The sequence below is a fragment of the Schistocerca piceifrons genome, chromosome X, assembly GCF_021461385.2.
Source record: "Schistocerca piceifrons isolate TAMUIC-IGC-003096 chromosome X, iqSchPice1.1, whole genome shotgun sequence".
Lineage (NCBI taxonomy): Eukaryota > Metazoa > Arthropoda > Insecta > Orthoptera > Acrididae > Schistocerca > Schistocerca piceifrons.
Genome location: NC_060149.1, coordinates 300,433,825 through 300,505,913, shown reverse-complemented (window position 1 = coordinate 300,505,913; position 72,089 = coordinate 300,433,825).

The window sequence follows — 72,089 nt, the reverse complement described above, 5'->3', positions numbered from 1 at the left end:
TGTCGGATGAAGAGGCTGTGGTTACCCGATATGTGGTATCGGTTTGGCTTTTTTTGAAGTATGATTTTATAACAACTTTTTGTCATCTCAGTTGTCCTCGTTGCTTTGTTTGTCCATTTTTGACTTTAGAATACTATTTTTTTTTTTTGTTTCGTAGATGTCTCTCTGCCGGCATGCGGTTAATATGACTATCCCATCAAAGATAGTGTTTGGTGATGATGGCATTTGTCTCCTTCAGGATGCTGATGTTGGTACGCCGGTCTCACCAGTTCACTTTCTGTATTCTCCTGAGACATCACTGAAGATATATCTCGAGGAGCTTCATATGTCTTCTATGGGTTATCCTCGCCTCACACTCATAAGTGACAGTTAGTATAATGATGCTGGCGTAGACACAGAACTTATTCAGGTTACATAGATTATGGTCCTCAATGACCCTGTCTTGCAGACGGCCAAAAGCTGCTTCAGGACATCTTATGGTATAGTGGATTTCAGCATCCATATTTTCGTTAGTTGAGATATGACTACCAAAGTAAAGCAAGTGCTCAACATTCCGAAGTATTTCAACGTTGAATGTTATAGTTGGAGCCTTATAGTTGCTATTTGGTGAATTTTGATGCTAAATTGTGTTTTCCTAGCGTTGACATCCAGATCGGTGCTCATGTATGTCACATTAAATACATTCCAGATTAGATGAAGGATTTACTCTGACTTAGCCGTAACAACAAATGAATATCTAAAGCAGCACGAGATTGAACACTGCACGTAGGCACACGTTTTTGAACTGTTTTTGTCTCGTAAAAATCAGTTTATTGTTACGTTGATGTTAGTAACTCTACTTTACAATACAATCCTCTGTGATGTGTCTTTGATAGAGTATGTCACAATTTAAAGTACGTTATTAGTTGCCAAAGATCAGCATTACTCGTAACAAAATGGTTCAAATGGCTCTGAGCACTATGGGACTTAACTTCTGAGGTCATCAGTCGCCTAGAACATAGAAATAATTAAACCTAACTAACCTAAGGACATCACACACATCCATGCCCGAGGCAGGATTCGAACCTGCGACCGTAGCGGTCGCTCGGCTCCAGACTGTAGCGCCTAGAACCGCACGACCACTCCGGCCGGCTACTCGTAACAGATAAGTATTTAATGCGAAGTATAGCAGGCTGTATTTCTCGGAAAGCTAAACAATGTAAAAGGAAAAATTTTGCAACAGATATTGTACTAATTTGATGAATATTAAACCTGTGGATCAAAACTTAAGACAAACTGGGTAGTTAAAACCACAGAAAGCTGCACAAGGTTCCTGTAAAGAATTACCAAGCGGTAGAATTTGAGCAATAGTGTTAGAAAATTCATCACAAAACTCTAGTCGACATGGCCGTGAATTACCCACCCAGAAGAATAACGCAAGGCGGATATCGGTGGAGCTATGTTACACCTCTATGAGAAACTACGTGTCAAGGTAGTGGGCCAGAACTTTCAAACCGAGAATAATGTTCTCTTATAGGATTATCAAGCATAGTACAGCAGTCCTGACTTTCCTGCAGTTAATAATTTTCAATATGAGGATTGTGTCAGTGAGAAGATGTTTGCAGCTGACGCCATAAAAATGTCTCGAGTGGTGAAAATTCATACTGCACGCTTGTCTCAGATAACCAGCAGCGATTCTCTGTCAACGCTATGTTAGTAAAACTAGACGATCAAGTAATTAGACGTCATTTGCTACCACCCATTTTGAATGCTACATTTTACCTGGTGTTCATTCGAAATGTGCTGCTAGAGTTGTAGGAGGAGACTGTGTATTGTTATCTGTGAGAGCATGTGGTTTTAACACAACAGTGCACCATCCCACTTCACTATTAAAATCCGTGAGCTCATTGGCCAGCACATCGCCGAAACTCACTTCCATGGATGTTTTCCGTTGGGTTTTCATTAAGTGTCTCTTGCATGATACTCTAGTAGGGACTTAAGAAGAACTAGTTGGTAGAGTTTAAGCTTCCTACATAATTGTAAAACAGATAATAGGATATATGAAAGAATGTAGCAAAATTTTAGGCTCCGCTGTGATGTATTAACTTTCTGTACAAGTTATGCAGTCTGACACCTTACAGTATGTGTAGGCTGATCGAGGAATATCTTTACACATGCAGAGATGGTCTTTTCTCTCAGTCTACTGTGCACTGTGGAATACTGAGGCCAGTTTTATGTACACTCCTGGAAATTGAAATAAGAACACTGTGAATTCATTGTCCCAGGAAGGGGAAACTTTATTGACACATTCCTGGGGTCAGATACATCACATGATCACACTGACAGAACCACAGGCACATAGACACAGGCAACAGAGCATGCACAATGTCGGCACTAGTACAGTGTATATCCACCTTTCGCAGCAATGCAGGCTGCTATTCTCCCATGGAGACGATCGTAGAGATGCTGGATGTAGTCCTGTGGAACGGCTTGCCATGCCATTTCCACCTGGCGCCTCAGTTGGACCAGCGTTCGTGCTGGACGTGCAGACCGCGTGAGACGACGCTTCATCCAGTCCCAAACATGCTCAATGGGGGACAGATCCGGAGATCTTGCTGGCCAGGGTAGTTGACTTACACCTTCTAGAGCACGTTGGGTGGCACGGGATACATGCGGACGTGCATTGTCCTGTTGGAACAGCAAGTTCCCTTGCCGGTCTAGGAATGGTAGAACGATGGGTTCGATGACGGTTTGGATGTACCGTGCACTATTCAGTGTCCCCTCGACGATCACCAATGGTGTACGGCCAGTGTAGGAGATCGCTCCCCACACCATGATGCCGGGTGTTGGCCCTGTGTGCCTCGGTCGTATGCAGTCCTGATTGTGGCGCTCACCTGCACGGCGCCAAACACGCATACGACCATCATTGGCACCAAGGCAGAAGCGACTCTCATCGCTGAAGACGACACGTCTCCATTCGTCCCTCCATTCACGCCTGTCGCGACACCATTGGAGGCGGGCTGCACGATGTTGGGGCGTGAGCGGGAGACGGCCTAACGGTGTGCGGGACCGTAGCCCAGCTTCATGGAGACGGTTGCGAATGGTCCTCGCCGATACCCCAGGAGCAACAGTGTCCCTAATTTGCTGGGAAGTGGCGGTGCGGTCCCCTACGGCACTGCGTAGGTTCCTACGGTCTTGGCGTGCATCCGTGCGTCGCTGCGGTCAGGTCCCAGGTCGACGGGCACGTGCACCTTCCGCCGACCACTGGCGACAACATCGATGTACTGTGGAGACCTCACGCCCCACGTGTTGAGCAATTCGGCGGTACGTCCACCCGGCCTCCCGCATGCCCACTATACGCCCTCGCTGAAAGTCCGTCAACTGCACATACGGTTCACGTCCACGCTGTCGCGGCATGCTACAAGTGTTAAAGACTGCGATGGAGCTCCGTATGCCACGGCAAACTGGCTGACACTGACGGCGGCGGTGCACAAATGCTGCGCAGCTAGCGCCATTCGACGGCCAACACCGCGGTTCCTGGTGTGACCGCTGTGCCGTGCGTGTGATCATTGCTTGTACGGCCCTCTCGCAGTGTCCGGAGCAAGTATGGTGGGTCTGACACACCGGTGTCAATGTGTTCTTTTTTCCATTTCCAGGAGTGTATTAAGTCGTCAATATATTTACAAATAAAACACATCGTCTACTCGAGCTACTTTCACAATAAACAAGAAAATAATATGATAGTATGGGGTGTCCCAAAAAGAATGACACGATTTTAAATGGAATTATTTATTAGGAAGAAGGACTTCACACCAACAAATTGCATACTAACTTACTCAGAAAAAAGCAGAAGTTTATAAGAACCCACCATAAATGTTCAATATGTCCTCCATTGGTTGCACGGACGACATCTAGCCGATAGCTGAATTCATCCCAAACTGAGCGTATGGTGTCTTCTGTCACCAAAGCTACAGCAGCTGATACTCTGGTTTTTAATTCATCAATGTCACGAGGTAAGTGAGAAACGTAAATATATTGTTTAACATATCCCCACAGGAAGAAATCACATGGTGTTAAGTCGGGGGATCTAGGAGGCCAAGAGTGTAAAGCCTGGTCTCGCAGTCCTGTAAGCCATATCCTACGTTGAGACATGTTGGCATTGAGGAAACTGCGCACGTTGTTGTGCCAGTGCAGTGGTGCTCCATCTTGCTGATAGAAGAAATTGTCAGAGTCAAGTTGTGGGAATAATCAGTTCCATAGCATTGCAAGATATGATTGTGCTGTTATAGTTTCTACCTCAAAAAGGTAGGGTCCATAAACCTTGCTTTGTGAAACAGCACAAAAAACTTTAACTTTTGGTGTTCAATTGTTTCATAAGGATTTTCGAGCCCCCATATATGCAAATTATGACGGTGAACCTTACCGCTAATATGGAAAGTTGCCTCATCGCTGAATATCAACCTGACATAAAAGTGTCATCTTCCATGTCCTCTAGAATAGCACTGCTAAAGTCCACTTGCTTCACTTTGTCAGTATCTTGAATAGCTTGTACCAGTTGTAATCGGTATAGTTTGAGGGCTAAACGATGCTGTAACACACGCCACACTGTCATGCGCGGTAACGCAAGTTCCCGGCTAGCACAAGGCGTAGATTTGCAGGGGCTCTGCTCTAATGCTCCAAGAATATGTTCACTGTTTGTCCAGGAACGCGTGGCCGGCAGGACTTTTGCCTTTACAGAGGCACCAACAGTTCAACAACACAGTACACCATCTTTTGCGCGGACGCAATATTGCGCGAGACTGGCTGCACGAGCCAGGTCAGCGCTCGTAGCGACATCTAGCGGATTTTTCTGAAATTATAGACCATGCCAATTACATGAAGTGCTGTTTCAGTTACCTAGTGACACTTTTTTCAATATTATTACTAGTTAAAATCGGGTCATTCTTTTTGGGACACCCTGTATAAAGAACATTCATAACATATACGATGGAATGCAAAAAAGAAATGCCTCTGAATTTTTTATGTGAACTTCTTAAGGCTTTTTAAATAAAACAAACATTATTAGCATTCTAAATATTTACTCTTCATGTCCAAACATTTACAACCCTCTGCCGCTAGAGGACTCTGAGCTGTAGCGTTTAACATGGCGGTGCGTAACGCAACTATACCTATGCATAAGAAACACCGTTCTGTAAACGAATTTCAAATTCGAAGAGTTCGTCCACACCGTCCCCTTCACATAACAATGCCAGATCACACATGAGCACTGCGACATCTGAAGCAATCCGCCGCCTTGGGTTCATAGAAAAATAATTCGGAGGCATTACTTTTCAGTACACCCCAGTAAAAAAGAACTATGAACTATAAGGTCAGTCAAACGAGAACAAGACAGATAGAAGAAAGCAAATAAATTGTTTATTATTTCAAAAGAAGTTGGCGTAATTGTTAATACATTAATTCCACAGTGCGACACGACGGTCCATGCCTACCTGAAAAACTATTTGCGGTTGCCTATGGGTCCATGATTGTACCCAGGTGTGCACCTTTTCGTCTGAATCAAACTGTCGGTGTAGAGCATTCATGAGGGTACATCAAGTATAATTCCCAACAGATGCAAATCGTAACTCGTTAAGTACTACACGCAGGGTAGCACTTCTTACCAAAAAAGATGTGCCGCGATCAATGAACGTGGTGGATTTTAGTAAATAATGCCCATGCTGACCTTCTCTAGCACAAATGGAGGCAACTTGCTTACCTTTCGAGACTGAGATTTTCACTCTGCAGCGGAGTGTGCGCTGATACGAAACTTCCTGGCAGATTAAAACTGTGTGCCGGACCGAGACTCGAACTCGGGACCTTTGCCTTTCGCGGGCAAGTGCTCTACCTTTCGTCTTGTAAAGATGTCTCGTAGTCGCCGTCCCAATTACTTTATTCTCCGCTGGCCTCAGGCTCTAACGCGCATGCGGTAAACAGCGCTTAACAAATGGGAATAAATTCAGTGGTATTAAAAGTGAAATTACAGGATACTAGGATTACAGACTAATATTTCTGTTTATAAATCCAAAGATTCAAGAAGAAGATTCTGAGAGCCAGTATACCACCATTCTTCATGGCAAAGTTTTTGGATGGTAGTCAATTCCCGAGCATCGCAAAAGTCACATTAAAAATCTCCAAACGAACTAAGAATTCACACGAGATTAACACATTCTCGAACAAGAACGTCTTTCGAGGCAATTTTAACAAATTATTCCGTCTTAACGCGACATTACATTTTACACACGGATTCACGTATTGCCTCCCCCGAAAACGATCACAGACTAGTAGTCAGCTACCGTAACAGTTTGAAGACTGCCCGCTCTGTGCGCACCTGCGATTGGTCAGTTGTTTTGGCCAATGACTATCAACGTTAAGTGAAATTTGTATTTAGTTTCTACGTGCGAATTGAAAGTTATTGAGATTATTATTAACAAGCTATCAGAGCGGATAACGTCGGAAGGATGGTTGCAGATCTATATTAATATTTAAACAGTAAATACAAGCCTCGCTGGTGAATTCGTGCTCTCTGTATAGATTCCAGCACAAAACGGCCCACTCCATCCTTCTCACGCTCTTAGACCCTCTGTCGAATAGGGTGACATGCATGCGTCTCGCTACCTTAGAGTGAGGTGAATCTTCCTCTGCTGAATGTTAAACCGCAGCAATAAAAAAGTGTAACGACATGTAGCTGAGATGTGGCATAAATACCACCGCAGCCACTAATGTCTCGGAAGGCTATCTCCTACCTTCCTGAAGGACGTGACGATATTCAACAATGCGTTTTCTGGAATGAGATTTTCACTCTGCAGATGACCCGTTCTCACAGCTTCAATTCCACCAGTACCTCGTCTCCTACTATCCAAACTTCACAGAAGCTCTCCAGCGAACCTAGCAGAACTAGTACTACTGGAAGCCGAGCCGTCTAAGGCGCTGCAGTCATGGACTGTGTGGCTGTTCCCAGCGGAGGTTCGAGTCCTCCCTCGGGCATGGTTGTGTGTGTTTGTCCTTAGGATAATTTAGGTTAAGTAGTGTGTAAAGCTTAGGGACTGATGACCTTAGCAGTTAAGTCCCATAAGATTTCACACACATCTGAACATTTTTTACTCCTGAAAGGCAGGAGACGAGGTACTGGTAGAACTGAAGCTGTGTGGACGAGTCGTGAGTCGTGCTTGGGTAACTCAGTTGGTAGAGCACATGCCTGCGAAAGGCAAAGGTCCCAAATTCGAGTCTCGGTCCGGCACACAGTCATAATGTGCCAGGAAGTTTAAATGCGTTTTCTGTCTCCCATTGAAAACGAGTTATTGGCGGATACATATGACATGAGAACGCGACATAGAATTTTCTAGAGGTTGCGTCGATGGGAAACCAGATAACTGGAAAACTTTCTTCACGGAGTCTTTGGGGGCAGCACAGACTGCGCCTAACAATTACATGATCGGCCAGAGCTTGGCGCACATTTTTCATTGGAAGTTTATGTTCGTGACAAGCATTCAGCTCAGGTCACGGGCAGGAGACGCAGTTTAAGAGGACGTTGGGTGGAGATATGAAGCAGTACACACGTTCAGATTTAATATTAGAAACTTCAGGCTTCTGTGACGGGGTGCAGCAGTGAGCAAGTCTTCTGTTCCGAGAGGCAGTATGCGCATCTCTACATCTACATCCATACTCCGCGAGCCACCTGACGGTGTGTGGCGGAGGGTACTTTGAGTACCTCTATCGGTTCTCCCTTCTATTCCAGTCTCGTATTGTTCGTGGAAAGAAGGACTGTCGGTATGCCTCTGTGTGGGCTCTAATCTCTCTGATTTTATCCTCATGGTCTCTTCGCGAGATATACGTAGGAGGGAGCAATATACTGCTTGACTCTTCGGTGAAGGTATGTTCTCGAAACTTTAACAAAAGCCTGTACCGAGCTACTGAGCGTCTCTCCTGCAGAGTCTTCCACTGGAGTTTATCTATCATCTCCGTAACGCTTTCGCGATTACTAAATGATCCTGTAACGAAGCGCGCTGCTCTCCGTTGGATCTTCTCTATCTCTTCTATCAACGCTGTCTGGTACGGATCCCACACTGCTGAGCAGTATTTAAGCAGTGGGCGAACAAGCGTACTGTAACCTACTTCCTTTGTTTTCGGATTGCATTTCCTTAGGATTCTTCCAATGAATCCCAGTCTGGCATCTGCTTTACCGACGATCAACATCATATGATCATTCCATTTTAAATCACTTCTAATGCGTACTCCCAGATAATTTATGGAATTAACTGAGTGCAGTTACTGACCTACTATATTGTAGCTAAATGATATGGGATCTTTCTTTCTATGTATTCGCAGCACATTACACTTGTCTACATTGAGATTCAATTGCCATTCCCTGCACCATGCGTCAATTCGCTGCAGATCCTCCTGCATTTCAGTACAATTTTCCATGCAGTATGCGCATCTCTACATCTACATCCATATTCCGCAAGCCACCTGACGGTGTTTGACGGAGGGTACCTTGAGTACCTCTATCGGTTCTCCCTTCTATTCCAGTCTCGTATTGGTGAAGGTATGTTCTCGAAACTTTAACAAAAGCCTGTACCGAGCTACTGAGCGTCTCTCCTGCAGAGTCTTCCACTGGAGTTTGTCTATCATCTCCGTAACGCTTTCGCGATTTCCCTGCACAACAATGTTGCTGAGATTATCTGGTGGTATCGGCAGTTTACGAAAGAGTGAAATTAGGCGTTTTTCTATACTTAATTAAATTCAGTAGGACTCATCCACGACCAGGCAAGCAGGGATAGTTGAATATTATTTTGAATTTCACCTTTTGATACGATCGTACAATAACTGTCCATCCACCCATGGCTACGTTTTACGCGACTAATTTGTTAGACTGACGGTTATTTCTGAACTCCGATTCCTCTTCCGAAAACTTTGCCAAGTTAAGCAGTGCTAGTTGCATCTAATTTCTCGTTTCTAATCAGATGTTGCTCTTGCTGTGTGCTTAATTATGTTCCATCTTAATATCATTATCAGAATTGTGCACTCTGATTATAATTATAATAAACTTAGATTCACTTAGGTCAAGATTTTAATTTAGTAGTGAGTGAATCCCTTTTCTGTTCAGTATATCTTTGGTGACTTTGTGAAGCCCAGCTCCTAGGGCTCATTTACCAGGGTCAAACTTTTAATACCGCTAAATCCGTCGCCCATAGTTCTTAATTTAATATCTGAGTTGACTGGGGAGGATGTGCCTCTCAGTGGCCCAGCTGATACAGATCCTTAGACATCAGACTATCATTCGTTGTAACTTACTAATAAGTCTGGAACATGTTCACCTGCTCAAAAAAAGAATAACCTAATAACGCCAAATGAAGTTGCGGGGAGAATTGTCTCCTGGCCAAAATTTTCTAGAAAAAAGTACACGCAAGTGTTGTAGCGCAGGAGTGGTGAAGAACCACAGTTGATTTCTCCGATAATTCACGTCTATCCACATGTGAGGATCTTAATGTAGAACTAAAGAGCATAAAACCTAAGAAAGCCAGTTGGTTTAATGGTACAAATAACTGATTTCTATCGAATATTGGTCCTTATGCCAAAAAGTGGCAGGCAGTATTCTGAAGACTGTACACATTCCTAAGGAGACAAGGAAAACATAAATAATCGCAATTCCTATACCAGGAAAACTAACAGAAAGCTATTACTCAATAGTTATCCTTAGTTCTTGCTGTCAACTGCTGGAAAGAATGAGTCTAAGTCACATTGCTGGGAAAATTATGGAATAAATCCCTTTAACAGGCTGACAAGTCTGAGCTGTACATATCAAGCAACTTTTATTGAAGCAGGCGTTCAAGAAGTCTTGAAAGTGTCAAAAGAATGGTTCAAATGGCTCTGAGCACTGTGGGACTTAACTTCTGAGGTCATCAGCCCCCTAGAACTTAGAACTACGTAAACCTAACTTACCTAAGGACATCACACACATCCATGCCCGAGGTAGGATTCGAACCTGCGACCGTAGCGGTCTCGCGGTTCCAGACTGTAGCGCCTAGAAACCCTCGGCCACTCCAGCCGGCTTGAAAGTGTCCATGGTGTTTGTTGATTTAACTGCAGTTCAGTACACAATGGAGAGAGGGGGAGTCCTCCTCAAGTTCCTAATTGTGATGCTGTCAGAACTCCAGCTCAGGTGTGTTACACATCAAGAGAGTAAGGGAAATAGTGAGTGAAATTTTCTAAGTCGAAATAGAATGGCATTGCTCAAGTACACAGAAGCATCAACATGAGTCAATAATGAGGCATAAACATTATGACACAGTTGGTCACCAATAGTGCGACATCAGCACTTCGCTGTATGAGTGCGAGCTAGCTCAGTGGGAAAGGGTTAGGCAGGTGCAGACCAATCTGCCTCCATTACCCTCGTAACGTTATGTAAGGAGCGCTAAGGAAGATGCAAGAACACCCATCTGGAATTTGACCAAGCAGTTAAGACACTGAAACAAATTATTTGAGCAAATGTAGCAGAACGGAAGACCACTGACAACTCGTAAAAAGCAGAACTGATTTGGTCATGATGAATGACGTCAAACAGCAGAGCCTCTCCCTGACACCTTATATACTCCATGTCACTAGGCTAGAGGCAGACGATCAGTAGGACCGATGGCGTTCATGTCGTTTGCACATGATTCTCTGATTACTGTATTGCAACATCTTGAGTAGGATATTTTTTCAGTACTGGCAGTGATCTGGGAGAGACAGAGTACTCCCAGAATGGCGTGTACGAAACAACACACACACGACATAGTCATCTCCATCTCTGAGTGGAGCTTCCGATGGGCGCCCATACCATGGGGAGGAGGAGGGGGGGGGGCAATCCACTTACTAAAAGTCACCAACCTGAGCACAGAGCTGATTCAGCGAGGTACTGCATCCTGAACCAACCACTGACCTCAGTAGATCCTCGCTGGCATGCTAAGCCACCAGCTCCAGCCAAAGCTAAGGCGATTAGATGTATTCAGAGAAATATGTGAAATAATTTTTAATCCTGTTTCATTGTGACTGGTGGCTCCACTCAGGTTTCTGGGTCCTCATACTGACAGACAATAGGAGTTTCCAATCTGAGAGTGGGCAACCCCTTCAAGTATTAAATAATATGCTACCCAATAAACAATTTACATTTTTTCTTAGAGAAAGATTGCAGCAAACGAACAACTCTGAAGAACGGTCTCCCACAGGGCTCTGCACTTTCGCCTGTTCTTTCCAGCCTATATATTGCAGATAATTCTTATAGTGACAGCAGGGAATTAACTTACACATATACACTGGGCATTGGTACCTATGGAACGTCCATAGAGGACGCTGAAAGAATATTGACAGATGATACTTCAGTTTTGTATTAGTTCTACCAAACACAACCTAGCTTAAACGGAATAGTTGTGGTTCCTTCTCAATAACAGACAGGCCAACTGTCAACGGTAGATCTATTTTGATGAAAATCCCTTGTCAATAATACGGTTTTCTTCTATTTGAAAAACATGTGATCTTTTCCTTGTACCTTTCTCTCACATCGCGGCAGGGTCGGCAAGGTTAGGAACAGACTTGACGTGGTAAATTTAAGTGATGTCCAGATGGCCTTCTTGTCGTCACCTCTTTACCACTAGTGGTGGATTATGTTTACTCCAATCTGTCTGTCTGTGGTGTTATTCATGTGCAAGAGTGAGAACTTTTTTAAATGTTTGCCAACCTTGTAACTGAGTCGGGAATTGGGTACCAACCAGGAATTCTCCTAGTGGGATGGGGGAAACCTCCTATTCAGGCTGTCCCATACACCGACGCCCGTCGTTAAACCGCTGGGCACATTCGGTCTGGGGCTGATGCACATCTCCATCTTGAAGGGACGCTTTAACATTCACAGCTATCTAAGAAGGCATTTGGACAATGTATGGTCGATAGTAATAATAATTATTACTTTAAGTCATTATTTTGTTTGGCTATAATGCACAGTACCCAGGACAGGGTATATATTATATTACAACATTGTTCATATGTTGTCTGGCCTCCTCTCCCCACTCCATCCACGTTCTCTAGTTTATCTAATATCTGCCTCCTTCTGCCCCCTCTTCCCCCCTCCCCCCTTTTACATTTGCCGCTATGGCCTTTCTCAGTAAAATTCTGTATATCCTGTGTAAAATGAAATGATTGTTCTACTCATCGCAGTTTCCATTCTTTGCAGTCGCCTTTCTTTGATATGTCTTTACATCAGTTGTACATTTCTCTGGTTTGACTTCAAATTATTTTATTACCTGGCTTTAGTATTACCCATAGTATGACATGAATGGATTGCTGTATTTATTACATCTTCAGTTTATTACATCTTTTATGCCCCTACTCAGTTTTCTTATAGTGCCTCTTATTTTTCTGCTCCTTTTTCCCCTGCTTTTCCTTCTTCACCCTCTCCCTCCTCTCCACACCTTTTAATACTTTCTTATAACGTCCCCTCCCACTAGTAGCCTCGTATCTGTATATTCATTCACATTACGCTGTTCTGCTAAACCTCTTTACTACCCCCGTCCCCTCCTGTTTCTCTTCTACCCTTTCCCCTTCATCTGCAATACCCCACCCCCACCCTCCTATCTGTATTACCATTTATCTTACTTTATTTTACTATACCTCTCGCTGCCCCCATACCACCCCTATTTTTTCCCTTCTTTTACTCCCCCTCCAATCACTTACATTTTCACTTACGCCCGCATCTCGTGGTCGTGCGTTAGCGTTCTCGTTTCCCACGCCCGGGTTCCCGGGTTCGATTCCCGGCGGGGTCAGGGATTTTCTCTGCCTCGTGATGCCTGGGTGTTGTGTGCTGCCCTTAGGTTAGTTAGGTTTAAGTAGTTCTAAGTTCTAGGGGACTGATGACCATAGATGTTAAGTCCCATAGTGCTCAGAGCCATTTTCACTTACGTCTTAATACACTCCCTTCCACTACCTCCTCAGTACCAAACCCATCCCACCCCCCAGTTTTCTACCACCGCACCTCCCCCTCCCCCCCCCCCCCCGTTCCCTTTCCCCCACATCTAACATTTTTCTGTTTATGGGTATGTACGCAACTGCTTTACAAAACAGGTATAGAGTTACATTATAGTATACAACGTTTTATGGCTAATATTCATAGTATAGAATGTTTTTAAGGCTACATTCGTAGGCTGTTTCATAGTACGGTTGCACGAGGAGCGTTCAGTAAGTAATGTAACATATATTTTTCCCGGTCATTTTCTATTGAAAAATTAGGAATTTATCGTGGGAAATCTTGGATTATTCCCGCTTCAGCTCCTACAGTTTCATGAAGGTCCTATAGTTGGCGATACCATACGTAGTCTTCAGAATGACGTCTGTGGCAGCGGCACGTTCCAAGCAGAGAGCTGTCATTGAGTTTGTTTTTCGCGGAAAAACGGAGCATCCCAGATATTCATACGCGCTTGCTCAATATCTACGGAGACCTGCCAGTGAACAAAAGCACGCTGAGCCGTTGGGCCAGGCGTCCTTCATCGTCGCAAGAAAGTCGCGCAGACCTGTGCGATCTCCAGTGTGCCGGCCGGCTGCATACAGCTGTGACTTCTACACTGTCGATACATTGGTACTTGTAAACACTCGTATTCGAGGCGATCGGAGCACAACCAACCACCTCGCTGCTCAACTGGACGGCTCTGTTGGTAACGCTCACAAAATTTCATTGGACTGTTCATCCTCAGCCACCCTACATGCTGGATCTCACACCTACCGACTTCCATCTGTTTGGTCCAGTGAAGAATGCAATCTGTGGGCAGCAGTATGCGGATGATGGGGAGGTTATTGACGCAGCTAGACGTTGGCTCCGATGTCGACCAGTAGAGTGGTACCTCGTGGGCGTAAAGGCCCTTCCACTAATGTGGCGTAAGGCCGTCGCGTTGCACGGAGTTTATGTTGAAAAATAGGGTTTTATATCCAGAAGAGTGGGGTATAATACGGTTTATTGGAATCCTGAATAAAACCATTCTGCTTTCAGAAAAAAATGTGTATCATTACTTATTGAATGTCCCTCGTATATGATCCAGAGGTAAACTTCATAATGCATTTCGACAAGTGGTTACGTTATGTTGCTTTTGCAATTGTCCAGCATTGCACTAATGCATGAGTGTATTTCACATTCAGTACAGTACATTGTAACGTTGTTGCTTTTATTTACTATGTAAGCGGTGCTGCTAGACAATAAAAGCGGGTTAAAAGCTGTGAGCTCTCTGGGGAAGTTAACCTTGCATTACTGAGAAACTGTTTCACCAGGTATCCAGTCTAGCTTACCAAATTCCAACCAGACTAATATTAATTATAATCTTTTAATAGTCATACGACAACCGGTGATATATATATATGTATGTATATATAAAGGAGAATTTAAATAAAAAGAAATAAATCAATTTATATTTGGAAATTTATTTTAACATTGCTCATTGAAATTTCAGCATATTAAACTAAACTGGTGCTTTATTTAGGATTGTGAAAATGTGAGTTTGTAATCTTACAGAACACATAAAATATGGAGCCAAGATTGGGAGACTGCATACAACACTGCATTCATAAAATAACACACGAAGAACATTGAAACATATGCAAGAGGAAATTAACCACAACCAACCGATTCAATTTTCACCCAAAGAAGTTACACTCGTAGCACAATCCTGTCCGTCATGTAATTACCACACATTGGTATACTAAATTCATACTAACTCTCTGTGAAATCTTCGCAAAAAGAATGGCTGGGGGCTACTTTGATGATTACACCACATGCTTCACGTGGTCAACTTGCTTTACACAAAGCGTGTAACTCCACAATAATTTTGATAATTAAAATAAATTAGATCGAAAAGCAATTTACAAAAGAAAAACCTCGAACTGGTTACTAACGTCTTACTATTAACCTGATAGGTCAAACAATTATATAAGCACGTGGTGGTGGTCTCACAAAGTACACCCCACGTGGGTTGAACATAAAGAAAAGTTGCTATATTGAAAAATATTGTCAAGACGAGATGTTATAATCTCACGCACACTCGCATTTAAGATTGATGATCTTAGTTATATTTACTGATCAACACGTGGTTCCACTTTACTCACAAAATAGTGACAAAGCAACTACTGGAAAATATTCTGAACTTCACACTCGAAATATGCTGCGTTGCAATTTAAGATAACATTAGATATTTTAGAGCTAAACCTGAAATAAAAGTGATTAAATTTTCAGTTAGGCTGAACTTAAGAAATCCATTGACCTACCGACTTAGCAGACACGCGCTTAGCCGGAGATCTTACCACTTCAGACGCTCGCCACGGACAGACTGCCTGGTCGCTTTCTGAGGGTGGCTCACAAATACAAACGGAAGTGGCCAGAGGGGCAGCTTCCTATACCAACATGACAAGAGACGGACAGGACCATACTAAGGATAGAAACCTCTTTGCTTTTAGAAAGCGTAGCTACCTGTTCCGACGTTGGTCCTACTGTTCTCTAGCAGACAGGCTTGTCTGCTACCCTCAAGCATGCAACTAGAAATACATTTGCTCATTCATCCTCTCACACAGAAGGGAAGGGGGGATGACAGTATCTTATCATATACAGTATATAAAAGAAAGCGGATGTAGGTTCCGTATGAGACTGTGTGACATGAATTACATATAAACTGTGTTTTAAAGTGTAGTAGTGTGACAGATCGTTCTTGTTTATGTGTAAAAGTAACACGTTCCACTACTCAGTCTCCTCCCAGATAGTCAGAAACGCCACAGTAAATTTAGAAGAGGAATTTATGCCGTAAATGACAACAGATTTAAGAAATTAAACATGAAAGGAATCCAACGGAGACCTTTCAACATGGTGTATAACAGTCCCTCCCTACCATTGCTAAATTCATTGGTATAAGTGCATTTTTTATCTAACTTATTCACAACTTAAAACGACCGTCCAAAGATATATGAACCTTATTCAATTTATGTAACTCTGGTCTGCGGTCTTCAACACTTCTCTGGACCCAACCACAGAGTATGCTACACAAACTGGCAGCCTACGATGTTCATCTTTGACTTCCATTACATCAGTACATTCGACAGTGTGCCTTTAGATAATGGTGCCTGCACCTGTAATGACTGATTCTGGTGATCATTTTATGGCACAGTTTCTAAATGTATGTGAGACATGTTTGCTGTATTTCTGTCGGACAGTTTGCGAATATGGTCTGCTTTATACTGCATGCTGTGACACCTGCATTATATAACCAAGTTTAATGAATTTAACAATGATATCGTTTAAAGAAGCCTAATCATGCTTAACCCATTTCAATAATTTTTAAATTATAATAAATTTAATTTTTGGAATCCTACATTGTATTGGAATAATGTTATCTACTTTCTAGAACATTATATTTTTTATGCATCATAGTACTTGAAAATGGCCAAAGGCGGAAATCACTATTATACAATGAAATAAATAGAATAAACAGTCTGTGTAGTCAAAAGGCCGAACTTTCATTTGAACAGCAAAAAAAAAAGTTTGTACGCTCAGTTGCATGTAACCCCAGAAATATTTCAGTGACTAGGCAGATTCTGCAGAGGCTTGATCGTGGTACTTTTTATTTTTTATTTATTTATTTATTTATTTATTGTAGCTGCCGATACTACAGTGTACAAACATGATTTAGTTCTCTGACAGCGATACCAAAGTATTTGTGTGTTCCTGATACTGATTGTTTATCGGACGATAAGTGAAAATAAGATGGAAGCTCTCCCTGTTGCAGTAACTTGTATTTTGTATGCATTAGGCAATAAGAAGAGCAAAATAATCTAGTCTATTGTGGCTTAGTAATAATAACATACAGTTGCAAATCCCGTTCGTAGTAAGGGCTTATGTAACACAACATTTTGCGTGAGATATTAGTAGAATGAAGGTAAACCCGAGGAGACGCAAGTTAAGTATTAATGCCGCTTCGCACCGAAAAAGAAAGACAAATGTAAACTGAGGGAAGAAGGCCAAGCAAGCAATAAGCAAGTAGAAAGGTTGTCGGGTAAAGTGAGTCAATGAAAGGAAAACAACAGGCCACCGGCCAGGCAGACCAGGGATATAGGAGTAGGGCTGTCATGTAACATGACACCAAATAGTGCACAGAAAAGAAACACCGAAGAAGGGCTCATGATTGCAGATACTAGAGAGGGTTTGGAAACTAAATTAATCCAAAAACAGGCCACGTCGAAATAAATGCATGTGGGTGAAGATTAATGAAGAACAAGCATGCACTAGAAGGATGCTTAGGTCAAATCTCACCTGGGCGGAGAAAGAGTACGAAAGGAAGGAAGGAAAATTAGGTTTTAACGTACCATCGACAACGACTACTGCTCCAGCTGGGATAGGATGAGAATGGGTAGGGACATAGGCCGTGTCCATTTCAAAAGGCAAAATGCCGGAATGCATGTTAATAAATGTAGAGAAACTACAGGAACATGAAATCTGGATGACTGGACGAAAATGTGAAGCCTGTTCCTGCCAAACGCGAGTTAATGCTTAAGCTCTTGACCACATCGCTCTGGTACTACAAACGTAACATCTGTTGAATCTTTGCAGCTCTATAAACAAACGACGTATACAGTCGCCCGATCGCTAGTTGAACACTGATAAATCACAGAAACATTTCACTTCAGCTGACGTTCCAACTTCGTAGGTGAACAATCAGATTATTTCCGTTCTCAGCCTGGTGATAGCACTACGTGAGTGTCAGTTAACACACAGTGTAACTTTCAAGAAGAGTACTCTATTTGCAAGAAAGGTTTTGTGCTTTATTGCGATAAGTATAGAAATACTGACGGAATATTTTTTCCGGATATTTCAGCTACTTTATCACCCTCTATGCGTTTCCAATACAGAATGAAAAACTGATATAATCCATTTTCTTCACATCTGTCCTGTAAAGTACTTAAGCTCATGGCATAAGTTGCTACAGCCAGTTTTTGGTTGACGGTTGTTACGTGCAAACTGGCGTGCATGTATCTATATAAATGCTGCAGGCACGTTAACAGTGGTCAGAAACAGTCTGTATAGCTTGTATAGTTGTTGCAGGGTAGGTTGTGCTGAGAAATAACTGTTAATTAATAATGAACTTAGGCAACAGGTAGTTGCGCGTGCATGTTGAAGCGGCACGCCAGATACAATTAGTGTCCTTCATTTTTATAGCGTGTAAGATAGCTCACGAGAATGCACAGCCCTTGGCTCGGGTTCGGTTCTTACTACCGCCCCAGCTCCAATTTTTGTATCCCTCTCTTTTGCGGTTTTTACGAACTAATCGAAACACACGTTTAGTGACACCGTCTCTGGCGGGCGTCTTCAATTTGTGCGCACAACGGCCTCACTGACTAACTTCAATGCCAATTAATCGGCAACGGCGCAGTTTATTAAATATTTTTTCCTAACAAATATTTGTCAACACAACGAATTCTGTAACACTCATGCAAGCTTTTCTGACTGTTTCTGACCGCCCTGTATATAATAATATAAAATCATCTGATTCACTGAATGGTGTAAGAATCTCCACTCTCATTTGAATAATTTTGGAAGGAAGATTAGTGTTTAACGACCCACCGACAAAGAGGTCATTAGATGCGGCATACAAACCCCGTCTATGGGAGAAAATCGCTCATGTTTCTTTCAAGGAACCGTTCACGGAATATTTCATGAAACCGCGAAAAACGTAAATCTCGATGCCTAGGAAGAGATTTTAATTGCCGTCCTCCGAATGATTACAATGTGCCAACAACTTCACCACACTGCTTGCTCAGTGGTCTTACGAGCAATACTTCACTTTAGGTGACTGTAATAAATGCGACCATAATGTAGAGTTGATAACGGTGGGATTCAAAGAATAAATTCGAATTAAAGAAGGAAAATACTGGACCCTCAAAATACACAGCCTGATGTGTGCCACTATTCACAATATACATAAGTGACCTTGTGGATAACATCGGAAGTTCACTGAGGCTTTTTGCGGATGATGCTGTGGTACATCGAGAGGTTGTAACAATGGTAAATTGTACTGAAATGCAGGAGGATCTACAACGAATTGACGCATGGTGCAGGGAATGGCAATTGAATCTCAGTGTAGACAAGTGTAATGTGCGAATACAGAGAAAGAAAGATCCGTTATCATTTAGCTACAATACAGCAGGTCAGCAACTGGAAGCAGTTAATTCGATAAATTATCTGGGAGTGGGCATTAGGAGTGATGTAAAATGTAATGATCATATAAAGTTGATCGTCGGTAAAGCAGATGCCAGACTGAGATTCATTGGAAGAATCCTAAGGAAATGCAATCCGAAAACAATGGAAATAGGTTACAGAACACTTGTTCGCCCACTGTTTGAATATTGCTCACCAGTTTGGGATCCGTACCAGATAGGGTTGATAGAAGAGATAGAGAAGATCCAACGGAGAGCAGCGCGCTTCGTTACAGGATCAATTAGTAATCGCGAAAGAGTTACGGAGATGATAGATAAACTCCAGTGGAAGACTTTGCGGGAGAGACGCTCAGTAGTTCGGTACGGGCTTTTATTGAAGTTTTTAGAACATACCTTCACCGAAGATTCAAGCAGTGTATTGCTCCCTCCTACGTATATCTCGCGAAGAAACCATGAGGATAAAATCAGAGAGATTAGGCCCCAAACAGAGGTATACCGACAATCTTTCTTTCCACGAACAATACGAGACTGGAACAGAAGGGTACTCAAAGTACCCTCCGCCACACACCGTCAGGTGGCTTGCGGAGTATGGCTGTAGATGTAGATGTAGACTACCATCGTATGCAGAAGTCTTACCAGGCATGGAGCACAGATACCATTTTGTTAATTACATGCAGAATCCTCTGTCACCCTTGTTAAAATTAACAGCAAAGCTGCATTTACAGACGGAACGAGCGTGACGCCACTGCCTTGTCATTCTGCTGTGGCACCGCAATTGTTTTTGTGAAAACACCCTTTCTACCACGCTATTAAAAGTTAAATTCGGTTGTCATTAGTGACATCATTAGCCTTCACCATCATTCGACTGCTCCGTGATGGCTGTACTTCGAAACAACAGTATTCCGTCCCAACGTCATGGAATGTTTGCTGCTGTGATCCGTACGAGTTCAGTGCGTTGCCATTTTATTACGAAAGAAAAATAAAATAAAAAAGTGGCTGTTGGCGAAAATTTCGAGGTTTCTGGAACTACAATGCCTGACAAAAAAAGTGAAACATCCAGAGGGGAAGGAGGACATGAAATGAAAGTTTATGGGTTGAGAGAGTAAGTGACGCAGTTTTGTGGTTAAAAAATAGTGTAATTTACAAAGAACTTGGCAGTATGACAGCACCTATAGCTATGAAGTTGTAGCCCCTATAGTCTGGATACATGCACTGACTCGGCGACGAGGCGTTAAACCGTTATGTTCCTTCCAAGATCACTCAGGTGAGAGTGGAGATTCTTACACCGTGCTGTAAATCACATGATATTAAATCCTGAGGCAAGCTGCCCCACAAGTGTTGCAGTTGGTCCTTCACCTTCTGGATACTGGCACTGGGAGGTAATTGCCATATGATCCAGTCCCACATATGTTCTTAGGGAACAGATCTGGGGATTTTTCAGGCTACTGGAGTACCTTAAAATCATGTAGACAGCTCATAGAGACACGCACCATGTGTGGCCGAGCATTGTCCTGGTGCAAAACGGCACCGCGATATTCTTAGATGAGAGGTAACACATAAGGACGCAGGATGATCGTGACTTATCGTTCTGCCATCGGAGTTTCCTCATCACTTCCAACCATGACCTGAAGTCATACCCGATGGCTCCCACAACATGACGCCAGAAGTAGCTCTGTCTCGAAATCTGGTAGAAAAAACGAAACTCTGTCTCTAAATCTGGTTGAAAAAACGAAACACCTCCAAAACCTGGAGGAATTGAACCCCTGCTCAGGTTTCCACTATTGTTGCCGACGATGGGCATCAGGACCAGTGCAGAACAGCAATTCATCGTTGAACACAATGTGACTTCCTTCATCAGCAGACCATGCATCTTGGCCATGGTACCACTCCAAACGTTTATGTTGTGATGTTAACGGCAGCCTACGGATGACATAATGTTGCAATGAGGCTTTTGTTTTCAGATGGTAGATGCAGAAGTGCAATGGTTATGTTGTGACAGGTGTCCAATATAGCTCATTCGGTGACCAGACTTGGTCGACCCAAGCCTTGAGAACGACTATGCCGGCCTCCAGTCCATCACCAGGCGACTGCCACATCTAAATTCCCCACAAATCTACATATTGCACAATTCGACCAGCTACTCAAATGGAGACATACAATGAGGCCCATTTAAAATTCTGTCAGGTGCTGATAATGCTGTCTCAAACGAGTACGTGGCATTTTTATGTCCTTCACAGTGGGTACTCAGCATCTAAAGTTGTTTACTTATATATCCTACCAGGCCTCGTAACAACAATAAACACGAACCATTCGCGCACTCTGATAGCTGTTTTATCTGTCAGAAAGAATTGCGGCTCTAAGTCATTTACATACCGGCTGATGTGTAAAAGTACAAAATTTAATTGACATCTGACGATGTCTTCTGGATGCTTCACTTTTTTATCCAAGAGTGAGTATGAAGAGGTATATGATATTAACGTTCAGTATTTTCAAATGGTTGAAATGGTTCAAATGGCTCTAAGCACTGTGGGACTTAACATCTGAGGTCATCAGTCCCCTGGACTTAAAACTACTTAAACCTAACTTATCTAAAGACATCACACACATCCATGCCCGAGGCAGGATTCGAACCTGCGACCGTAGCAGCAGCGCGGTTCCGGAATGAAGCGCCTAGAATCGCTCGTCCACAGAGGCCGGTCTCAGTTTTTTTTTTTTCAGGAGTAAGTGTATGTGTACAATAGTCAAAAATGGATATGGAATCTTAGACTACGGAAATATTTTATGATGAACAATTAAATGAAATAAAAATGACACCAAAAACGCAGGTGGTATAAAAATTGTTATCTGATAGACCAAGCACTGCAGAAACTGCGGATTCAATGCGTCATATAGCCTTTGAGTGTGATAGTTTCGAAATAAAAAAGCGGAAGTATTTGAAATCTCTATACTACCGAATCTAATAAAATTCCAGGTTTCGGAAGAGTTGTGCGTCTGCAAATGATATCTACAAGCCAGCTGTACGCTGGTTTGCTGCAGTACATGGAATTTTCATTTTAGGGAGTTATTACTTTTATAATTGTGCTTGTTGTCCCCCCCCCCCCCTTTTTCGGACTCAACATTTACTTTGTCGATTTCTTACAGTTAAGTCTGACCTTAGGTCTGATGCAATAGCCTGAACTATAACATCAGTACACGCTAGAATCATCTCAGCTAACACGATATTGAAAATTTACCTCAACGGAGAATTTGTGACGTTCTGCTCACGGTGCCACTGCAGTATGCCACGGGTTATGGTTGTATGTGTGAACTCGCCTTAATGCCCATGTAGGGATAATTGAAAATTTGTGCCAGATCGGGCCTCCAATCCGAATTTCCTCCTTATCTCGATCGGTTGTCTCGCCCACTCTTTTATTCGAGCGTCCATCCGTCCCCTTCAACCAGTCTTTACGCTTACCGTAATCGTCTTCACTAACGTTGGGTCTTTGGACATTAAAATTAGCTTTCTTTTAACCAAAAGCAAGGCTCTTCTTTCAACTAATGTTTCTTGCAGAATTAAGTAGTAAAAAGGACCGAAAAACTGAAACTTGAATACTAAGAAGAAGTGAAATAGTACTAAAACAAATACCGCCTTATAAACTAACGAGGAGACCATACAGCAATTGCATTTTTGTAATTTCTTTTATATTTATAGAACGTGAAGATCAGAATTCAAATATCAGTCCCTCTAAGCTGTTTGGTACAACTCTCAAAAATTCTCGAGAATATTGATTTGAAGTTTCTCAGCGTCTTTAATTCCCTAAATCAAGAACAATTTTACGATAGGCCGCGTGTTTCTGTGGTAGAACGACTGCATGCCGCGTGGGAGGTCGGCGGCAATAATGGGCATATGTAAATTTTTAAATAAAGTTGCATGTTCTACGAGTATTTCCGTGAAACATAAAACACATATTGGTGAAAAAAATTATAGTGTTTCAATTATTATTTTTCTCCCTTTTTTCCATTCAGGTTGAAACGTCCCCTTTGAACAATTATACATGACTGTTCTTAAACTGACACACAATATTTTTAGCGCAACGCAATCTGACTTTCAATAATCCCTACAAAAGACTGGCCCTGACTAACATTAACCTATACCTTTCACAAATCATTTACCTCACAAGAATCTTCGTTATTCGAACTACTGCAATACAGCGAGCGCCACTACTGCCAGCTAAATAAAAGATTCAAACTACGGAAGGCACTAACTACTGATAGGCATAGTTAGCAAATGAAAGATTTTAATAGAGAACAAACAATGTATTTACCTTAATAGTGTTGAAAAATCATAATATACATAGCAGTTCATGACATCCAGTCTTACAGATTTCAAAACTCCGCCATTTCTCTCCCCACATCCACCACTGCTGGCGGCTCACCTCCAACTGCGCAACGCTACACGCTGTTAACAGCCAACTGCCCAACGCTACAATGGCGAGTATAACAACAATGCCAACCAGCCACTGACTGCACACAGCACAGCCAGTGATTTTCATTAGAGCGCTACACGGCGTTACCAATATAAAAAACCTAAACATCCAGCTGCCCAACACTACAATGGCGAGTATAACAACAATGCCAACCAGCCACTGACTGCACACAGCACAGCCAGTGATTTTCATCAGACCGCTACGTGGCGTTACCAATATAAAAAACCTAAACAGCCTACTTACATAGCCCCCATGCTCTCCACAACAAATTTTACAAATTGTTTTGGGCACTGGCCAATACAGATTTGAAAAAATTTTTCATAATTACAGTAAGAAAGATATCAAATGCACTCACTTATTAATACAATGTTGGTCAAAAGCTAAAATTTTCTCACAGTCCATAAAGACAGTCCTGATCATTCATCACAGTAAAACTGCCGTTTCTTTTCTCAAAGTCTGAGCAGTAAAAGACAATGCACAAGGAAGTAGTGGATTTCCATGCAGTCTTGAAGAAGTAGTGTTGTCCTTCCAACAGAAAGACAGTGCTGACTCTTGACCTGCAGACAGGTAATGCGTCACAACAGAGCAAACCCACAGCAGAGTCATTCGAAGTTTTGAAGAATATTGGTAGGTAGGTCATCACAGAGTAGACCCACTGGTAGAGATTACGGTATTGGTGGGCCACCAGAGGTGCAGACCCACTGCAGTCCTTGTAGAAATAATGGTACTGGTGAATCAGCAAAGGTGCAGACCCACTGTAGTCCTTGTAGAGATAGCCAGCAGCCATCTGTTGTGACTGTGCAGGTGCACAATCACCACTGAAGAGTCTTGTGGATAATATAGCAAGTCCATAACCACCACTTGCGCACTCACAAAGTTTTTTGGAATTGTCCTTAGAACCAGCAATGCTGTTATCCAGTCCCTTGCTGAATTATTAACACACGTGCAAACACTAACAGTCCCTACTTCTCACATATTGTCCATATACTATGACCAACAGAAACGTGTACAGTGAAATGGAACTTACAAGTTAATAATATGATGAACTGGTGTCAATTACAATTTTATAACATAAGAATACAATAACAAAGGTACAAAATACATCATTAAAGAACATAACAATACAGATAACTCTAGTACGGGCTTTACAACAGAGTAGAAATAAACAGATACATCAGTGTTACAGGAATTATGACATAAGTACATACATAAAGATCAGAATAACTTTTGAAACATCACCTTCACATATGAGCAACAAAACAGAATAAATAATGTCTAAACATCTTTTCAGAGTAAGTAACATATTATCAGAAAAATTCTACAATGTAACTCTCATCAGATAAACACATAAAGACAGGAAGAACACAAATATACAAGAGTACACAAACACATAGCGGAATAACAGAAAGGGAAAGGACAGGGTTTATTTTACTGCAGTATCTTGCAAACAAAACTTTCTTTATTTCTTGGAGATCTCCCTTCGTTCTTCATTATTTCAAAAAGTGCTATCTATACCTGCTTTCTGTACCTTTTTCGTAAAACTTCTCAATGCATTTCTTCCAATTCATCGCAACTCATTCTCTTATATAGTCTACCACCTCTTAAGCTAACTTAAATCTACTGAGCTCAGATGCTAAACTAAGGGACGAGGCAATGCAGCAGCATAAAACAATAAATACAAACAGCAATGAAAAAAATGGAAATTATCAAAGCAAGCTGCAATAAATCTAAATTACCAAGCAATGTAACATTACAACTAATATGAGCCAATGTGCAGCAACAAGAAAAATAAATCAGTAGTAAAACTAGCATAACAGAGTAATACAAAGTTAAATTTAGTAGCACTATGCATGGCAAACAGCAGCAGCAAATGCAATAACCTATATCTAAACATGACAAAGCTCAATCAGAAAAAATATTACACTAAAGATGGCCATGTCTAATACCTATGTCACATCTTAATACTAGAGTGATGCATCACGATAAGTTACCAAATCGTTTAAAAAATTATTTATGCAGTTCCTGTGAAGGGAAATGTCTATTTGTGCTCTCTTTTCTAAGAAAGTACATCATAAATGTATTATTTCCTGGGTCTGTAGACAGAAAATAGTGATATTAGTACATCTATTAAATTTTATAGTAACCAATGCTGCAGTGCAGCTAGAAACTACATATTAAACAAAATGAGCAAATATATATAGCCTATATAGAGCAATGCATGAAACGTCATTCACTAGGCAAATGGCGTCTCCAAAGGCAAAAGAATCTCTCAACTAGAAAGACAATAAATGTGAAATGTTTCTCATCATTTCATTAGGCATTTCAGTAAATACCATAAATTAAGAGCTCCACAGTGTAATCATATATTTTCAAGTTTGAGTGTGTCGTATTTGCGATGCTTTCTACAAACAAATGTCAATAGCGAGGATAATGGCCTCCCTTTTTTTTTTACTTGTGCCTCTGAAAAGGCACACACTAATGGCTTTTTCTCCAGGTGTCTGACACAGCTGGCTGCTCAAGACGCATTACGTCAAGGTCACTTGGCTTTCTTACCGAAATATTTACGACACCAGTTTGCACTACTGCGACAGTCTCATATAAAAATTTCACAGTTCGAGAATTTGCGTTGCAAATCTGTAGAAACAAAATCCTATAAATATAACAGTGTCCAAAAAATATTCGTCGGCATTGTGATACATTCACGCATTTAGACACATTTCATAACTCTTAAAGTACGATTCTTGGTTTCCAACATACTTTTTCACAAGTCAGAGTCCCTAACCACTACTCATTATTCCTTACCTTATTACACATATACATATTCGTCGACACTTCTTCAATATTTCATCATGATAAATACGCAGCATAATCAAATTCCTCATATAGCATCAGCTTATTGATCATAAACATACCGCAACAGCGTAATACACATCGTCATCATAACATCATAAAACCTCAGCCAAATCTCAAAAAAGGCGTAGCTTTCTGCAATAATGTCAAAAAATAAAAAAAATTCTCTGCTCATTTCAATAGTGTCATCTACTTCCAACGTACTTGAAAAATCATGACCCCATACCAAATACATCATTCAAAGCTCTCATAGTATCACAATGGTTCCAAAAAAATATGAACAGTTCACAAAGTACAGACAAAATACAATTTCGTAAGTGTGAAGTTATCCAACGGTGTAATTATGTAAACATCTGTCACTGATGTAGTAAAATAAATGTTTGTCTCTCTCAGTTAAATGATCAGGTAGCTGTGTATTTTGTGTTGGAGAAATATGGTACCGATGTGTAAAGTTGTATAAGCAAATACCATATTAGCTAGGGCTCCTTGTGCTTGCCACTCACATGGTACACAAAGTAAGCGTGTACCCCCATGAGGATTAATGTAATTATACCCTCAGGTGTTACAGATTACAGCAATGGAATGAAATGTATCACAGAAAACCTTTGTATCATTGTACTTCAAATATCTTTAAATATAAATGATTTAAGTACAAAATTAATCACTCAAATACGTGTCCTGTAGCGCTAAATGTGCGTCTTGCTGTAAGATAATCTCTGTGGAAGTGTCGTAGTTATTTTCCACCGAAAGCTAAGTTCTGCAGAAGCCAATGTACTTACCTCATGATAAACAAAAGTGAAATGCTTTGCGTATAGATATCGTAGTTATTACGTACAGTACCGTGATCAAGAAAGTACTACACTGTAACGTATTGTTGTGCTAAAAAACAAAAAAAGGCTGTCTTATTGTAGCTATACCACAAAGTTACTATTAAACATGTTTTACTTTCCAAAAGAATTCAGAAAAACTGTGCAGATATAAAGCAGATTCAGCACAAAAGCAACAATGTAAGTTGTGTCACACATTAGTAGTGTCATGATATAATTGTGTAGCTGTCAAAGAAACCAAGTGCTAAGTCATCTTTAATCCCACAGAAAATACTTCAAATAAAGAATGTCTTTTCAAGTAAACCAAAATGTTGCACGAAAATCTCATTAGCAGTGCCGGTATATGTTCTAAGTATGTGAGCCTTATAGTCATTACGTGATCATGCAACTAACAAGCAAGAATGTACAAATAACAACACTGTGTCGTCTGTTCACTATAACAAGGCATTCGTAATTTCTGTTTAAATAAGTTCTCTTGGTTCTTGACTGGATATTTAACTTCAAACATTGTTGCATGTTAACAGATTCTAAGTCTGACAAAGCATACTGGTAATGTAAAGTGAAAAGTTGTATAGCAAAGACAAAGTTAAAAAGCAGATTATCTTTCAATAAACGGTTTTACATGTGAAATGTGGTGTACACCTTTACTCTTCCTAGTACGCAGAGTTTCAACTTCAACGCAATTATCATGTGGTATACGTCAGATTTTGTAAGGTCCATTGTAAACTAGAAAGAATTTGTGACTCAAGTGTTTCTTCTTATGTGACAATGAATGAGCTTTAATGAGAACTTTCTGACCAATATATAATTTCTTTGCATTTGCTTTACCGTGTAGTTTTCTCCTTTTGTCTGCTGCAGATTTTATATTTTTAAGAGCCAAATCAATTATGTCTTTGTGTCGAAGTTTACGTGTATTCGGGAAAGGTACAAGCTCTCTGATTCTGTTTGGTGGTTCTTCATTCTCCAGTACAAGAGTAGGTGGTAAAGCAGTGAAATCATGAGGCATTTCATTCAGCACATTTCGAAATAAGTGTAAATATCTGTCCCAATGCTGATGCTTTCTGTGACAATAAAGTCTGCAAAGCTTATTGATTTCTTTTATAATCCGTTCAGATGGGTTACAATGTGGTGAGTACAATGAAATAAAAACAGGTTTGATTTTATGATTCCGAAGCATGCGTGACCAAACAGCAGATCTGAATTGCGGTCCATTATCTGAAATGACTTTAGCAACGTGGCCAACTTCACGTAAGAAATTTTTAACAAAGGCATCGGATACAGACCGTCCAGTGGCTTTACGTAACGGAGTGAAAGAAACAAATTTTGAAGTAAGTTCAACAGCGCCTACAACGTACGAAAATCCATTTGATGTTCTGACAAGGGGTCCCAAGAGATCAACAGCAGCAAATTCTTTTAATTTAGAAGGAATAATAGGAAACAACGGAGCACGATGTGAGACAGTAGATGGTTTCGCCTTTTGACACAGTTTACAAATAGACAAGACTCTTCGAATTTTCTTTCCCATATTGTTAAAATAACAAGTCGTTCGAAGAATATGATAACATTTTCTTGGACCAAAATGTGCGTAGCTGAAATGAATGTACCAAATGAGCTTATTAACAAAATCGTCTGGAATGCAAAGTACCCATAGCTTGTCATCAACAGTGCAGCGTTTGAAGAGTATGTTGTTTCTAACCAGGTAATAATGCCTAATCTGAGTGTGTGTCTTTTCATGCCATTTACTTTTGATGTCTTTCGAAATCGGATCTTTATCTTGTTCATGAGCAATGTCCTTTAAAGATGTGGTGATTAAGTTTTCAAAGGCGACTTTCTGAATGTAAAAATACTGAAATTTTTCTTGAGGTTGCCTTCTCTGTTACTTTTCTCAAGCCCAGCCGGTGCGCGTGACAGTGCGTCCGCAACAATGTTCTCCTTGCCGGGAATGTAGACTATTGTGAAGTGGAATTCTTGCAGAAACAATGCCCAACGTTTTAACCTGTCGTGATTTAATTTTGAAGACATAAGAAATTATAATGCACGATGATCACTGTATACTTTTACGTGCTTACCAGAAAGAAAGAAACGGAATTTGTTAAATGCCCAAACGACAGCTAAAGCTTCTAATTCAATAACGGAATAATTTTTTTCAGATTTTGTTAGCACTCGGCTAGCAAAAGCAATGGTTTTCTGAAAAGTAGTGTCATTTTCTGTGGCTTCTTGAAATAAATGGGCACCAAGACCGACTTTAGAAGAATCCGTGCCAAGGCAGAAATCTTGTGACAGATCTGGATGAGCTAGTATTGGCGTGTTAAGTAGCGATTCTTTCAAAGAATTGAATTCCAACTGTGCTTGTTCGTCCCAGTTCCAAATAGTATTTTTTCCAGTGAGAGAACAAAGTTTTGGTGTAACTAGAATTTGCATATTCAGAAAACGAAGGTAAAAATTTACGAGACCTAGAAAACTGCGGACTTGTTTTTTTGTGGATGGAACTGGAATGGCTCTTATTCCTCCTAACTTTTCAGGATCCGGCTGAATGCCTTCAGAAGAAATAATATGTCCCAAAAACTTCACCTTTGTCCTACCGAATTCAGACTTTTCCAAGTTAACTGTAATGCCAGATTCTGCAAAAATATGTAACACGCTGTTGAGGATACGATTGTGTTGTTCCCATGAGGCTTCTGCTATCAGAATATCGTCCATATATAAGGTGATGTGACGTTTTAAGAACTCAGGTAATATGGAATTTAGCCCGCGAATGAATGCTGCCGAAGAAATGTTCAAATCAAAAGGAAGTTTCCGAAACTGATAACAAACGCCGAAACAAAGGAAAGCTGTGTATTTTCTACATTCTGGATGAAGTTCGATCTGATAAAAGCTGGATCTGAGATCAATAGAAGACAACACTTTTACGCCATTAAAATTTTGATGAAGTTCTTCCATCGTTTGCGGCCTGTCTGTTTCAGGAATGATGATAGTATTGATTTGTCTCGAATCTAAGACAAGTCTGATAGATCCATTTTTCTTCTCAACAACATGTAATGGATTGTTGTATGAGCTTACTGCAGGCTCAATAATGCCTTCGTCAAGTATAGATTGTATTTCTGTTCTAACACGGTCCCTATAATGTGCTGGAATTACGTATGGTCTAACACAAAATTTAGTATGCTCACGAACACGAAATTGGTATTGAAATCCTTTGATTGTTCCTGTTTTGTGAGTAAAAACTGTGGAATGTGCTTGTAAAATCTCAAAAAGTTCCTGCGTATCAATGTCATTACAGTTCTCAATTGTTTGAATTTTATTCTGAATTAACTCATCAGTATCAAATACGCCGTCGATATCATCCCTGTCAGTACTTGCAGAGTGATTGTTAGTGTCAAGTTTCGTCGAAAATTCCGAACTGTTGTCTAGCAGAAAGTAAAGCCGGTTAATTTCCTCGTCATGGTTTGAGAGCCAATCCTCAAATTTCAAAGCAATTGACTTACCTTCGTTCTCTAAACTTATTTCAGCATCGTGAAAGTTTAAGATTGCTTTGTATTCATTCAAAAAGTCTACTCCCAATATAATTTCCGTCGATAATAATGGAACAATAAGAAAGTTCATAGAGAAGCTGTGGCTTTCACAAAAGAATTCTAAGTTGGTTTGTTGGCGTACATCTACACTTTTTCCAAAGATTGCATCTTGTAATTTAATCTTACGTAACGGAAGTGTGGGACAATCGGTCGATTTGTTGCATTTGCTAAAGGCTGTTTCACTATTTACTGAAATGGGACTGCCAGAGTCAAGTACTGCCGTAAATTTTACGTCATTTACTGTAATGTGAATCACAGGATATGCAATGTTGTTATGTTTTACGTCGTGCTTCTGGAGTAAGATGTCCCTAATGTCTTCCATTTTTACGTAATTACTAGCTACGGTAGCTGCGTCGTCAGTTTCATAAGTACGTTTTGTGGCTGCCAGCGGTATGAGTCATTACCTATTGTATCTTTGTTGGCGCGCGTCGTTATTGGGATTTGGAGACCTAACTTCTACAAATTCACCTTGTCGAGAGGGCCCTGCTCTGTTTGAATCCCGCCAGTTCTGATGCAATTCAGCTCTGTCGTTACGATCATATCGTCTGTCGTCATGTCGGTAGATTCCATAATTTCTTTCTTGTCGGTCACGTGGTGGAGAATTTCTCCCTGAATCGTAACTGTGTGCTGGACCGTTGCGTCTAAATTTATTGTGTCGCCCTTTATAATAATTATTTTGGTTCCCAAATTGTCTGTTTCTCTGATTGTCTCTGTGATAGTCACTACCGCGGAGAGGTGATCTTTCCCTGTAATTATTACTGCTCTGCCAACGGTTGTCATACGGGTGGTGTCTGTTTTGGTCACGATTTGTGTTGTGAGAATAGCCTTGTCGTGTCCAGTTATTATTTCTTTCATCGCGGAATTGCGACGGATGTGACCTGTAATTCTTGTGTTCCTGTTTTCGCGCTCCGCGATTGTCAGTGTCAATTTCTAATTCTTGTAAGAGTCTCTGACAAGCTTCAATGTCGTCTTTGTAACGTCCTGCCAAAATAATATGTCGTAAATGTTCAGGTAATTTGATTAAGCAAATGCGGATGAGTTCTGAGGGGCTGTATGGGTTTGACAGGTACTGATTCTTGTGCAACATGTCTTCAAAATATTTCACAAGACTGGAAAATTCAGATTGTTCGAAATGTTTCATCATTATGATGCTATGTTTTACTCGGTCTTGTGTAGCTTGAGACCAATATGCTGAGAGGAAGGCATGGTAAAATTCTCCTTCACTGTGGCAATCGTGAAGGTCCGATCGCATTCTTACAGCTGGTTCATTCTCTAAATAGCCACACATAAATTCTAATCTGTGCTCTAATGACCAGTTGGGAGGAAAACAATGAGAGAATTGATGGAGCCATGCTTGTGGATGAATGTCGTTGCCACAATTCTTAAATGTTTTAAATTTACGTATAGTAATGAACAGCTTATAGTCAAAATCATCATGTCGGCGAGTCGCATGTCGGTCATTGTTACGTCGTTTCGGCGGTTCCATCTCAAAATTCGGTGTACCTTGCCAATTTCTTTCATAATTTCCGAAGTGCCCTGAGTTATTATTTTGTGGCTGATCCGTATTTCTATGTCCCTCTTCCCATATTGGAGTGCGAGTGGCCTCTGAAATACGTAATTCTTGTATTACCTGTGTCAGCTGATCTTGTACTTCCCGGATTTCTCTTTGGTGTTGCGTATTAATTTGATTCTGATTTTGTTTGAATTTCTTAATTTGTTCACACTCTTCTGTGTCATTAAAGACTACCGGTTTTGTGTCATTCAGATTATCATCTACCTTCGTAGATAAATTATTTAGCTGATCCGAAAGTTCAAATACTTTCTCTGATAATGAACTAATTTCCTCCATGTGTCTTTCTACTGTGTCCTTTAAGTTTTCCTGAGTTTTTGCAAGTTGCATAACCGAATCGGTAGATGCAACTGAGTCAGTTTTAGCTTGCAAGGTCTCATGATTTTCATGAACAATAGTTTGCAGTTCTTTTATAGCTGCTTCGTGATTCTGTAATGCATTTTCATGACGCGAAAAAATAGGTTGGAAGTTCTCACAAATTTGTGTTTTTACGTCATTACAGACTTTTTGACATTACGATTCTATTTTATGTAACTCAGTAGTTAAATCTTCACGTGTTTGTTCAGGCGTGGTGCGAAGATTTTGTTCCATTGCGTCTAACTGTTAACGTGTTTGTTTCTGGTGTTGTTCCATTGTGTCTAACTTTTGAAGATTTTGTTCCATTGTGTCTAACTTTTGAAGATTTTGTTCCATTGTGTCTAACTTTTGAAGCTTTTGCTGTGTTTGTCCCATTAGTTGTATTAATTGTAATAACAATGCACTGTTGTCTGAAACATGTTCCTCAGTGCTTTTCGGCAGTGAATTTGCACCAGCAACATTCACATTTTGAGAAGCAGAAAATGTGTCTTGACTTATTTGAGAAAACGGTGAGGACCCAAAACCTCAATCTACAGTATTTGCGAGATTGTGTCCTGTCATTTCGGATTCCTGAGGCGAGCTGTTGCCGACCGATCGATCGATAATGCTTCCCTGTTCACTAATTGTTTCACTGTCTACGCCATTATTTGCAGCCCGCTCCATTTCCCTATGCACAGTTACCAAATTCCTACTTTGAACATTAGTTAATTCATTACACGGTGGCGCTAACACACTGCTTTCGTCTACACTGTCATTTCTCAGTTTACTTTGGAGCCTAGTATTACGTTTTTCACACGCCATTATTGTCACAATATTTCACACGACAACACAGATAAGCACAATTTGAAGAGCAAAATAAGAAAACACATTAACAGAGCATTGAAAATAATATCTAGTTAATCGCAAGCGCAGCTGCGAAATACTTGGTGCAAATCTACATGCATGCCACAACTGTTTTACTGTACAACAATGAAAGACTGCAACTACAAAGGAGATTCTCTCTACAATTACACGCTAGCAATAAACAAAATCTACACTAAAACTACAAGAAAAAAATTAGAAGATTCCAGTGAGGTATCCTCGGCTAAGGGTCGACATATGAAACGTCCCCTTTGAACAATTATACATGACTGTCCTTAAACTGACACACAATATTTTTAGCGCAACGCAATCTGGCTTTCAATAATCCCTACAAAAGAGTGGCCCTGACTAACATTAACCTATACCTTTCACAAATCACTTACCTCACAAAAATCTTCGTTACTCGAACTACTGCAATACAGCGAGCACCACTACTGCCAGCTAAATAAAAGATTCAAACTACGGAAGGCACTAACTACTGATAGGCATAGTTATCAAATGAAAGATTATAATAGAGAACAAACAATGTATTTACCTTAATAGTGTTGAAAAATCATAATATACATAGCAGTTCATGACTTCCAGTCTTACAAATTTCAAAACTCCGCCATTTCTCTCCCCATATCCACCACTGCTGGCGGCTCACCTCCAACTGCGCAACGCTACGCGCTGTTAACAGCCAACTGCTTTCGCGATTACTAAATGATCCTGTAACGAAGCGCGCTGCTCTCCGTTGGTTCTTCTCTATCTCTTCTATTAACCCTATCTGGTACGGATCCCACACCAGTGAGCAGTATTCAAGCAGTGGGCGAACAACTGTACTGTAACCACTTTCCTTTGTTTTCGGACTGCATTTCCTTACCATTCTTCCAATGAATCTCAGTCTGGCATCTGCTTTACTGACGATTAATTTTATATGGCCATTCCATTTTAAATCACTCCTAATGCCTACTCCCATAATTTATGGAATTAACTGCTTCCAGTTGCTGACCTGCTATATTGTAGCTAAATGATAAAGGATCTTTCTTTCTATGTATTCACAGCACATTACACTTGTCTACATTGAGGTTCAATTGCCATTCCCTGCACCACGCGTCAATTCGTTGCAGATCCTCCTGCATTTCAGAACAATTTTCCATTGTTACAACCTCTCGATATACCACAGCCTCAGTGAACTTCCGATGCTATCCACAAGGTCATTTATATATATTGTGAACAGCAACGGTCCTACGACACTTCCCTGCGGCACACCTGAAATCACTCTTACTTCGGAAGACTTCTCTCCATTGAGAATGACATTCTACGTTCTGTTATCTAGGAACTCTTCAATCCAATCACGCAATCGGTCTGATAGTCCATTTGCTCTTACTTTGTTCATTAAACTACTGTGGGGAACTGTATTAAACGCCTTGCGGAAGTCAGGCAACACGGCATCTACCCGGGAACCTGTGTCTATGGCCCTCTGAGTCTCGTGGACGAATAGCGCGAGCTGGGTTTCACATTATCGTCTTTTTCGAAACCCATGCTGATTCCTACAGAGTAGGTTTCTAGTCTCCAGAAAAGTCATTATACTCGAACATAACACGTGTTCCAACATTCTACAACTGATCGACGTTAGAGGTATAGGTCTACAGTTCTGCACATCTGTTAGACGTCCCTTCTTGAAAACGGGGATGACCTGTGCACTTTTCCAATCTTTTGGAACGCTACGCTCTTCTAGATACCTACGGTACACCGCTGCAAGAGGGGGGAAAGTTCCTTCGCGTACTTTGTGTAAAATCGAACTGGTATCCCATCAGGTTCAGCGGCCTTTCCTCTTTTGAGCGATTTTAGTTGTTTTTCTATCCCTCTGTCATCTATTTCGATATCTACCATTTTGTCATCTGTGCGACAATCTAGAGAAGAAACTACAGTGCAGTCTTCCTCTGTGAAACAGCTTTGGAAAAAGACATTTAGTATTTCGGCCTTTTCTGTGCGACAATCTAGAGAAGGAACTACAGTGCAGTCTTCTTCTGTGAAACAGCTTTGGAAAAAGACATTTAGTATTTCGGCCTTTAGTCTGTCATCCTCCGTTTCCAAAATTTCTTAGGATTTTCTGCCAAGTCAGTACATAGAACTTTACTTTCGAATTCATTGAACACCTCTCGCATAACCCTTCTCACACTACGTTTCGCTTCGTGTAATTTTTGTTTGTCTGCAAGGCTTTGGCTATATTTTATGTTTGCTGTGAAGTTCCCTTTGCTTCCGCAGCAGTTTTCTAACTCGGTTGTTGTGCCACGGTGGCTCTTTTCCATCTCTTACGATCTTGCTTGGCACATTCTCATATAATGTATATTGTACGATGGTTTTGAACTTTGTCCACTGATCCTCAACACTATCTGTACTTGAGACAAAACTTTTATGCTGAGCCGTCAAGTACTCTGAAATCTGCTTTTCGTCACTTTTGCTAAACAGAAAAATCTTCCTACTTTTTTAATATTTCTATTTACGGCTGAAATCATCGATGCAGCAACCGCTTTATGATCGCTGATTCCCTGTTCTGCGTTAACTGTTTCAAATAGTTCGGGTCTGTTTGTCACCAGAAGGTCTAATATGTTATAGCCACGAGTCGGTTCTCTGTTTAACTGCTCAGGGTAGTTTTCAGATAACGCACTTACAAAAATTTCACTGGATTCATTGTCCCTGCCAACCGTTATAAACGTTTGAGTCTCCCAGTCAATTTCTGGCAAATTAAAATCTCCACCCAGAACTACACTCCTGGAAATGGAAAAAAGAACACATTGACACCGGTGTGTCAGACCCACCATACTTGCTCCGGACACTGCGAGAGGGCTGTACAAGCAATGATCACACGCACGGCACAGCGGACACACCAGGAACCGCGGTGTTGGCCGTCGAATGGCGCTAGCTGCGCAGCATTTGTGCACCGCCGCCGTCAGTGTCAGCCAGTTTGCCGTGGCATACGGAGCTCCATCGCAGTCTTTAACACTGGTAGCGTGCCGCGACAGCGTGGACGTGAACCGTATGTGCAGTTGACGGACTTTGAGCGAGGGCGTATAGTGGGCATGCGGGAGGCCGGGTGGACGTACCGCCGAATTGCTCAACACGTGGGGCGTGAGGTCTCCACAGTACATCGATGTTGTCGACAGTGGTCGGCGGAAGGTGCACGCGCCCGTCGACCTGGGACCGGACCGCAGCGACGCACGGATGCACGCCAAGACCGTAGGATCCTACGCAGTGCCGTAGGGGACCGCACAGCCACTTCCCAGCAAATTAGGGACACTGTTGCTCCTGAGGTATCGGCGAGGACCATTCGCAACCGTCTCCACGAAGCTGGGCTACGGTCCCGCACACCGTTAGGCCGTCTTCCGCTCACGCCCCAACATCGTGCAGCCCGCCTCCAGTGGTGTCGCGACAGGCGTGAATGGAGGGACGAATGGAGACGTGTCGTCTTCAGCGATGAGAGTCGCTTCTGCCTTGGTGCCAATGATGGTCGTATGCGTGTTTGGCGCCGTGCAGGTGAGCGCCACAATCAGGACTGCATACGACCGAGGCACACAGGGCCAACACCCGGCATCATGGTGTGGGGAGCGATCTCCTACACTGGCCGTACACCACTGGTGATCGTCGAGGGGACACTGAATAGTGCACGGTACATCCAAACCGTCATCGAACCCATCGTTCTACCATTCCTAGACCGGCAAGGGAACTTGCTGTTCCAACAGGACAATGCACGTCCGCATGTATCCCGTGCCACCCAACGTGCTCTAGAAGGTGTAAGTCAACTACCCTGGCCAGCAAGATCTCCGGATCTGTCCCCCATTGAGCATGTTTGGGACTGGATGAAGCGTCGTCTCACGCGGTCTGCACGTCCAGCACGAACGCTGGTCCAACTGAGGCGCCAGGTGGAAATGGCATGGCAAGCCGTTCCACAGGACTACATCCAGCATCTCTACGATCGTCTCCATGGGAGAATAGCAGCCTGCATTGCTGCGAAAGGTGGATATACACTGTACTAGTGCCGACATTGTGCATGCTCTGTTGCCTGTGTCTATGTGCCTGTGGTTCTGTCAGTGTGATCATGTGATGTATCTGACCCCAGGAATGTGTCAATAAAGTTTCCCCTTCCTGGGACAATGAATTCACGGTGTTCTTATTTCAATTTCCAGGAGTGTATAACATGGTCGGGAAACCTTCTCGAAATATTTTCCAAATTTTCCTTCAGGTGCTCTGCCACAACAGCTGCTGAGCCAGGGGGCCTATAGAGACATCCAATTACCATGTTTGAGCCTGCTTTAACTGTGACCTTCACCCAAATTATTTCACATTTTAGGATCTCCGTCAATTTCCTTCGATAGTGTTGCACTTTTTATCGTTATAAACACGCCTCCCCCTTCACTGTCCAGCCTGTCTTTGCGGTATACATTCCAATCTGAGTTTAGAATTTCATTACTGTTTACGTCTGATTTCAGTCAACTTTCTGTCCCTAGTACTACGTGGGCATTGTGACCGTTGATTAATGAGAGCAGTTCTGGGACCTTTCTATAGACGTTTTATATATAACTGCTCAGAACGGTAAGTTTTCATTACTGCTAGGTGTTTCCACGTCCCTGTGTAAATAATTACATTGTTATTTTTTGTGCTATGTTGTATTTACACGAATGTTCTACTGATTACACTATAAACGGATTGGATGATATGTATCTCATTAATGGAGAGGCATGACACAGTAGCCGAGCAGCAAGGTGACTGTATGCCCCACTGTTTTCAGGGAGGAGGTAAGCAAATCAAATTAAATATCAAGGACTTGATGGCCATCTTGTTGAAACAGGATACCTTAGACCAGAGAGAGGGGCAACTGGTGGACCTCGCAATGTGGGAACTGTTCACACAGAGGAGGCTATGTTACAGAGAACTGAGGACAATCACGTTAGCAGCACACGATCCAAAGCCAAGGAATGAAACATTCCAAGGTCAGTGTATGGAACATCCTGCACGAGGCAGGCATGCATCTTTTCAAGTATCATAAAGTACAAGACCTAACAGATGTTGACTTTCCGTAGCGTGTGGAAGTCTACCAATATTATCAGCAAATTGTAAACATGACTGACTTAGAAGTGCGTGGTTTGTTTACTGACAATGCTGCCTTCATAAGGGAGCAGTCACAATAGCCATCTCTGGAAGCTGGAAACTCCTAAGGCAACTCGTTTATTCCACCACCAACAGAGTTTTACTGTAATTGTGTGATCTGGTATTGTTAATTAACATCTGACTGGGTTATATCATCTACGTAACGTGCTAGGAGAAGAAAATTACAGTATCATTATCCGTGAAGTACTACCAGAAATGTTGGGGAATGTTCCACTAACAGTAAGGCAACGATTATGGTCCCAGCATGATGTGACCTACCACATTTTGCTGTTTATGTCAGAGAACATTTAGAGAACGTGTTCCACAGTTGTTGGATTGGGAGGGATAAGCCAGCACCGTGCCCACCACGCTCTCCCAAACTTACTCCTATGTATTTCCCTTTACACTCCAGAAGAGCTGGTTGCCCCATTGGTTGAAGATGCAGCCATTATTCGTGAAACACCTGCTTGTTTTGAGCATGTTAGAGAATCGTAAGTGCGTAGATGACAAATGTGCGCTTACGTACTCAGACAACATATTTGGCAACACACCTATAGCAATATCCATGAGACAACAGTTTGAACACCGTCTCCGAACATCACTTGCGTCTAAAGCTTCATGGACACCTAGTGGGGAAATGGTGTACCTGTGACATTTTTGTCATGAAAAAGTGTTTCTTTGTATCTCCTTTAAGCACACCAGGATGTTGTATCTGTAGTTTGTTACATCTTGTATCCAGAATGTTCAGAAAAGTGTCACATATTCCCACAGGAGCAAGCGTTGGTCAAAAGTAGATGTACCTATAATGACATGTGCAGAAACTAATAGGCCTACCTGTTGGGAGAGGGCCAGTGGTAGAAGTAGACACTACGAGTCGTGCTGCAGGAGGTAACCACACATCCTGATGCACTCTTCACCGCTTCTTCGTAGTGAATCATGTGCTCTTTCAAACAGACCTGACTCCATTCAGATTGCATCAAATGCATTAGTCACACGATCCTGTAACGTTTGCACATTGTCAATGGGTTGGGCATATACCAAAGCCTGAAATCCAACGGATTCAGATCCAATGATCGGTGAGACCTTGATACCGAACCTCCTCGACATCAACAAACAACCGCTACGGTCGCAGGTTCGAATCCTGCCTCGTGCATGGATGTGTGTGATGTCCTTAGGTTAATTAGGTTTAAGTAGATCTAAGTTCTAGGTGACTGATGGCCTCAGATATTAAGTCCCATAGTGCTCAGAGCCATTTGAACCATTTTGAACTGTCGCAAGACCCGTAGAAAATGCGGTGGAGCCCAGTCATGCATAAAGCACAGTCGACTTTCTGCAAAGCTAGCGCTCTCCAATAGCACTGGTAATTCATAGAGTAGAATTCGGTGATACAAAATTGTTCAAATGGCTCTGAGCACTATGGGACTTAACATCTGAGGTCAGCAGTCCCCTAGAACTTAGAACTACTTAAACCTAACTAACCTAAGGACATCACACACATCCATGCCCGAGGCAGGATACGAACCTGCGACGGTAGCGGTCGCGCGGTTCCATACTGAAGCGCCCAGAATCGCTTGGCCACACCAGCCGCCTATCGGTGATACACAGCACCTGTTAATCTTGGAAAATTCCTGCGATCATGATTGCTCACCTCCATTACTGCTGGAGGATTTGCGTCTCCCACACATGCGTATTGTGTTAGTTTACTACATCTTTTGTTGTCAGTCCTGCCTCATCGGAAAAAAATGCAAGCTGTGGACTGGGGATCTTCAGCGTCCCATCTCTCAGCAGGTACTGGTTTCTGGACGTATCATTATCGGAACTTTTCTCCTAGTTTTGAACAATACAAAAAACTTAGCGAATAACGTAAGTTGATGATGCTGTCGCAGCACTGGCATAGCAAACTGAAGCGAAATGCCGCAAGACCCGGAAAGGATTGACCCTTGGTGCAGGCACTAGCAGTTGACTTCCGACATAAACAAATGCAACGTATTGCGGCTAAATAGTTGTAAATCCCCGTTATGCATGGTTACACGATTGTCGAACAGTGGCGGGAAACAGTCACGGAACTGTCGTGGGAAAGACAGATGCCAGATTGAGAGTGATTGGAAGAATGCTCAAGAATGGTAGTACACGTATGAAGGAAGCTCAAAAAACACTCACTCGACCGTTACTTGAATATTGCTCATCAGTGTGGGACCCTAAAAAGATAGGATTGATAGAGGAAACAAATATCCAATGAACGGCGGCACGTTTGGTCACATGTTCGTATAGATGCTCATCAAACTCCATTGGAAGACGATACAAGAGAGGTGTTGTGCCTCACCGTGTGGGTTACTATTAAAATTCCGAGAGTGTACGAGCCTAAAAGAGTCAACATTATACGCATATAAATTATAGTTATTTGAAACCCTCAGCAGCTGACAGGTCTTGTTGACATACCTCGATGAGGGCAGCTGAAAATGTGTGGCCCGACCGGGACTCGAACCCGGGATCTCTTGTTTACATGGGAGACGCTCTATCCATCTGAGCCACCGAGGACACAAATGAATAGTGCGACGGCAGGGACTTATCGCTTGCACGCCTCCCTTGAGACCCACATTCCCAACTGTCCACAATCTACATACGGAATGTTCCTAATAGGTATTTGCCCATCCATTCATTACTCGTGTCAACTAAGGTGACGATTCCTGTAAGAGTTCGGGCAACCTGTGCGCATTCGCACAGATGAAGGTCAATTGCCGGCTAGCCTTTAACTATATATGAAGAAAGTAACTGTTCTCGAAAGAACAGATACCATTGATGACCTGCAGCTTCTCTGGAATAAATGATAGTTAATTGAAACCCTCAGCTGCTGACAGGTGTTGTTGATATACCTCGGTGGGGACAGCTGAAATTGTGTGCCCCGACCGGGACTCGGACCCGGGATCTCTTGCTTACATGTAGATTGTGGACAGTTGGGAATTTGGGTCTTACGGGAGGCGTACAAGGGATAAGTCCCTGCAGTCGCGCTATTCATCTGTGTCCTCCGTGGCTCAGATGGAGCCTGCAGTCGCGCTATTCATCTGTGTCCTCCGTGGCTCAGATGGATAGAGCTTCTGCCATGTAAGCAGGAGATCCCGGGTTCGATTCAGGATCGGGGCACACATTTTCAGCTGTCCCCATGGAGGTACATCAACAACACCTATCAGCAGCTGAGGGTTGCAATTAACTATCATTTATTCGAGAGAAGCTGCACGGTCATCAATGGTATCTGTTCTTTCGAGAACAGTTACTCTCTTCTTACACACATATCCCGAGAAAAGATCACAAAGGTGAAATTGGAGAGATTCAAAATCACACTAAGGCCAAACAACAATAGTCCTTTTTGTACACCAGTTGCTACAGGAACAGGAAACCGGGGCTGTGACAGTGGTTCAGCCACTCGGCATAGGATTTTACGGAGCAAAAATGTAGAAATGTGGGTTGCAGTTTTGAAACGATACGATGAGAACGAGCCAGCTTCTCGCGAACGAAGCACTTTCAACTCGGGTAGGTGAAAGGAAGTGGAGGGACAGGGGGAAGCCGCGGAGCACGTCCCGCTCCGGTTGAGCGAGCGGCTGCCGGCTGCCGGCTGTGAGAAATGCGCTGCGCTCCCCGGAGGCGGAGTCTCGCGGCCTGGCAACGCGGCGCGGCGGAGGCAAAAACTCGCCCAGCCCCAGCTGCCGCCCGGCCTGCACTGATTTACAGCTACCACACAATCCCAGGCGATCGCTACCATCCAGCGTGCGGCTTATCCTCAATTTACATCACAGTTTGACTCTTGAAAACGCGTAAAACGTAAACAGTGTGTCAGCTATGCTCCGCATATTTACTAACAGCTGCATCATCTGTTCCTATATCTATACTATACAAGCCACTGTGAAGCGCATGACAGAGTGTGCTTCCTTTTGTATCACCTATCAGGGCTTTCTCCCGTTCCATTCGAGGGTGGGCCGGCCAAGGTGGCCGAGCGGTTCTAGGCGCTACAGTCTGGAACCGCGCGACCGCTACGGTCGCAGGTTCGAATCCTGCCTCGGGCATGGATGTGTGTTATGTCCTTAGGTTAGTTAGGTTTAAGTAGTTCTAAGTCTAGGGGACTGATGACCTCAGAAGTTAAGTCCCATAGTGCTCATAGCCATTTGAACCATTCGAGAGTGGAGCCTGGGAAGAACGATTGCTTCAATCGTGTTTGCGCATTGTAATTAGTCTACTCTCGTGTTCCCGGTCCCTAAGGGAGCTGTTCTAAGGGGTTGTAGAATATTTCTAGATTCCTTCCCTAAAGAAGGTCCTTGAATTTTTGTAAGCAGGCTTCCAGAGGGAAGTCTGCATCTATCTTCCAGTCTGCCAGTTCACCTTTTCAGCTTCTTCACAACCCGTGAGACAAACGTCATATTCTTCTTTGTATACATTCAGCATCTCCGGTTAGTCATACTTGATACAGGTCCCACACAGTTAGTTAATATTCTAGGATGGGCTACAGTAGTGCTTCGTAAGCAAGCTCCTTTGCAGATAGCATTAGCCCATTATCCTGCCAATGAACCGAAGTCTGCCACATGGTCTACTTACGACGGATCTTGCGTCAAATTCCATTAAATATACCTTTAAATTGTTGTACTCAGGTATTTGAATGAGTTAGTAGATCCCAGTGATCAACTACTCATATATACATACTTAAACGTTAGTTAATGTAGTTGTAAATTGATTTTTACATAATTTAATGTGAGTTAACGTAGTTGTAAGTTGATGTCAATGAGCTCTACAAAAATTTGAGCAAAGAAGATAAATTTTCCTATTGGGTAATGGGGTAATCATTACATCGAAACACGAATTTCCTATTATTGTACTTCGCTGCACCAGTTTCGGGAACGTCGCTTATATTCAGTGTCTTAAACAGTGTCTCTTACATGTTTGTAGGCACGAGAAAGCTTCGAGTGGTATGTTAGCGTGGCGCCACGATATATATATATATATATTCTCTGTAACGTAACCAGAGTGCAGTGGTTTTCTTTAAAACCACTGCACTCTGGTTATTTTAGTTATGTTACAGAGAAGGGTGAGGCTAGACAGTGATTCCACAGTGTCTACTTATAGGTGCGTTACAGCATCATCCTTCTGTGCAGCGTAACAACAGCGTAGTGATTTTCTCTTCTGATTCATTGGGGCAACGCCAAGCACGCCAGCTCAAACCGTTCACCTTCCGAAGTCGCCAAAAATGTAAATCGAACTACGTAACTCACTTAAGAGTGTCTGCGCGCGGCCGGTCGCTGTGACCGAGCGGTTCTACGAGCTTCAGCCTGGAACCGCGCGACCGCTACGGTCGCAGGTTCGAATCCTGCCTCGGGCATGGATGTGTGTGATGTCCTTAGGTTAGTTAGGTTTAAGTGGTTCTAAGTTCTAGGGAACTGATCACTTCAGATGTTAAGTCCCATAGTGCTCAGAGCCATTGTTTTATCTGTGCGCTCTAGTCCGATATGGCGAAATAAAGTTGTCATTAATCAGTGTCTCGTTGCTTCACTTACATGCTAGCTACTCCAGAAAATGTAGCGTAGTTACAACAGTCTATTACGATTAATGTAATAACCATTCTTGAATTTGTTGAGCTCCTTCGGTTAGTGATAACTGACTCATTTCGAAACTTTGAGAAGCATCAGATGAATGCACATCTAACACTGCAGACTACGTCCTGCATAGAAGTGTCATTGACGGCGCAGTCATTACAGACGTACTTTGTGGTCAGAATGGCCAGAATGGTGAAGGAAAGGAGCAGTGTTCCTTTTAAGGGGACAGTCCCGACATTTGCCTTAACTGATTTAGGGAAACCGCAGAAAACCTAAAACAGGGTGACATGAGAAAATTTGAACCGCGCTCTTCCAGAATTTTAGTCCAGTGTCTTATGCACTACTTCAGTTGCGAGGGGTATTCGGAAAGTAAGATCAGATAGGTCACGAAATGGAAACCACAGTAAAGCTGAGAAAGGTTTTATTTGTAACAGTTAGCTACACCTTCCAGCTACGTCTCTATATAGTCGCCGCTCCGACTGAGACATTTGCCTTAGCATTGTACCAACTTTCCAATACCCTCAGAAGGCAGCCACCTGTGCCTACAGCCAATTCTCTAAACTGATCTACAGCTTATTGTCTGTGCCAAAATGTTGTCTTCATAGCCAGTAGTTCATGTGAGCAGAGATGAAAATCAGAGGGAGTCAAGTCCGGGCTGTATGGTAGGTGATGAAACACTTCCCCTCGAAAGCGCTGCAGGAGCCTCCGCATTGCCCCTGGAGTGCGCGGCCGAGAATTGTCACGAAGTGTGTGTGAAATCTTGTGGGACTTAACTGCTAAGGTTATCAGTCCCTAAGCTTACACACTACGCAACCTAAATTATCCTGGGGACAAACACACACACCCATGCCCGAGGGAGGACTCGAACCTTAGCCCGGATCAGTCGCACAGTCCATGACTGCAGCGCCTCAGACCTCTCGGCTGATCCCGCGGGACAATTGTCACGAAGAAGAAATGAATTACAGTTATGTTGTGTGGGCTGCATGAAAGCAGGCGAAACCTCTCACACACACTCTTACTTGGCGGGAAACACTATTTTAGATTCATCTTTGCTTGCTCACTGTACGCTCAGAAATGATAAGAGTAAAGTGACACGATCGCAGGGCATATTACAGACACAGTGCAAAACATCTATGTAGACTAGATCAGATTTTCACTTTTTGTTCTACTTCACGATCGATCGGACCTTACTTTTCGAATAACCCTCGTCATTGTCTACAATTATTTGGGTCATTAAGAGAGCCATGTAGACAGATGTCAGAGTCTCCCCTCTCCCCCCCCCCCCCACTTCAAACAGGCAGGCACTCGTTACCAGTGCTAGAAGTAAATTTTTCTGTGTGATGAAGTATATGCTGTAATGAAAGCTCTGCTGGACTGTCACTCAAGACTGAAGCTTTCCCAGTATGTACAATGGATCTACAGACAGAGCCATCCGAGAACATGGTTCAAATGGCTCTGAGCACTATGGGACTTAACATCTGAGGTCATTAGTCCCCTAGAACTTAGAACTACTTAAACCTAACTAGCATAAGAACAACACACACATTCATGCTCGAAGCAGGATTCGAACCAGCGACCATAACGGTCGCGCGGTTCCAGACTGAAGCTCCTAGAACCGCTGGGCCACACCGGCCGACCATCGGAGAACATCTCAGGGCCTAACGTAAAAGTCCCCTGTATTTCCAACGTCAGCAAAAACTCAATACTGTACCTTGCTGGATTAGCACTCCTGTAGAAAGACATAAGGTGAAGAAGGGTTTAGCCACATCCAAGAGGTTGCTTCAAGTTCAGCATACAGGTTTAATTTCTCAGTATGTTTTATTAACGCTTAAACGGGCTGCACAGTAAACAATTCAACCCTCATGTGTTAACAAAGCCATTCTCGGCCCCAGAGGTGCTGCGCGGGATAGCCACGCGGTCTGGGCACCTTGCCATGGTTCGCTTGGCTCCCCCTCCCCCCCCCCCCCCCCACCTGTCGGAGGTCGGAGTTCTCCCTCGCTCGGGCATGGGTGTGTGTGTTGTCCTTGGCGTAAGTTAGTTTAAGTTAGATTATGTAGTGTGTAAGCTTAGGGACCAATGACCTCAGCAGTTTGGATCCATAGGACCTTACCACAAATTTCCAATTTTCCCCCTGAGGTACTAGTGCATTTAAGTATCAAGTAGAGGTTTTGTGGCATTTAAAAATAGAAAACTTACTGGCAGATTAAATTTTGAATCCAATTCCAAGTTTCAATATATCCGAGCTTTCTCGCTTAAGGCAGAGGTCTGCTGTTGTGTCCCAGCCAAAACCTTGTTTTTATTTATGTGGAATAACCGCACGGAAATGTAATACTCTTTTTGTTCATGTATTTTAAAGGCAAGGTACCAGATTCCATAGGCGAGGTCTCTATCGTATGCTCGCGCAGCAGCGTTGGTAGCCGTTAGAATCCTGTTGGTATAAAAAATTTCTCAAATCAATGTTTTAAATCACAAATCTCTCCGCAATATCTGTTGAAACAGGGGCTGAGGGCGTTTGATACGTTCGATGGCGACCCGTTCTGGGGATGAGTACTCTAACCTCTGCGGGCGTCTTGCGCTCATCGGCAGGCGTAGGCTATATTCTATCAGCAGGTGTCATCATCCTCTCCCTTCCTTTGAGTCTGCTCTCACCTATAACAATGTTGCACCTTCCATTCGTCATAGTCACCCAGTCAGTACACTAACACATTTGATGCTCTGCGACAGTTTGGAAGAATTTCACGATAAACCACATCCACCACGATCTTGCACAATTCTCAGTTTTTTTTTTCAACGCTTATTGCCTGAGAATGGGACTGGCGTTGACGTCAGAATCCGATTCATTCGTGTAAATGAATAAACAAAGCAGTGATGAATGACTCTAGGTAACGCCGAACTGAGACATCTACCCGACTCGAACCTCTGAGAGACAGTTCTGATCTGGGGCGAGTGTTTTGCAAAATACGTATTGCTAATACGGCACTGATATCGGCATTATCCAAAATTCATATCACTTGTTCATCGTGACACTAGGAAAGCCGAGTCGTATCAAATGTTTATTATTGTGTAGCTGACGCTCTTAGCTGTACTCTCGGGAAACTTGCCTCGGAAGTATGGCGTCATTGCTTCTTGCCCACACGCTGACCTTAACGTGGAGACATCGACGGCGTTGGAAACTTTATGAGGTAGAGCGGGTCTGAGTCATACTGGATTCCGGGTACACAACACTCACGAGAAGAACGCCGTCCGCTCGTGTCTCCAGCCTTATGCACTGTCAGTAGGAACCTTCCAACGCCTGTATTCCGCACTTAGTGACACTCAGGGAAGTTTCGTTTGCAACCTCTTTTCTTTATAACTTTTGTTATTGATGCGGCGCGTTCTGTAAACATCATCTTCAGGTCAAGCATACAAGTTTATGATTTTTGGTCAATGTGAAGATGATGTTTATTGAAACACATCATGTCTAAGGAATAACAAATTGCAATCCAAATTTCCTTGAGAATCACTCATTTCGGAACAAAATATGGTCTCATACCTCTACAAGGGGTTTTCATAATGTGTCATTAAAACTGCAGTCAGCCTCTAAGCAGTTTTGTTTCGTGGGGCTATGAATCATCCATTTAATAACCTATTGGCGCAGATTTCAAATTCTATTTCTTTTATTTTCCATCCTTCAGATGATAAACAAGCCACCTAACAGAACAGGTTAGATGTTCAGACAGTTACGAAAATTTTGTTATGTGTTCTTCAGTGTAAAATAAGATAAAACAGAAGAATAAAAAATAAGGAAGACCACAGTGGGAGGAGATATATCCATTATGTTGGCTTGCTCGCTACAGACTCACCTAATATAGCACTGTAAAGTAAGCTATTCGACAAACTGAAGCATTGCAGAATGGACTATACTATTACTGCCCAGGTCTCAGACAAGCAAATGTTAAAAAAATGGCTTCTTCAAAGATTGTGCGGCCCATATTTCAGTACTGCTTAAGTATGTGGGATTCACATCAGATAAGACTAACAAAATACATCTAGCATCTATAAAGAAGTGAAGCGCTAATGGTAATGTGCTTATGTGCTTGACTGACTAGTGAGATGAGAATGTGAGAAAAATGCTGAAGCATTTCACCTAGCAAATATCTGAAAAAATACGCCTAATATCTCACAGAAACCTGATGAGAAAATTTCGAGAATCAGTTTTCGATACCATCTATGTCTCTAATTCTGAGTCCACGAACCTCTCGTGCTGAGACTGTGAAGATAAAATAAAACTGATGCCAGCTCGAGCAGATGAATATAAACTAATAATCTTCCCTCACTCCGTCTGTGAATTAAATGGGAAAAATCATCATATAATACATTGAAAATTAAAAGTATCATCTTCCAGGAATTTTTATCAGTAACAAAAGAATAACTTTACCGCGTGTCCCTCCGAAGAGTCGTCAGGCGCATCTTCTGTGGTGTCTGGGAAGGTATTTGCATTTTCGTTTTTTCCATGTGTAGCTGGAGTCAGCCAAAACAAATACTGCTCATCTCGTCCTTCATGCGACGCCCATTGCCGGCAAAAAGCGTCGGTTTATTTCCCATTGCAAACAAAATTATTTTTAAAGTGGATTTTTACGTTTCCATTCTGTAGAGAGTCCCCGAATTAGTCTAGTGCGATAATCGCTTTTCGATATGCATTAACAGGACAGTAAAACATGAAGGATAATCGGTACTCCAGCAGCGACTGAGCAGCGCTGCTGCATGGTGGTAGCAGTCAGCGCTGGCCAAGGCAGTGGTCGCTGCTCGAATACTACTCGTATTTATTCTACGTGTTTTACTGTACCCTACATGTCGATAAAACGAATCTAGCACTGGAATTGAGAGCAATGTTTCGAATGAGCACGTAAAATTCTACTTCAAACATCATTTTCTTTGTTATGAGAAACAAACCGACAATTTCTGTAGACGTTGGGCATTGCATGAAAGACTTGATAAGAAATATTTGTTACCTGCTCACTCCAGCTAGACACTGCAATAATGAAAGTGTAAATATCTGCCCAAAGACCAGAGAAAATAAGCCTAACGACACTTAGGAGTGACACCCTGCACATGAAAAAGTGATCTGTGATAATGCAGTTTTAAGAGATCTCTTGTTAAACTGTATTTGACTCTACAGCAGTGTGAGAGCTATGACTGGTAACTCTTAGTTCTTTGGTATCTGTAGCTCTACTCGAGTATCTTCGTACATATTCCTTTACATATCGTAATATATTCAACTTGTTTTCCATTTTAATTGACGAATAAAGTCAATTTTTAATTTTATCAACAAATATTGTGTTAGCTTGCAGCCGACCCTATGACCGAGCGGTTCTAGGCGCTTCAGTCCGGAAGCGTGCTGCTGCTACGGTCGCGGGTTCGGATCCTCCCTAGGGGCCTCGATATGTGTGATGTCCTTAGGTTAGTTAGGTTTAAGTAGTTCTAAGTCTAGGGGACAGATGACCTCAGATGTTAAGTCCCATAGTGCTTAGAGCCATTTGAACCATTTTTTGTGTTAGCTTCTAATAGATCTCTTTGTCCTTCATACAGTTCATAAACTATTGTTCCTTTTTCTTGTGCTACCTTGCAGGATTCTTACAATGAATAGTATTATGCTAACTTATCTTACAAAATGGCTACAGTATTTCTTTGTTCTTTTGCCTCTTTGGAATATTTTAAGCTCGATTTTACTACTGATTTGTTCTTTTACCAAATCACTGTATTCTCAAGGCATCTCCAGTGCTGTATTTCTTATGTTCAGGACGTTACGGCCAACCTTCGTGAGAAGGCAGTACTTAAATGCCACTGACATCCAACGAGTTTCCGAGCGTGCTCAAGCTATTAAACGGGAAAGTTATGCAAGCTGACTGCCGCCTGTGTTCAAGTGAAGAAGAAAGGCAGGAACGCGCACGCTCCTTTTACCCGAGAAGTCATAGCCACTATATCACAACACGTCTCAGGAAGTTATGGGTACCATGGGCCAATAAAAGGTCAACCGTGCTCTTAAAAACTGATCTGGAGTTGAAACTTCCTAGCAGATTAAAACTGTGTTCCGGACTGAGACTCGAACGCGAGACCTTTGCCTTTCGCGAGCATGTGCTGTACCATCTGAGCTACGCAAGCACGACTCACGAGCCGCCCTCATAGCTCTGATTCCACCAGTACCTCGTCTCCCACCTTCCAAATTTCGCAGAAGCTCTACTGGAAACCTTACAGAACTAGCACTTCTGGAAGAAACTAGCACCCATTCCTTCCAGGAGTGCTAGTTTTACAAGGTCTGCAGGAGAGCTTCTGTGAAGTTTGGAAGGTAGGAGACGAGGTAATGGCGGGATCAGAGCTGTGAGGGGTGGTAGTGAATCATGCGTGGATAGCTCAGATGGTAGAGCACTTCACGAGAAAGGCAAAGGTCCAGAGTTCGAGTCTCGGTCCGGCGCACAGTTTTAATCTGCCAGGAAGTTTCATATCAGCGCACACTCCGCTGCAGAGTGAAAATTTCGTTCTGATCATAGCATCAACGCACACACAGATTGCAAATTTAAGATTCTGAGATAATTATTTCCATCGTGAAGTACAAAAAGAAAAGATCCTCACCATCATCACTATCAGCCACTTGACAGTCACTCCTTGATAACGGAATCCTGCAATTTTTCCATCTGTTACGGTATTCAGCTTTACGGATCGATATCGTCCCGACTTTGTTTTTTAATATCATCTACTCACATTCCATGAAGTCGTCGGCTCGCTGCTTTCTTATCTCTTACAATCCAGAAAGTACTTCCTTGCTCCTGGAACTAGTCGTCTGGTTACATGTTCCGTGCACAGCCACTTTACTTTCATTACGGTCGTAGTTACTGCTTCGCCTTCAGTCTGTTCACTAATCCAAGGAACTTGTGTGTAGCTTTGGATGATCCCCTAAACTGAGCAGGAAACCAGAAAATACAGTCGCCATGTTCCGGACGGCTTTCGCTTATCACTATGGCCTCGAAAAGTTTGGGAACATATTTCCACAGGATGTGAAAAACAAACTCATACAATCACTTGTTCTAATGAACGTCCACTGTTGTGGTGTAATTCAACATGGCACTAGTACTGAAAACACAGGACGGTTACAATTAAGCATGAATGCTCGAGTGCGTTACATCTGCAACATTCGTCCATATAATGATTTTAGTGCTTCATACGTCCGATTAGGGTAGTGGCGGCCAGAAAAGTTACATGACTACCTGCCGCACACTATGAATGCCTCAGTGCGCAAGCATCCCAGTACCCCTTATCAGAGATTAAATACGTTTCAGGCCATCATAATCGAAATACAAGATCCCACTTATCTAGTATCCTAGCTGTGCCCATCCATAAAACAAAAAATGCAAATCACTTCGCTGTCGGATCTGACCACCTCTGGAACAATCTGCCCTGTGCCATTTGCACAAATCAATGCCCTGCTGCTTTTAACAAGAATTTGAAGCGTTTCCTTTTATCACCCTCATAAGGTTTCTTCAAAAATTAATGTGACGTAAGTTTCTCATAATGAGAAATGAGAGCCGGCCACGGTGGCCGAGCGGTTCTAGGCGCTTCAGTCCGGAACGCGGGACTGGTACGGTCGCAGGTTCGAATCCTGCCTCGGGCATGGATGTGTGTGATGTCCTTAGGTTAGTTAGGTTTAAGTAGTTCTAAGTTCTAGGGGACCGATGACCTCAGATGTTAAGTCCCATAGTGCTCAGAGCCATTTAAACCTTTTTTTTTTTTTTTTGAGAAATAAGAAGGAGCGATCTGTATATATTTTAAGGATATTTTTATTGCCAAGAACGTGTTCAAAACTGTTTTTATTGACCGGTTTCGACTGGTAAGACAATCATCTTCAGATCTCAAAAACCTCTTTTGGATTGTACGTTATGTTTCATTGTGTGTTCATTAACCATGCCACTATGTATTTCGAGTGAGTAGGTTCCAAGATGTGCTTCACTCGTCATGTAAATCTAAACATTGGCATTAACGTGCACTTTTACTGTATATTATGGATTTTAATGACTGATTATCGTCAAAGGAGTGTTACATATTGTAGACACTCCAAGTTTCACAAACTGAATTGTGTCTGTGTATATATTTACTCGTGACAAGCCCGTTTGTAATTTTACGTTTGACAAACCTGTGTAGAACTTCCCACGAAAATGTTAATATGCCATGAGTAATGAACACACAATCGTAAATGACGTGCAATCCAAAAAAGTTGTTAAAGACCCGAAGACTTACACGTCGAAACCGGTTTATGAAAAAACAGTTTTGAACGTGATCTTGGCTATAAAAAAATTTCTGTCCAACAGTAAATCCTATGCTATCTTCGCCCCGTTATGCTTTTTTCTCTTTTCCTTTCTCTAGGAGACACGCCATTTTTTCCCTTATATTCATTAGCTGTGTGTTATCAGATCACATACCTCTTACCTTCCATCTTTCATCACTTTCTACATGCCCGTTACTGCTAGCTCACAAAATTAATAACCTACGTTACTGTAATGTCTAATTGTTGTTTGATTTATCACGTAATAATGTATATTGTGAGTGTACGTGTGTTTTTAAACTGTGCTATTGTAATTTTTATTTGCTGAATGTCGTGTAACATGTTTACCGTAATATATTCAATGTAAAATATGTAGAACGCATTATCAGGTATAAGAGAGGGCCTGATGTCCCTAATCTAGGCAGGTTAAATAAATAAATAATCCATTTTTTTTCTTTTTCCCATCTTTCGTAGCAATTCCAAAGTGCATGTATTCCTTGCCTGTTAATAAAATTCAGTTTTTAATGGTCTTCTTATTAAATGTCCACGTCCCGTTTTCGTGAATCAAAATTGCTAAATATAAACCTTGCTTTTCAGACACGTCGGGAGCATAGTTTTGAAAATTGTGTTTAGTTCAACTGATAATTTTGCTGTCCTGTTTATTTCTTTTTCTGCCCTACAACTCATTGACTTCAGCTGCAGTAAGTAAAAGAAGCTGATCTGCTGGTTCTATAAATTCATAGTTAATTTGAACTATTTTCTTTTTGATGCGTTTTTTACAGATTATTTTTATCTTACTGCAATTGGTATTCATTGACATTTTCAATCATGCTTTGTAAAATTCTTCCTTTGATTTCATTATGATGTACATATGACAATTGCCATGTAAATGAGAATTTGTGGCGTCTCTGAGAAAATAGCATGAGACACCATTAAATGGTATACAAGAACTAATAAAAACTGAAAGACATATAGCGGGATGGGATAGCTGGCACAGAAAAATTTATCGAATGGCTATAATAAGCCATTATAGCTAATCGTTAGGTTACTAAGCACTAATATATTTGCTGCTTTATAAATGCATCAAACGTAAAACTATTATTTTGTTTAGCATTGTACTTGGAGTGTGATTGATTTGAGATTGCACCGTAGCTTTAACTATACGGTACCAAATATTTTCTAGTTTTTTTATACCTTCTACTCGATCCACTTCATACACGCATAAGTGCCGACACGTCTGTGAATTAGAGAACTCCTTACACGTACGTAATGTATTTAGTACATTTCAGTCTTACGGTTGGAACGAAGGAGGTAAATTGTACGACTATAAAAATATTCGTCCACTTTCCGAATGAAAAAATGATAATAACAGGCCACAAGAATTATGTTTGAAAAACTGAATTCAGTTTTGCTTCATGTATCCTCCTACTCTATTGAGAAATTGAGACTACGTGAAGATGATCCATGCAAAATGAAATCATCAAAAACATTTCCAGGTGCAACTCGCTCACTTTCCGTGAACAAAGTGCTGCAACAGGTCCATTTCGATTCACTCAACAAGCAGAACGAAGAGACTGTACCCCTTGTAAAAGGCACTTCCAAGTGGAGGTAATTTTATACGCAGACCTTGCCTCGGGCGATGGAGAACGTGGAAAACTGCCTGCGTTCCGTGTTGCCGCTCTTGGCTCTTTTATCTTTAGGGAATCGTACGACGAGGAAACTCATATTCTCTCATCGAAATATTTTTTCTGCTATTGAATATTATACTGTGAAATCGGATGAGATATTTATTTATCACTTGGTTGTTAGCGTTCTTGTCGTTAATGAACTTTTTAAGAAGGGGTGCGACTTTAAGGAATCCTTCGCGGTTTTATTCATTTTGCGAAGCTACACAAAAGGAAGATGACAGAACCAGAATTTGAGCGTGGCACCTTCAACGCAATGACTTAAACAATGCACCACCAAATCAGTAAAAGTTTGTTCTTTTTCACTGCAGAGGTTTTAAGTCTGTGTTCAAGTTGTCTAGAAAGAGCAACACCCGTAAATGGGAATATAGAATGGAACTGCAGCATAAGTAAAGTAGATGGTAGGATTCGGGTCTATTGCGGAAATGTGGGAAACGTTTGTACAAAGATATCGATCAATACAGCTCGAAATGCGTGGAACTTCTGTCAGTTTGGTGCAGTGATTGGCACACAGACTGCTATAAGTTTCTTTCAACTTAGGCCGAGTGTTACAGAAATGTTATACAATACTGGAAACTCACAGAGAACTAAGCAGTAAAGTAAAAAAACTGCAAATTTTACTGTGTAGGGTAGACACACACGGTGCACTGGTCAACAATTGCACCAGATCGCAATGTTACATACGGTTTTGAAAGAAGGAACTTGACAGAAGAGAACTGCAGTGAGGCGACACGAGGGTGGCACACAGCTTCTTGTATCTCAGCCACGCTTCCCCCGTCTCTGAGTCAGACGACTTCCCTGGTCAATACCCAAAATGTCACAGCGCTATTGCGCAATGTTGGATTAAGTAAAAATTGCAGAATTGAGGTTACAATCAGATGGAGAATAATCTAAAGATATTTTCTCTATAATTTTATTAAACTCAAACGGTAGCATTCAACGACATACAACATTTTTCTGAATATTATAAATGTATGACATGAATTATTGAATAGTGAAATTTTGTAATGACAATAGTGACAAAATGTGCCACATTTTAAAATAATCCAATAATGGCCTAGATACTCAATAAATTGGGAAGACCTGCCTTCCTAAACGTGCTAAGTACAATTTCTTTCAAAACTGATTTTTTAGTTCCAGAGGCGCTACGTCCATGCGAGTATATTATACTAGAATCACTTCCACCATATGAGGAAGATAATGAATTGTAACAATGACGAACAGAAGACGCTAGTCATAGCTCCATAGCTTTCTTCAGTCTAAACGTGCTTGGTAATCAGAGTTGAGTTACGGCAGTTTAACACACGAGCGTAATAGTTGCCGCATTGTCTGTCGTGTTGTGGAAGTAGCACTTATACATTAGCAATCAATTTGTAACAAGTATTGTTTGTTCCAGCTCCTATACACTCGGATATGTTCTACTTACGTCAGTTTTCATATTACAACTACTGTGTTCATGTTCACGATAACAGTGAGACAATAATGTAATTTTGGCATGAGGGTGTAAGGTCTCGTGAGCAACCAACAAAGCATCGCATCTCCATATTCTGCATTACACTAAAAATACCGGCAATGTACGCCGGCCGCGGTGGTCTAGCGGTTCTAGGCGCGGAGTCCGGAACCGCGCGGCTGTTACGGTCGCAGGTTCGAATCCTGCCTCGGGCATGGATGTGTCTGATGTCCTTAGGTTAGTTAGGTTTAAGTAGTTCTAAGTTCTAGGGGACTGATGACCACAGTAGTTAAGTCCCATAGTGCTCAGAGCCATTTGAACCATTTTTTGAACCGGCAATGTAACTGGTAACAAAAGGAAACTGCTGCGGGCAAAGTAAAAACCGTGTACTTATATCTATGTAATGTCCGCACTGTCATGTGGCCTATTTGACTGTATATAACATATCTATCTGGTTTCAGGTCATAGTTTTCTATCTTATGACAGATATTTTGCCTTAATAGAAAAGCGTGAGAATGTAGTCAAATGTTATGTACCTGATGGTTTACAAGAATTACTTCAGCACACCGTTCTTTACCATTCAACACACTCAGAATGGAGGCAGAGGACTTACAATTTTCAAACTGCTGCTTGAAAGTCACCAGAAAAACAAAGCTACATATTAGTTTTCCTGCACAAATTAAAATCACCCCACCCGGAATAGATCACATCAGAGGAACGTACAAAGGCACTGAACAGTGGGAAAGTGTAAACATCCTAATGAAAGGTAGAACTGTTGGCTATTTCTTGATTCAAATGGCTCTGAGCACTATGCGACTTAACTTCTGAGGTCATCAGTCGCCTAGAACTTAGAACTAATTAAACATAACTAACCTATGGACAGCAGACACATCCATTCCCGAGGCAGGATTCGAACCTGCGACCGTAGCGGTCTCTCGGTTTTCTTGATTCACAGCTTTCAGTACTGCAAAATACTTCACCACTATCGGCTGAAAATATGAAAGGATTGGTTGCTATGGTACCATTTATACCACATCACCATCGGCTGTTTTTATTGACTTGTTTAATGATACAGCAAACTGATGATTTTTGTTTCGTATTGTTTACATGTCTTAAGATATTCATATTCTGGTACGTTTTGTTAACCATTACAGCAAGAAATCTGTGTTTGACTTAGCCCAATCAGTCTGAATAAGGTAATGCATAAGACGCCTTTTGCTCTCATATGGTTAAAATGGCTCTAAGCACTATGGAACTTAACATCTGAGGTCATCAGTCCCCTAGACTTAGAACTACTTAAACCTAACTAACCTAAGGACATAACACACATCCATGCCCGAGGCAGGATTCGAACCTGCGACCGTAGCAGCAGCGCGGTTCCAGACTGAAGCGCCTAGAACCGCTCGGTCACAGCGGTCGGCTCTGCTCTCAAGTTTTTACTTTCTTTTCCTGAACAATTCAAGGGAATTTTCTTTCATCTTGCAGTATAGTTTATATTTCCTGGATGCTAATAAATGTTGATTACAATAAAAACGTGCGTGCTAATTTCGTATTTCATACTTCTTTTTGTTGTATCTGAAAACATTGCTTTTGGTCCTTAGCACATCTAGAATGCTAGGTCTTCAATTATTGGTTCTAGTTACAGTACTTGCTGGTTCAGTAGGTTAAGGATAGTAGCAACAATCTGTTAAAGAATGGCAGTGACTGGAAGTAATTTAATCATTGGATGTATCTGCTTGCGGCATTGTTCACGAAGAAATAGAACACATTGAACTTTGTGTAATAGTTGTTATTTAATTCTCAATTCGTTATATCTGGCTCTTGTGGAAACTATCATACCTAAAACAGGAAGTTACACGTTCCACAAAATAAAACAGATGATATGCTACCGCAGACAAATTATCTCGTAGAATAATTTTTCACTTAGCAGTGGAGTACGCAAGGCATGCAAGACATGCAGGAGAACTTCTGAGACGTTTGGAAAGTACGAAAGGAGATACTGGCGGAAGTTAAGCTGCAGGGGCGAGACGTGAGTCGTGCTTGGATAGCTCAGCTGATAGAGCACGTGGCTGCGAAAGGCAACGGTTCCAGTTTCGAGTCCGAGTCCGTTACACAGTTTTCATCTGCCACGAAGTTGCAATTTATACTGCGCCCCTGCTGGGCAGGTAGCTTTTCAGGGCTCAGAGGCGCCGTATTGTGTGTGCACTACCAATGGTCGGAATTCGTGCACTGACTGGCTTGTTGTAAGGGTCACAAACCGGTTCCCATGTGAATTATGGGACAAGGAAACTTTTGCCCCTCCCCGCGCCCCCCTCGCCCCCCGACCTCCACAATACTGGACATATAATTATACCATCAACTCATGTGGATTTTTAGTTTGGGGTATATCACGTGGCCTTCAAATCTGTGAGCGACTTTTGTCGCATTACGGACTTTGACACAGTTGTTACTGAAAGGATCTTACAATGTGTCCCGCCAGAGGTTGATACTGCGCCACAAAAAGATAATTAGAGGTAGAAGAGACAAATTTCAAAAGGAAAAAGATTTTGGAGCAGTTGACATTACGGCGAGTGTTAATAATTTTGAAAAGGAATACAAAAACTTTCTGGAGTGGAACGTAGCCTATATTGCAGTCCAACTACTAACCGAGGCAATTTCGTAAGAATGACTGTAAAATTTTCGATAAAGCGCTGGGGTTCTGGATTTTTTAGTTCGCAGTAGCATTAATAAAAGTCCGTGAAATGGAGTTTGCTTTTATTTATATAAAAAGAATTTCTGTAATGTACTTTATGAATTTCAAGTGGCCTACACACGAACATTATCTGATCATCCGGAAGCAGCAGGGACAAGGTGAAAACTTAGAGATGAATAGGTGTAGCGTTTTTCCTTCAGTCAAAGAATTTCGGTTTCAACTGTACCTCACTAGGATAACGGCAGGTAAAAGGTATTTACTACAACCCCCTCAATGGCGATCAACGGAGGAAAGGTTCTCGTCACATATTTAAAGATCCAGTCAAGTCGAGTACGTTTCGCCCCACTGAAGTAAAAAGACGATAAATCAACGGGGACATTACTGTCAGTGTTATGTATACCGCAGTTTGATGAAGTGTCCAGGAAAATAAATGTAGATCTTTACCCACTTTGTCGACATGTGGGAGCAGCCGTTAGTAGCGTAGAGGATAAACGCGACTGTCTGTTGAAAATTCAAACATTTGCTGTGGTGTCACCGCCAGACACCACACTTGCTAGGTGGTAGATTAAATCGGCCGCGGTCCATTTAGTACATGTCGGGCCCGCGTGTCGCCACTGTGTGATCGCAGACCTAGCGCCACCACAAGGCAGGTCTCGTGATACGAACAAGCACTCGCCCCAGTTGTACGGACGACCTAGCTAGCGACTAGATGTACGAAGCCTTTCTCTCTCATTAGCCGAGAGACAGAATAGCCTTCAGCTAAGTTAATGGCTACGAACTAGCAAGGCGCCATTAGCCTTACAGTGATTGTAATTAAAGTCTCCTGTGTATAGTCAAGAGCGATGTACCACAATGATTGATTAAAGATAAGTATTAATCCAGCTACGTACTTTTCTTCATAGCATTAATTACGTAGCCTGTTCCAGTACTTCACGCCCGTCTGCGTTAGTCTAGCGTGCATTTTCAGCCACCTCGATCTACAAGGTGTTGGCCCAGCTGCCGACACATCATTTGCTTAGCCTTTTACTTAAAAACAGCGTATTGTGAAATAAATAACTTTGCCGAACAAATGGATTTATAGGCCATTCAAGCGACCGTTTTCCGAACGGCCAATTGTAAGCCGTTTACTGCCGGTCGCGGTGGCCGAGAGGTTCTAGGCGTTTCAGTCCAGAGCCGTGCGACTGCTACGGCCGCAGGTTCGAATCCTGCCTCGGGCATGGATGTGTGTGATGTCCTTAGGTTAGTTAGGTTTAAGTAGTTCTAAGTTCTAGGGGACTGATGAACTCCGATGTTAAAAGTCCCATAGTGCTCAGAGCCATTTGAACCATCTTAAGGCGTTTACTGAGTTTCGCAGCCTCAAGCGCCTTATACTAAATTACTCGATCAGAGCTCTCTAGAATTTACAAGCAGTTTCATCGTTGAAAAAATTTAAGAAAGGATCAAAAGTTACTTATAGAGTATAAGATGTGGTAGCATCTGTAACAACTTTAATCCGTAAACGGCTTCAGGCCTGAAACAATTCTGTATCTCTTTAAGGACTCGAAATAAATTGATAAATTTCACGATATTGCAATGCCGGTAATGTTAGGAAGACCGATGCAAAGTTTCTTCGGACATGCATGAGTGTCCGGATGAACACTGCATCATTCTTGTTAGCAACAGTGGCAGTGCAACATCGTATTTATCCGTCGATATCACGCAGCGAGTTTCAATCAATATGAGCCTCCCTGTACGAGAATTACGTAATGTGTGTATGAGTACAGGATGCGACGCAGGAACGACAACATATGGAAGGTTGGGTCTGGCCGTGATCGTGTACGGATAGCCAAAGCCGTTAAGGCGACCACTCGCGTAAAGCAGGAAATACGGTTTCGAAGCCTGCCACTGTGGCCGAGCGGTTGTAGGCGCTTCAGTCCGCAACCACGCGGCTGCTACGGTCGTAGGTTCGAATCCTGCCTCGGGCATGGATGTGTGTGATGTCCTTAGATTAATTAGGTTTAAGTAGTTCTAAGTCTAGGGGACTGATGACCTCAGCTATTAAGTCGCATAGTGCTTAGAGCCATATGAACCATTTGAACGGTTTCGAGCCCCAGTCATGTATCAGTTTTCATTATTATCATTCCATTACACAGCTGATGGTTGTTCGTATTCGCAACTGCGTATACATTTCACGTATGTTAAATTTTATTTTAATCATTTGTCTTAATATATGACAGTTTCGAACTAAACAACTATAGCCGTATTCATTAAAGGAAATTCGGTCAAGAATTCGCATCAGAATTGTGGTGTCGTCACAAGTGTGAGCACCAATGTTAAAGTTAGTACCTCGCGACGGAACCGCAAGCTAAACACAATCGTTGCCAGGCGCAGCCACGAATAGGAGAGGTCGACGAAGACACGCTCTCAGGAGGCTCCGTACCCCGCCGCTACTGCACGTTTACTTACGTCAGAGTGGAGCACCGCTCAGACCATTCTGATACCCTACTGTGATAGTATCATCAACATAGTTCAGATCCAGAAGTGAGCAAGTGGCATTAGTTACAACAGTGTACTAAAATACAGAGTTAAATACACTCCTGGAAATGGAAAAAAGAACACATTGACACCGGTGTGTCAGACCCACCATACTTGCTCCGGACACTGCGAGAGGGCTGTACAAGCAATGATCACACGCACGCCACAGCGGACACACCAGGAAACGCGGTGCTGGCCGTCGAATGGCGCTAGCTGCGCAGCATTTGTGCACCGCCACCGTCAGTGTCAGCCAGTTTGCCGTGGCATACGGAGCTCCATCGCAGTCTTTAACACTGGTAGCATGCCGCGACAGCGTGGACGTGAACCGTATGTGCAGTTGTCGGACTTTGAGCGAGGGCGTATAGTGGGCATGCGGGAGGCCGGGTGGACGTACCGCCGAATTGCTCAACACGTGGGGCGTGAGGTCTCCACAGTACATCGATGTTGTCGCCAGTGGTCGGCGGAAGGTGCACGTGCCCGTCGACCTGGGACCGGACCGCAGCGACGCACGGATGCACGCCAAGACCGTAGGATCCTACGCAGTGCCGTAGGGGACCGCACCGCCACTTCCCAGCAAATTAGGGACACTGTTGCTCCTGGGGTATCGGCGAGGACCATTCGCAACCGTCTCCATGAAGCTGGGCTACGGTCCCGCACACCGTTAGGCCGTCTTCCGCTCACGCCCCAACATCGTGCAGCCCGCCTCCAGTGGTGTCGCGACAGGCGTGAATGGAGGGACGAATGGAGACGTGTCGTCTTCAGCGATGAGAGTCGCTTCTGCCTTGGTGCCAATGATGGTCGTATGCGTGTTTGGCGCCGTGCAGGTGAGCGCCACAATCAGGACTGCATACGACCGAGGCACACAGGGCCAACACCCGGCATCATGGTGTGGGGAGCGATCTCCTACACTGGCCGCACACCACTGGTGATCGTCGAGGGGACACTGAATAGTGCACGGTACATCCAAACCGTCATCGAACCCATCGTTCTACCATTCCTAGACCGGCAAGGGAACTTGCTGTTCCAACAGGACAATGCACGTCCGCATGTATCCCGTGCCACCCAACGTGCTCTAGAAGGTGTAAGTCAACTACCCTGGCCAGCAAGATCTCCGGATCTGTCCCCCTTTGAGCATGTTTGGGACTGGATGAAGCGTCGTCTCACGCGGTCTGCACGTCCTGCACGAACGCTGGTCCAACTGAGGCGCCAGGTGGAAATGGAATGGCAAGCCGTTCCACAGGACTACATCCAGCATCTCTACGATCGTCTCCATGTGAGAATAGCAGCCTGCATTGCTGCGAAAGGTGGATATACACTGTACTAGTGCTGACATTGTGCATGCTCTGTTGCCTGTGTCTATGTGCCTGTGGTTCTGTCAGTGTGATCATGTGATGTATCTGACCCCAGGAATGTGTCAATAAAGTTTCCCCTTCCTGGGACAATGAATTCACGGTGTTCTTATTTCAATTTCTAGGAGTGTATAGAGTGATATTTGACTGTAAATCGGTATTATTCAAAAAATGAACAGTTATCTTTGTTTTCTACCATTGAATCAAATGTATATCGCCCTCATATGAGTCTCTACCAAAACTGAGTAAATTGTATTAAAGCGAAAGTTACTGGCAGATTAAAACTGTGTGCCGGACCAACACTCGAACTCGCGACTTCTGCCTTTCGCGGGCAAGTGCTCTACCAACTGAGCTACCCAAGCACGACTCCCGGCCCGTCCTCACAGCTTCTCTTCCGCCAGTACCTCGTCTCCTAAATTCCAAACTTTACAGAGGCTCTCTTGCGAACCATGCAGGAGTAGCACTCCTGAAAGAAAGGATGTTGCGAAGACATGGCTTAGCCACAGCCTAGGGGATGTTTCCAGAATGCGATTTTCAATCTGCAGCAGAATGTGCGCTGATATGAAACTTACTGGCAGATTAAAACTGTGTGCCGGACCAAGACTCGGACTCGGGACCTTTGCCTTTCGCGGGCAAGTGCTCTACCAACTGAGGTACCCAAGCACGACTCACGCCCCGCCATCACAGCTTCACTAGGACTGTGTGAGGACGGGGCGTGAGTCGTGCTTGGGTAGCTCAGTTGGCATCTGCAGCCTATTTGTTTTCTTCTCCTGTGCCTCCCCCCCCCCCCCCCCCCCCAAAAAAAAAAAATTACAAAGATCAGGCACGTAACGTGCGAGCAATTCCGAAGGGATGGTCCTTCGTCGGCCTTTATGGTCTTCTGTTGGGAGGTGAAAAACCCAGCAGACACACACATTTGAGTACCCCAAATGGTGGACGAGTGTGTCATTAGTCATTACTACCAACAGAGATGTGGACTTGTGAAGCGAGGTATTTGATTGTGATGTGTCGATACCTCGAATGAGAGTGTCCGCACGTTGCAACATTGCACGAGTAGCAATTGTGTGCGGCCGGCCGGCACGTGCGAGATCGTACAGGTTTGCTTGATCTTGTGTCATGGACTGAGCGGCTGGTCCCGGCGGAGGTTCGAGTCCTCCCTCGGGCATGGGTGTGCGTGTTTGTCCTTATGATAATTTAGATTAAGTAGTGTGTAAGCTTAGGGACTGATGAAAAAAAAAATGGTTCAAATGGCTCTGAGCACTATGGGACTTAACTTCTGAGGTCATCAGTCCCCTAGAACTTAGAACTACTTAAACCTAACTAACCTAAGGACATCACACACACCCATGCCCGAGGCAGGATTCCAACCTGCGACCGTAGCGGTCGCGCGGTTCCAGACTGTAGCGCCTATAACCGCTCGGCCACCCCGGCCGGCTAAGGACTTACCAGTTAAGTTCCATAAGATTTCACACACATTTGAACATTTTTTGCTTGATCTTGTTGCGGTGATGGCAGACGACTCACCCAACAACACACCGTGCTTTTGTTCACTGCTAGGTCTCTGGAAACATACCGCAAGAGTCTATGAGTATCTGCGATGCTCTGGTTTTCCGCTAAACTCAATGGTAGCTTCCTGCTTGGAACACATCTCCTTTACACATGTCATTTTGAGGGCTACGTATACCTCCGCTACTCCATGAAACTGTAGGACCTGAAACGGGAATATTCAACGACGTCCCACAACAAATTCTGCATTTTTTCATCCGAAATTGGTCGAGAAAACAATGTGTTGCATTAAACGTATTGAACGCCCTTCGTATGTAGTAAGATCTATTCGATCTCCTACGGAGGTAAAAATCTTAGAACTGTCGTCCGAGCTTGCTACGACATAAAAAAATGGCTACGATTCTGTTTCTCACGTGTGTTCAAGTACGTTGTCTCGTCCGCCGTATAGAAACATGGCGACCAGTAATTTTGATTAGACTTCCGCTCTCGCCTGCCTGAGTGGATTTACTTGGTATACCTCTTCTGGCTCTAAGCACTATGGGACTTAACATCTGAGGTCATCAGTCCCCTAGACTTACAACTACTTACACCTAACTAACCTAAGGACATAACACACATCCATGCCCGAGGCAGGATTCGAACCTGCGACCGTAGCAGCAGCGCGGTTCCAGACTGAAGCGCCTAGAACCGCTCGGCCACATGGCCGGCTATACCTCTAGTCACAGCGACAATAGTATTATTGTGTTTTCTAGCTAGTCTAAAGTGTGTAAACATGTCTGAGACCCTACGTGAACTATTTTTAAACGAAGTTGTTTGGTTTCAGGTGCAACGTACTGAACGACTGCTGCTCAGTGTTCGACAGATGACGAATTTGCTCTCGCAATAACCAGCACCACAGCCGATTGCGGCACCAAGTTTCGTCCGGTTAACTGCAAGGAATATTACACTTCTCCTCTTAGAGCATTAAAGGTATGGTGTGCATTGCATTCTTTCTGTCCGCTGTTGGAGCTGTCTATCATCTGCGTGTCAAATTGATTCCCAACTTTCGGCTGGAAGGTATTGATTATGAAAAACTCATTAGGAAAATCGACGAGCATTACGAGGCACAGGTTCATATCACTGCGGCGAGAGTTAAATTTTAGCGTCCTAAGAAGCACGCTGAACAGTCATTAAAACAGTGACTTGCTGAACTTAAAGGGCTAACAAGACGTTGCAGGTTCAAGAGTTCTTGCAGATAAAATCATAATGGTGTCATGCTACGTAATACAGTCATGCCATACATGACAAATGTACACATACATAATGCTTTCCTAAGACTGCCAGACTTGGATCTGAGATCAGTTCAGTCCATTATAGAGTCTCAAAATATTATGGACATAACTGTAGTTGTTTTTGAGGTTCCATCATTTTCTTATTCTCTTTTTCGTAGTGCACAAGGCACTCAGTCCACCGTTACTTTTGAAGTGAAAAAAAAGGAACCAAATTAAAAGTATATGTAAAACGTTTCCTTTGTATAGTACATGCGGACTTCTGAATAAGGTGAGGAAGTCTTGTCCACAGTGTTTTTCTACTCATGATAGGATAACATGTCCTTGTCGTGAAGCACAGTGCTTTTCATGTGGCAAACAAGGTCATATAGAGACCATGTGTTTGCTGCGCCGCTAGGCAAAGTGCTGGTCTAACGCACAGCGGCAGAGTAGCTATCACCACATGAATGCTGTCACGGCCCAACCAGTACGCTAGGCAGATATAAAGTCTCACTTTGCGGAAATCTTCTGCTCTAGTCCACATACAGAAGAACAAATTTTTTGTCCAATTAAGAGTGGCTCAGAAGACAGATAAATTTCAATTAGACACACGTCTGTCTGTTTCCCTAATCAGTATAAAGACACCTATGGTTTGGTCGGCAGCCCACAGTTCCAAAAGCCTACTTCTATTTTGTCTGCTTTTAACGAACATGAAATACCAGTACTTGGTGTGTGCTGCTTGCTATCGACTTTTCGTGATGTTACAAAGCGTGTTTCATTCTATGCACAATGTTATAGAAAGAATGGAATTATTTCTGGCCTAGACTTTTTTGATTCGTTCATCCTGCGCATACAAGGCAGAGTGTTACAAATTAGTGTTTTAGTGCCTCAGAAACATATTTATGACTTGTGCAATAAGTATAGTGAGCTTTTTGAACCAGGTTTAGGAAGGGCTAAAGATTTTGAGTCACACATTACTGATAAAGTCAATGCACAACGACGATTTTATCATGCTAATCCAGTCCCCCATTTTATACAAGAGCAGTTTACAAAGCAACTGCAACAATGAAAAGACAATGGGCTGATGATACAATCTGTTTCTGCAAGTCATTAGGCATCTATCCTGGTAATACTCGAAAAGCTGTCAGAAGGTTTACGTCTATGTGATGATTTCAAAGCCACAGTAGAGCTACAAACTGTCATGGATTCTTTTCCTCACCCACGACCGGAGGAATTAACGGACAGTTTGGAAAAACGGGGCAGATTTTTTTCGAAGATTGATTTATGTGAGACCACCGCTGGACAAGAAGTCAAAGTGATTTTACATGATCAATACCCATCTGGGATTGTTCGAGTTTCAAAGACCACCATCTGGAAGTAGGTCAGCTCCCGCTAGCTTTCAACATTTCTAGAACATTTAACAGCTAAAGTCCTTTCACGTACGATTCATCTGAATGAAACAGCTCTGAGAGGCCGTACGCCTGCGAAACCATTGGCAAATTTGTAATGTTCATTTCAGTTTCTCTCAGAGGCTGGCGTAAGAACCTGAATATTCGAAACATATAATAAATGACAGCGTCCCATAACATCAAGGAGTTACAGGCCATCATGCGAATATTAACCTATTAGATTAAGTTTATTCCTAACGCTGAGCAAATTGCTGTTCCGCTGAACCGGCGGCACCGGCCGCTGTGGCCGCGGTTCTAGGCGCTTCAGTCCGTCGGCACGGTAGTTCAGCTCTGAAATAAAAACACTGAGTGAACGGATCAACAAAGGACCTGAACGGACGTCCGTCTCGAACAAATTCAACGAACAATATAGAACAAAATGAAATCAAAAAAAAAAAAAAAAAAAAAGGTCAGGAACCGCGCTGCTGCTACGCTTGCAGGTTCAAATGCTGCCTCGGGCGTGGATGTGTGTGATGTCCTTAGGTTAGTTAGATTTAAGTAGTTCTAAGTCTAGGGGACTGATGACCTCCGATGTTAAGTCCCATAGTGCTTACGGCCCTTTGAACCATTTTTTTGAACCGGCGGCGCCGAAATGGTGTTCTTTTTGTGTGGTCCCAAGAATGTCAGGACGCATTTCGGCAGTTAAGGACAATTTTATTAAGTCGTCGTTGTCTAACTCATTTTGATCCAGCTAAGCCTGTTGCGTTAGCTGTGGTCACATCTTCTTATGGAATTAACGCAATGCATTTCTATAGAAATGGTTCGTTTGGTAGACCCACGGTAGCTCTCAACAAAGCACGGTACGATTTTAGTCGATTTGTAAAACAGGCGCTCGCCATTGTCTATGGTTTTACCATGTTCCACCAGTGTTTGTATGGTTGATAGTTCTATTTACTTACTAACCGTCTGCTTTTGATACAAGCTTTATTCATTCCTTCTAAGGCTGTCCCACCATGGACAGCACAAAAATTGCAACGTCGAGCATCTTTCATTCTCTAATTATCAATACGAGTTGTTGTTGAGGCCCGCTGCACAACATTCGAACACTGACGTGTTATCGGTTGGAATTATTCGCAAAGCGTTGGTTAGTTTCAAGAGTCATGTTACCAAATGGACACTCGAGGTTTTGAAATTCTTCAAAATTTTCCTCTTGACTTTCGGGCTATTGCTGGAGGAATTAGTTCTGACTCACTACCTGATTTTGCAATAGGTGTGCCTTGGGTGGCCTTGTAGTTTGAAAGAAATTCCCCACTCGGTGGTGCATAGCTGATTTTCACATCGTGATGTGCTATACACCGTCACATGTTCTGCTGCTACATACAAAGAATGACTATGTACGGGTTGTGCTTCCTTTCTCCCTCCATCGGGAGATAAAAAAAAATGGTTCAAATGGCTCTGAGCACTATGCGACTTAACTTCTGAGGTCATCAGTCGCCTAGAACTTAGAACTATTTAAACCTAACTAACATAAGGACATCACACACATCCATGCCCGAGGCAGGATTCGAACCTGCGACCGTAGCGGTCGCTCGGCTCCAGACTGTAGCGCCAAGAACCGCACGGACATCGGGAGATCACTGGGGCATAGTTTGCACAAAGCAACTCGCCGGAACTCACTGTACTTGGCAGGGCACGGACGCCCAAGTTTAGCAAATGACTTCTCGTTGCACAGCTTGTGCAGAGTATCAGTCTGCTCCACCGCAGTCCTTTTTTCAGTGAGCATTTCCGTCCGGACAGTGGCAACTCTTGTACATTGACTTCATGGGCCCATTCTGGAGCACACGATGGTCGTTGATGGCAGGTGTGTACAGCAAATTTCCATTTGTAGTGCCCATGACAACCACCAAAATTGCTAGTACTGTATCGGCTTTGTCCTCTATTTTTTTGTGTCGAGGGTCTTCCCAAGGTCCTGGTCTCGGACAGTAGACAACAGATCATGTTAGCCAATTTTCAACAGTTTTGCTCAGACAACGGCATACACCTGTAACTACTACTCCTTTTCACCCCCAGTCTGACGGTGAAGCTGGAAGCAAGTTCTAAAGTTTTTTCTCTCCTCCTACTGCTCCTTGCCATGTGAGAGGAAGTTACCGGCAGAATTATTACACTGTCGTAGTCACCATATCCTGTTGCTTCATCTGTGGCCGCCGTAGGAGGAGTTGGTTTTGCTGTGTCGGACAAAGTTCCAACTGTAAGACAGAGTTTTTTCAAAGTTTTTGTCAAGAAGCAGCTTTGGGAGCACGGTGTCGTTAGACATGTACTGGATCGTTCTTCTCATTTCATTCAAAGTTCCTCTGGGATGCAGGGGGCCATCATAATTAGCTGTGACGCTCTTATATCAGTGATTATGCCACAGAATTTTTGCTCTCAGGACCAGCATGCCGATGGGGTCGCAAAAGAAGTTATCTCCGCCTATTCGCCCTTCACGGTCTCCGCCTTACAGAGCGGTACAAATGTAGATCGACGTCGAGCCACTGCCGCCCGTCCCGCAGCCAGAGCCGTTCCTCTTGGAGGCGCCGCCACCGGACAACCGCCACAGCGTCCCTGGAGTTCTGCCTGCTGTCCTCCTGGCCACGGTATCTGCGTCCCTGGATGTGGCTGTGAACCCCGTAGCCAGTTATTCTGCGTGTGTTCCCGATCAGTCGCAAGGTAGATACTGGGGTGCAGACAGACAGCTGTTACTGGCCGTCGCTGCAGTCCCTGTCTCCCCACCAACGTCCGGCGATGGTACGGTGTTATGGCGGGGGGAGTGAGGGGGGGGGGGGCGGGAGCGGGGAGAGCAGAGGTGGAATGTGGTGTCGAGTGAAGAGTAAGGTGCTATGTTAGAGCTGATATCTCACGACGGAGCGAAAAGCTAATGACAGTCACTGCCAGACCCAGTCACGCATGAGAACCATCGACGAAGACTGTCCCTCAAGAGGTTTCGCACGCTGCCGGCGGCCGCTCGAGGTGGCCGGGCCGCCTGTGGCGCCTTGTCACGGTTCGCGTGGCTCCCCCCGTCGGAGTTTCGAGTCCGCCCTCGGGCATGGGCGTGTGTGTTGTCCTTAGCGTAAGTCAGATTCAGTAATGCCGGTGTGACCGAGCGTTTCTAGGCGCTTCAGTCTGGAACCGCGCGACCGCTACGGTCGCAGGTTCGAAGTTCGAATCCTGCCTCGGGCATGGATGTGTGTGATGTCCTTAAGTTAGTTAGGTTTAAGTAGTTCTAAGTTCTAGGGGACTGATGACCTCAACTGTTATGTCCCATAGTGCTCAGAACCATTTGAACCATTTTTGTAAGCCTAGGGACCGATGAACTCAGCAGTTTGGTCGCATAGGAATTTACCCCATCACGCCGTCGGTGCTGGAAGTTTGCTTACGTTAGACTGGAGCGCGACTCAGTCTGCTCTGAAGCCCACTCCCATAGCCGAGTATGATAATAGTATCACTGTAGTTCCAATCCAGCAGCGACCTAGTGTGGTTAGTCACAAAAGTGTACTTAAGTACAGAGTTAAATGTAAAATGGCGCATGACGGATATTCAGTATTATTCAAAGTAATAAACTGTTGTCACTGTGTTCTACGATTGTATCAAATGTATATCACTCTCATATTAATGTCTACCTAAGTGAAGTATTCTGTAACAAAGTATTTTACTAAAACAGATCTAATTATCATTATATGTTGTAGCATCTGTTCGACATTCTCCGGAAGTAAAAGCTCTTGAACTGTCGTCCAGTCTTGCTACGACATATAGAAATAATTTTTGTGTGTTGACAGCATTTGGCAGAAGACTGGTCGAGACTAGGCATGGTATCAGTTCGTATTGACATTAAGACCAGAGATCTGTTATTGATCCTCCTTTCTTTCTTGGTATTCGATTAAGAACGTCTGTTTGTTAGGGTCGAAAGTAACGTACGCACCTTGTAATTGAAGCAGATTTAACCAGTAACTGGAGTTTAATTTATTGTATTAGCTGTAAGGAAAAAAGAAGGAAGATTAGGTGCAACGTCCCGTCGAAATTAGAGACGGAAAATTAGCTGTTAGGTCTATATGGTATTGTCCAGGCCGTAACAGTTACCTGTCTGTCACTTGGTGGGATACAACAATACTCGAACATTTATCAACTAGAAAACATTCGAGCTAGAGTGTTCACCACTGCGGTTTTCAGTCAGAAGCGCCAATTGCTTCACAACAACAGTAGAGGGTTGGTTGAAATGGCTCTGAGCACTATGGGACTTAACTTCTGAGGTCATCAGTCCCCTAGAACTTAGAACTACTTAAACATAACTAACTTAAGGACATCACGCACATCCATGACCGAGGCAGGATTCGAACCTGCGACCGTAGCGGTCGCGCGGTTCCAGACTGTAGCGCCTAGAACCGCTCGGCCACCCTGGCCGGCTAACAGTAGAGCGGGCAGCGAAAGCATTTGGCAATATGCTCACATAATCCTACTTTTTATTCGGCGGAGGATTTTGATCATTCTCGTGTAACGGCTGGAAACGGAACTGCAGTCAAGATTGTCGGTTATAGTATCACAACTGGAGACAATAGCTCATCAAAGGAAGTCCCGCCAGGAACTTGTACAAGAGTACTAGAATTCAGTGGGCAAGTATTCAAGCGCACGCTCCCATTTCTGGTATGTCCCCTACCAAAACTGTCAACAGTTGACATAAGGGAGCAAAGGACCCAAAAGTCTCAAATCTCTTCATTACCAGTGAAGAATGCTCTCAAACAGAAACAAAAGGAAAACGGAAGGTAAAAGAGAAAAAGAAAACAACATCTCCAAGAAGACAACAACCATGTTCTGTAAAAAGGCAATTGTTCATACCTTCTCAACAAAGTGATTACGAAAAAAAAGCGATCAGTGTGGTAAATTTAAAGAGTGATGGAATAAGCACTGTACGGATTATGAAGACATACGACGTTATCTGTGTGACCGTTACTGAAGAACTTCACTTGCGAACTCTTGCACGATTTAATGCATATTCATATCAGCCGGTGCGCTGCAGTCATAGACTGTGCGGCTGGTCCCGGCGGAGGTTCGAGTCCTCCCTCGGGCATGGGTGTGTGTGTTTGTCCTTAGGATAATTTAGGTTAAGCAGTGTGTAAGCTTAGGGACTGATGACCCTAGCAGTTAAGTCCCATAAGATTTCACACACATTTGAACAGTTTTTAATCAGCCGGTGAGCGTAGTAGTACGTAATTGACACTTTAGTATTGTCACTCTTTTCCTTCTCACTTACGAGTTAAAATTCATTAATTTTTGCAAATTTTAATATACAGGAGCTTAAGTAACTGACTGGAGTATAAATAGATTACAATAAAGGGTTAAGTACTGCAGGAATCTGCATTTTTACTTAACTGCGTACCAGCACGTCTATTACGCTCGAAAATGACTAAAGTGGGATCATCGCTACTGGATAACGAATATTACTGCGGCGCATTTTCTTTGCAGGACGTAGTTAACGTTCCGGGTAACCTTCTGGTCTCCTTG